We start from the raw sequence: 65,887 nt of genomic DNA, 5'->3' as shown, positions 1-65,887 counted from the left end.
CTTTGTGGGCTGATCCTAATTATTTTACTGTGGTAAAATACACATATACCATCCTAACCATTTTAAAGTGTACAGTTCAACGGCATTCCTTATATTCCCATTATTGTGTAACCATTACCACCAAGAACCCTTGTCATCTTGCAAAATTAAGACTATATTCATTAAATAATACCTACTTTGCCCTTGGCAACCACTACTGTACTTTCTGTGCCTATTTTGACTACTCTAGGGACCTCATGTAAGTGGAATCCTACAGTGTTTGTCTTTTTGTGACTGGCTTATTTCACATAGCACAATGTCCTCAAGATTCATCCAGGTTGTGCCTTGTGTCAGAATTTCCTTCCTTTTTTTTTTTTTTTTGAAATTTAAAGAAAAAATTTACTGAAGATCTGAAAAACAATTCCTAAAAGATTGGCTTTTCCAGAAAACTGTAGCTACACAACGCATTGCATCTATCATGTTAACATGTGCATTAGACACAACTACAAAACCATGAAACAAGCCACCATTCTTCAACAATCAGAGCAAAGGGACGATGCCTAAGGAACAGCATGGACGGCCTGTAGGATGGCCTCTTTACTTTGAGCACCATAAAAATAGGAGCACAGACGGATGAGCGTGTTCAGGTATATACACTGAATCGAACCTTTGGCACTAGGAATCAGAGCAGTTTGTCATACAGCATTAACACATATTATAAAAGTGCGGAGTGTCAAAGGGATAGAACCACCAGCATTCAAAAGGAGCTTGGTCGACTAGGCAATAAAACACTCTACAGTATGTCTCTCGTCGTCCATCACTGAATACACTGGTAGCAACTTTGAAATGAAAAAAAAGAAAAGAAAAAAGGAGCTATAACCCCTTTTATTTTCTCTGTTTAAGATCAAACAGAAAACAAACATCAATTCTGTTATACACTAACATTTGCAAAGTACATCATTTGTACAAGAGGAGGACTAAACAAAAATGTGTTTACAGAAATCCAAACAGCGTCAGTGCCTGGCCTCACACAGCTTTCTGATGGTACTCAGGCGGGGCGACTTCATAATCGCTGGCACTAAACAAGGTTGCAGAATTCTTTGCCAGGTATTTTAGGAAGTCATGAAGATAATTCAGCAACAATGCAAGACTCTTCTCATCCAGAGGAGTATAGGCCAACATGGCTCCAATTCGTACAATCTCAGTAGATGCGGCGCCCCGTACACCTGGGACATGGGCGCGTCCGGGTGGTCTGCGAGAATCTCCACGTACTGTGGCTTCTCAAATTTGTAGAGCAGCTGAGTCCCCAGCATCACATTGAAGTACTCCTTTATGCCGGCCACCACCTCATTCACAGCGTACTCATTATCTGTGTTTCCTCGAGATTTCTTGTAATTTGCATAATCCTCTAGAATGGAATCCACGTTCTTCTTGGCAGGAAGATAAAACAGCTGTTTTTGCCGGGTAATTAAGTCCCAATCATCAACAAGCCACGGTTTTAATTCTTCAGGAATCTTTACTTTCACTTCAACTCTGTTCATGAATGTTTCCTCATTCTCAACGGTAGGATCCACTCGGGCCCTTTTCTTGCGAGGAGGCTGAGGTGTCTCGCTGGTACTGCCACCATCTCCATTTCCAGGTGTTTTCTGTTTGTTCTTTTTGGTTTTCACTTCAACACTTTTCTGCTGCAGGCCAGCAGTCTTCTTCCCTGGGGCAGCGCCTCTCATCTTCCCCTCTGCATACTGCTCCTGATTGTCTTTTTGAAGTTCTCACTGTTTCTGCAGATTGGTGTCCACGTACTTGAGTACTCTGCTTTCTGGAACCCATTCGTCCCAATTTTTATTCCAACCACTGAAATATATAAAGTATTTCACTTGTTTGTCCTTTATGGCAACCTTTACACACTTTGCTTCATAGAGAAGAGGCCCATGAAAGCACAGCACTCGCTCACCCTCCTGGAATTTGGGCTTCGGGTCCTGTTTCGGCGCCATTTATATCTTTCCTTCCTTTTTAAAGCAAACTAATATTCCATTCTATTTTAAGGAAGAACAATATTCCATTGTATGTATAGAACATGCTTTGGTAGTCCATGCATCCACTGATGGACACATGGCTTGTTTCCATGTTTTATCTACTGTGAATAATGCTGCTATGAATATGGGTGCACAAATATCTCTTCAAAATCCTGCTTTCAATTCTTTGGGGTATGTGCCAGTGGAATTGCTGGGCCATGTGGTAATCCTATGTGTAATTTTTTTTTTGAGAATGGCTGTACTGTCTTCCACAATGGGTGCACCATTTTACACCCCAACTGACAGTGCATGAGGGTTCCAATCTCCACATCCTTGCCAATTATTGTTAGTTTCTGGGTTTTTTTTTAATGTTTATTTATTTTTGAGAGGGAGGGAGAGAGTGTAAGCCAGGGAGAGGCAGATAGAGAGGGAGACACAGAATCTGAAGCAGGCTCCAGGCTCTGAGCTGTCAGCACAGAGCCTGACGTGGGGCTCAAACCCATAAACCATGAGATCATGACCTGAGCTGAAATCAGAAGCTCAACTTACTGAGCCACCCAGGCGCCCATGTTTTGTTTTTTTAATTCTCCTCATTGTAGTTGTGTTTTCTCACTTCTTTGCATGCCCAGTGAACTATGAGTGGATGCCAGACATTGAGTTTTACCCTGTTGGTGCAGGATGTTTTTGTATTTCTACACATCTTGCTGAGCTCTGACCCGGGATGCATTGAAGTTACTTGAATAGATAGGCCTTTTAGGTCTTGCTTTTGGGATTGTTAGGTGGGTCTGTGCAGGGCTCAGTCTGGGGCTAATTATTCCACACTTCTGCAGTGAGAACTTGATGAGCACTCTATCCAGTGCTCCATGAATTATGACTTCTTCATGGCTGGCTGGTGGGACCACTATTCCCAGTCCTGTATAAGCAATGGGTACTGTTCCCTCTCATTCTTCTGGGAGATCCTTTGCTCAGCTTCGGACAGCTTTTACATGTGTTTGTGCTGATCTGTGCTCAGCAGAACACCAAGAGGGGGGCTTCTTCAATCCCCCAGGGTTCACCTCTGTGCAGCCCTCACACCTCTGGTTCTCTGTGTGGACAGGCTGAGCCACCTTGGTGTCCCATGACTCAGGCAAGTGCTTTTCCAGGCCCCATCCAGGATCCTTCCTCCTGTGCTGTGTCCCAGAAGCTGAGACAATGCTAAAGCTACTTCCATTTATTTCCTGCCTCTCAGGGATTACAATTATGTACTAGTTGATATACAAGTACTGAAAACAGGTTTCCTATATCTATCCTTTTAGTACTTCATGGTGGTTTCAGATGAAAGGTAAATTTGGTCTCTGTTACTCTATATTGGCCAAAAGCAGAAATGTTTCTCATTATTTTATTCAAACCCAAATGAAAACAAAACAGCACTTTTTCTTTTAAAAAATATACACATCAATAGCATGAAAGCATATTCATGCTTCTTTTTTGAATTTCCCTTTTACCTTCCCATTCTGGGTAATTTCTTCTGACTCATTCTGGTCCACAGAGTCTCTCTTCACCTGAGTCAAGGTAATTATAAATGTCATTCAATGAGTTCTGAACTTGATTTTTGTATTTTTCATTTCTGGAAGTCCTGTTTGGTTCCTTTTCAAATCTCCTGTGTCAAATTTATAGTTTCCAGTTGTTTCAGAAGTTTACAGGCCTGGTTTTATCTCCTTGAACATAGTAAGCACATTTGTTTTACAGTTTCTGGCTTATAACTCAAGTATCTGGGTTTCTTCATGTCTGTTTTTCCACCAGTTCTGTCATGGCAAATTATCTCATGTTTCTGGTCATCTTTGTTTGTGTGCTGAACAGATATTTAAATGTCATTTTTCAGAATAATCCCAGGCCCAGGGTGATGTGACCACTATCCTAAGAGGATTTCTGCTTGCTTCTCCAGGGGCAATCTGGAGCTCCCTTACACCAAGCTTGGGTTTGAGATTTTCTGAGCTTCCGTGAGATTCAAGGCTGGACTGCAGTCCATGGGAGAGCTGGCTCACTGTCCACTCCCTCCTAGGGGGCATCCCATCTTGTCTGCAGTCCAGGGCAGGTGTGGTTTACCATGGTCCACACCCCTGGCGAACCATGGCCTCCTACTGTTGTTTCCCTAACCCCAAAGACTGCCAAAAGTAATACAGCCACAAAGCTGCCATTTCTGAAAAAGCAGGAGCAGCCTTGACTGCTTGACTCACCTCTCCACCTCCTTGCTCCCCCGGGTTTGGTGATTCATTACCACGATTTAGATGATTTAGATGTTTCCTGCCTCTGTGAAGATGACGCCTATGTGTTGTCTTCATGGGAAAGCCCCTATTAAACTGTTTGCCATTATTGGAAACTTGTCCATATATTAAACTAAACATTTTAAAGTGTTCTCTTTGTTTATTTTTGTATAGTGTGAGGTCACGTTCTTAGTTAATTTCTCCCATGTAGTAGCTACTTTACCAAGAACATTTGCCAAATATCTCCTCCTCTCCCATTGGCCTCCAACACCACCTGAGTTATGTGTCAAACTTCCACACATGGAAGGATCTAATCTTGCACTTGATTCCACTATCAGTTGTCCAATTCCAACCAGCTTCTGTGCCTGCATAGGCACCAGTGTGTTTTAACTACTAGGGTGTCATAATAAGATTTGGTATTTAAAAGGAAAATTTATCTATCACCCTTCCACATGAATTATAACTTTTAAAACCAGTCTTTTCTGTACATTTAAAAACTATCTCAGATGTGTGTGTTTGGGGGGGGGCTTAAAACAACACATATTCTTTCATAGTTCTGAAGGTCAAGGGTCTGAACTGAGTCTGATGGGGCTACAATCAACAATTGCATCTGCAGGGCTGGTTCCTTGTGGACAAGAACCAATTCCTTGCTGACTCCAACTTCTAGATGCTGCCAGATACCCCGGCTTGTGACAACATCACTCAATCTCTACTTCTGTGGTTACTTTGCTTTCTCTTAACATGAACCCTCCTGCCTATCTTGTATAAGGACCCATGGGTTTTCACACTGGGACAATCTGGATAATATAGGAAAATCTTCCCATCTCAAATGCTTACCTTAATCACACCTGCAAAGTCCCTTTTACCAGGAGGGGTACATTTTCACAGGACATGGGGATTAGGATGTGGACAGCTTTGGGGAACCATTACTCTGTCTGCCATACCACTCAAGTAATTGCTATATCATATTTTTACCGGATTCTCATTGGCCTATAGATTGATTTAGAGACAGGTACATTTACGACATTAAGCCTTTATATCCATGAACATTGGATACTTCACCATTCATTTGTCTCTAACATCTCAATAAACTTTTATAATTTTTCTGATCCTTAGGTAATCCTAAATACTTAAACATTTTGTTGTATAGTAAATGTCATGTATCTTTAAGTGTGTATCTCAGATTTTGTTGCTTATGTATACACATATGATTGTTTATATTTTATCTTCATTCTAAGAAACTTGCTGAATTCTACTACTAGAATAATTTGTAAATTCTTCTAAATTATTCACATAGACAGACAGGTCATTTTTATTACATACTCATTTCCACTCTTCCACTCTTTTGTATTTGATTTTCTCAGTTTCATAATTGTAGGGATGTAATAAGGCAATATTAATGAATATATAGTTTATATATAATTTACATTAATATAATAAAAATACAAGCTCATTTCAATAGAGCATGAAGGAATTTAATAATGACCATTAAAAATACATGATTAAGGGGCACCTAGGTGGCTCAGTCCAACCTTGGCTTAGGTCACAATCTTGTAGTTCATGGATTTGAGCCCTACATCGGGTCTGTGCTGACAGCTCAGAGCATGGAGCCTGCTTCAGATTCTGTGTCTCCCTCTCTGCCCCTCCCCCACTCATGTTCTGTCTGTGTCTCTCTCTCAAAAATAAAGAAACATTTAAAAAATAACAAAAAATACAGGGCTAAAAACCTTACCAAGGTTAAAAGAAGACAAAAAATCCCTGACTTGAAGAATATATGCTAAAAAAAAAAAAAAACCTGACAACAAAGCTACAGAAAACATCACCATAAATGAAGACAACCTAGGGACCTTCACTATACAATCAGGACTAGGATAGGTGCTATCACCATTCTCAATGACACTGGGAAGAGCCTAGGAGCATCACTGTACAATCAGAACTAGAAAAGGTGGCTTCATCGTTCTTATTAACACTGTTCTATTAATATGTGTTTCTAGCTCTCTGGGTGAGCACTGTTTCCTGTCTATCTCAACCTTGACCAGTTCCATGCATGCTGGTCCCTCATATGCAGAAGTGAGAAGTTCAGCTTCTTGGGTGTCTCCATGAATAGGGTGTACATGATGAAGCCCTGGTCTAGACTACATGCTCCCAAAGCATGCTTTACATCTTGTCCATAATGCATTTTCCTGGCTCATTGTTCAAACCCCATAGTTTCCTTGGGTCTTGATGAAAGAAGAGAGATATTCTTGTAGCCAATAGCCCTAAGCCCTTCTTCCACGAGGCTTAAAGTCAGAGTTTCTATAGGAGACTGAAGTGCATGTGTCGTGGTGCTCACTAAAGCACATTTTATAGTCCTCCCCTGGAAGAGTGAAAGATGACATGCATGTGCCAAGATGGCAGAACAAAGCCTTCTTGTGAACCAGTGCCACCCTGAGTGTGGGTGTTGTGGCAGAAATGAGAGGTGGAAGTCAATGGCTCTGAAATCCTTGAGTTTCTAAGGGGCTGCTTTCTCCAACAGGAAATTGCAGGTATGGAACATTCCGCACTCTGCCCTGGATGATGAGGACACACCTGCAGAGACTCACCTGGAGCAGAGAAGGGAAGGCAGAAAAGGCAGCCCCACCCCCCAGCTACTGAGACCATCCCATGGCCACAAGTTTGTTAGAGAAGAAAGGTGTAAAGAAGAGGGAATGTGGCCATGGGCACCCCTGGCCTGCTAGGCTGTGGGCAAGTGGGATCCTATGTGTCCTCTCTTATCAGTTGTCCTTTGTCATTTGGAGCTCCCTGCCTCTGCAGGGCAGTGTTGGTGACCTCTGCAGCAGAGGGGCCTCTGGACTGTGAGCATTCTGTGTACCCTGGGGCAGAGGGCCTGAGAACGGCAAGCAAAGCTTCTTGCCACACCTGCAGGGTTGGCCAGACCCAGACCGTGGTTGGTCTAGCGTAGCCACCCCACACACACGTGGGGGGCGAGTTGTGTCTGCAGGAGACAGGCAAGCCCAACTCTTTCCCAGCTCAGAGCAAACTCCTTATTTCTTTCCAGAGTGCTGTACTTACAGAAAATTGCTAGAAGTTGGAATGATGATCTGGCCTGATTTGCTCCAGGATAAATGAAAACGTGCTGTGTCAGAATGTTTCACTTGTGTTGCCAGCCACACAGAATGGGTCAGTATGCCTCTCGGGAGCCCTTGCCCACCCACTTCTTGCAGCCAACCCAACAGGAATTCAGGCCTCGGCTCTGTGGGCACATCCCACAGCTGGCGACCATGCTCTTCCTTTCACCATGAGGTGAAAGGCTCATCCCCTTCCTCAAGACCTCCCTCCCAGGCCACTTCCGCATCCTTCCCTGAAAGGGTGGCTTCAAGTTGGGTGGCTTTCTCTTCCAAATTCTCTTTTCCTTCTGCCAACTGCATGGAAAGTGCAGGGTGAGGGGCTCCAGCCTGGGGGTCTGGGAAGGAATGGAGGCAGAGTACAGGGTGTCATACCCTCTGCAGGATGGGTGCTGATCTGGAGAGCCTTGAAGGGCAGCAGTCCTGAAATACAATGCAAGGGATGCAATATTTCCAGGGATCAGATGCCAGAGAACAGTCTTTACTGAATGGTGATTACCTCCGAGATATTGACAGGTTCCTTAAAAGCTTATGAAAATGAAAAACCCCAGACGAGGATTTCTGAATGTGGCCTTGTGCCACCAGGACTCTGTCGTTCCTTTGCACAAGTGAATGGAGTCCATACTAATAGCCCCGGGAGACATGTGAGACTGGAGACATGCAGCTTAAAACGAGAACAGGAAACCGAGAACAAACCTTTTAACATGAGGCCACAGATGTCTCAGAATGGCAGCACTGATGTCCTTCCTAGCTTAAAAGGGGACAACAAAAGGGGTGCCTGGGTGGCTCAGTTGGTTGAGTGACAAACTCTTGGTTTCAGTTCAGGTCATGATCGTGGTTTCAAGCCCTGCATACAGCTCTGCACTGAGCATGAAACCTGCTTGGGATTCTCTCTCTCTCCCTCTCTGTGCCCCTCCCCTACTCATGTGTGCACGCTCTCTCTCTCTCTCTCTCTCTCTCTCAGATAAATAAACATTAAAAATAAGAGTTTATGGCTGCATAACATTCATGATGAATAGCTATGCACAAGCGCCCCTTACAAATCATCATACTTCTTCCCAGATGCATCCCCCATGAAGCAATTAAGCCACTGTCCAGCCCAGTGGTGAAACCATTAGACAGTAGAGTATAACCTGAGGAAGTGAGAAGGCAAAGTTCAAGACCGCCTCTTGTTGATAATTTAAACATATAGGGGCGCCTGGGTGGCTCAGTCGGTTGAGCGTCAGACTTCAGCTCGGGTCATGATCTCTCACAGTCTGTGAGTTCGAGCCCCGCGTTGGGCCCTGTGCTGACAGCTCAGAGCCTGGAGCCTGTTTCAGATTCTGTGTCTCCCTCTCTCTTTCTGACCCTCCCCTGTTCATGCTCTGTCCCTCTCTGTCTCAAAAATAAATAAAAGTTAAAAAAAAAACATATAATGGCCAAGGCACCTGGGTGACTCAGTTAAACGTCCAACTTCGGCTCAGGTCATGATCTCATGGTTCATGGTTCAAGCCTCACATCAGGCTCTATGCTGATAGCTCATGCTCTGTCTCTCTCTCTCTCAAAAATAAATAAACATTAAAAATAAAAAAAAACATATATGTCAACCCTAAAGAACCAGTGTGGTTTAGCTACACTGACCAAGACAAGCAAACTTAAGAAAGTGGAGCCGTCACTAGCAACCTTAACAAGATAAAAAGGAGTAGGAGAGAAACCAAGAACAAATGCACCAAAAGGAAACTGAGCTGCATGTCCACATTGGAGGGAAGGGGTTCATCTGGAATACAGGACGTTTCTCGGGCTGTGTCTAGCATTACCGTGCCCAGTGATTAAATCAGTGGAAAATGACACAGTTCAGGCAGAACCAATGGCACAGGTGCTTCAGGAAGGCAGACTTGGGTCATTGCACCAGGTCACAGGCCACAACCACCTGAGGTGCTTGCCAAGGGCAAAAGGGGATACAGAATAAGGAGTGGAGGAGAGTACTTACAGAGACCAGCAAGGACCACGCGCTCATTTGCAGAAACTCGGACTGTAATTGCAATGAGTATTTTTTCCTCATTTTGTTAAGAATGTGTGTGTGTGTGTGTGTGCGTGCATGCGTGTGTGTGTGTGTGAGGATGCCTGGGTGGCACAGTGGGTTGAGAATCTGACTCTGGATTTTAGCTCAGATCATGATCTCACAGTTTGTGGGATCAAACCCCATGTCGGGCTCTGCACTGAGCACGGAGCCTGCTTAGGACTCTCTCTTCCCCTCTCTCTCTGCCATTTCCCCACTCACATGTGCTCACTCTCTTGAAATAAATAAATAAATAAATAAATAAATATTTTACAAAAGAATAGAAGATTCTGTAAGAGAAGAGTGAGCATCACCTGTGCACTTTGCATACTCTCCTGGGAAAGGGTTAGTGCATTTTCACTTATATTCGAGATGGTTCTATCATGATAGATGGAAATAAGACTTCATATTGTCATTATTTGGAGATTAACTATGGATTAAGGAGATATGTACGGGCACTGAATTGACAAGGAATGAACTGTCATGGGCAATTTTGTGGGTCAACTGGGCTAGGCTATGGTGTCCAATTGTTTGCTCAGATGTTCTCCAGATATTGCTGTAAAGGTGTTTTGTACATGTGATTAATATTTATAATCATAGACTTTAAGTAAAGGAGATTACCTTTGTTATGTGAGTGGCATCATCCAATCAGTTGATGGCCTTCACAGCAAAGCCCTGAGGTATCCTGGATCTCTGCCTTAAGGCTGCCACATTTCCAGCCTGCTCCATTTCCAGCCTGCTCACCTGCCCTGCAGATTTCAGACTCAAGACCTTAACTTCAACACTTGCTCAAGACTCCAGGCTACTACGTGCCTTATAGATTTCAAACTTGCCAGACCCCACTCCTGGTTCCAAAATCTGTATTTGTTTCCTGGGGCTGCCATAACAAAATAGCACACACTTGACTTAAAACAACGTAAATTCATTCTCTCTCAGTTATGGAGGCCAGAATTCCAAAATTGAGGTGTCAGCAAGGCTGTTTGTGTAAGGGTTCTGAGAGAGTACATCTCCACATCCAGGTTTCTCATGCTGCTGGCAACTTTGGCATTCCTCCACTTGTTGATGCATCCCTCCCTCCATCTCTGCCTCCACCTTCACACTGCATTCTCCATCACAAGGCCATATTCTCCCTGTATGCTCCTCTCTCTTCTTCTCATAAAGCAACAGTTATTTTGGATCAAGGATACCCTGGTTTGACCTCATTTTAACTTTAATTACATTTGCAACGACCCTATTTCCAAATAAAGTCACATTCTGAGGTACCGACAATAGGACCTCAACATATCTGTTACGGGGCGGGCGGGGTGGGGGGAGGATAATTCAAACTGTAACAGATGGTACTACTCTCCAGATTTACTAAAGTAAAACTTCAAGCAGGGTTTCCTTAGAAATTTATAAGTTGACCTTAAAATTCATGTGAAGGACTCAGAATAGACAAAAAAATTTTGGAGAAGAAAAGAGCTGGAGGACTTAATTTTGTGATCGCAAATTTACGACAAAGCTACAATAATTCAAAGAGTGTGGAATTTGTGTAAGAACAGAAATACACCTCAATAGAACAGAATGAAGAGTCCAGAAATAAACCCTTCATTTATGGTCAGTTGTTTTATGACAAGGGTTCCAAGACAATCGATGGGAAAAATATTAGTCTTTTCAATAAATGATCCTAACACAACTGTGCATCCACATGCAAAAGAGTGAATCTGGACCCCTGCCTCACACCATATTCAAATTTAACTCCAAATGGATTGAAGGCCTAAATATAGGAGCTGGAATTATAAAACACTTAGAAGAAAATACAGGATTAACTCTTCATGACCTTGGTGGTTAAGCAATGATTTCTTAGATATGACTCTAAAAGTACCAATGTCAAAAGAAAATAGATAAATTGGACTTCTTTAAAGTTAAAAACTTTTGTGAGCCATAGAGTGAATTCAAGAAAATCAAAAGGTAACCTAATTTCTTTCTACTGTGAGAAAGTATTTGGTAATCATACATCTGATGATACTTGTATCACGAATATATAAAGAGCTCTTTCAATTTAATACCTAAAAAGGAATCGATGTGAAACTATCACGAATGGAAGAAAATTCAGTCAAGTAGCATACAAAGAAACAACAGCCTTCATAAATAAAACAAAACCTAGTTAGAAGCCACCAGTATCAGGAATGAAAGAGGGTCATTACTACAGGCATTGAAATAATAACAAGGGAATTTTTCTAACAACTTTATGGCTCTAAGTTCTACCACTCAAGTGAAATGGACAATTTCTTTGAAAGATACAACATACCAAAACTCCCTCAAGAATAAACCAATAACCTAAACAATCCTATAAGTATTGCAGAGCTTAAATTCATAGTTAAAATCCCCCAGAAAAGAAATGTTGAGGCCAATCAGTTTTACTGGCAAAACGTGGATGGATCTCAAATGCATTATACCAAGTAAGGAAAGCCAGACTTTAAAGAATGCATCTACGACATTCTGGAAAAGGCAAACTGTGTGGATGGAAGTCTAGATTAGCTGTTTCAAGGGACTATGGGCAGAAGGACTCTAAAGGGGAAGGCAATGGGACTCTTCTATAGCTTGATTGTGATGGTAACATGACTGCAAGCATTTTTCAAAACTTGCATGATTTGATTCATTTTACTGTGTGTAAATTATACTTTAATAAGAATGGTTTTTGACCAAGTGGATGACAGATATATATAAGTAGTGACTGATGTAACAGAACTGAGTAGGCCACGGAGAAAGCATAAAACATCCTGATCTACAATACAGAATCCTCAGGAAGAAGCGGTGTGTCTAGCTCTGACTGTGGGAGGGGTTGATACACCCAGGAGTGTCCAGGGAAAACTGAGAAGAAGTTACAACCCTAAATCTTCCCCCTACTCCACACCTTCAGGCTATGTGCCTCACTGACTATCGCAGACAATCTAGAGTTCTATTTTCTGCGGAGTAACAAGCAAAATCCACAGTTTAGGGCCCTGGGTGCCAGCGTTAGGTTACGAGCATTAGGACATAAGTATACACAATGCAGATTATTAAAACACAACTACCTTCTACCTGAGTTCCCAGAGTCTGCAGTAAGACCCCTGCCTCAGGAAGGAGCCTGAGATCATGTGTACAAGCTGACAAGCTTAGAGGGATGTCCTGAAGTTACTGACATCACAGGCTACCCATGACTCACCCAGCACCGTCCACACCCGAGTTTCCAATCACTTTTCATTCCAGTAGTCTTAATTTCAAATGGAAAACAAAGGAAGAGCAGACATCGAAGGAAAGCCTCCAACATGGAAAATAAACATCAATTCAAGCAAGTGAAAATAGCAGTTTGGTGGAAATTAACTCAGCTGGGAGAAGTTCCTTCAGGTTTAGACAAAAATGATGAGCACATTCCATGTTGTTCCTCCCACTACTCACAACCACACAAGTCACACACAGGAGATTTTGAAAGGATAAGTAGACTAGCTAGGGCCACAGGACTTGAAGAGCAGCTCAGTGGGGAGTTCCCTGCAGTGTTTCTTTCCTCCCATGTGTCCAACTTGGATGTAGAGGAGCCTGCGACCTGGAAATGCCCACACACATGCATGCATACACACTTTTTCTCACACACATACGCTTACACACATTCACACACACTGACTCACACACACACTCTGAAACACACACACTCTGACACACACACACACACTGACTCACACACATACACACTCAAACATACACTCACATACACTCACACATACCTACACTCACTCTGACACACACTCTCCCACACATGCACACACGCCCTCACACACATATACACTCATACACACTCTCACATACATACATATATGCCAACACACATGCTCACAGTCACACACATACACTCACACATACTCACACTCTCACAGACTCACACACATACACTCTCACATGCTTACACATTCATGTTCATACACTCACACATGCTCACAGTCACACAATACACTCTCACATGCTCACACACACCCATACTCTCACATGCTTACATACTCTCACACGCTTACACTCTCACACACTCACACATATGCTCACAGGCACACACATACACTCTCACATGCTCACAGCCACACCTTCACATGCTTACACACTCTCACACACTCACACATGTTCACAGTCACACAATACACTCTCACACGCTCTCACAGTCACACATGCTCACAGTCACACACATATGCTCACACGCTCACACATACCCACACCCTGACATGCTTACACACTCTCACATGCTCACACACTCTCACATGCTCACAGAATCTCACATATGTTCACACAAATACTCTCACACATTAGTCCTAACTAAACCCACAGACCAGGGTGGCCCAACATGATGGAACGCTCTAACCATCCTTCCTATTCTCAAGGCAGACATTGGGAAAGCTCCACACTCTGCCCCCCAAAAGGCGCCTCAGAAGCAGAATTCATCAGCAGAAGGCCAACTTCCAACCCCTTCCCCCACAGTAAGGTGGTCCCTGCAGAACCTGCAGGCTGAGATATCTCAGCCTCAGCATTATTGACCTTGGGTCTGGACAGTTCTTGGTTCTGGGATGGTGGCAGCAGGTGCACTGTAGGCTACTTAGCAGCATCCCTGAACAACCCACTAGATGCCCCCCAATTCTGATCATCGACAATGGCTCCTGACACTACCTAATGTCCCCTGGGAACATCACTCCTGGTTGAGAACCAATGCCATGTGTCCACAACCCCTGCAGGACGGGCCCTCTTCTCTCCCCCCACCCAGAGTAGGAGGCACCACTCTTTCCCATCCCAAGCCTGCAGTTAAGGGACACAGGTGGAGTCCTGTCCCTTGGGAAACATGAAGGTGGACAGACAGGCCAGAACACATGAGCCGGAATGTACAATCGGAGTGACCCCAAGAGTGGGCTGTCTGGGAGCGAGGCCACCAGAGACTGGCTCCCTGATGGGGAATGAGGAGCCTGCAGCCTGCAGGTACTCCAGGAGGATGGGGCCTGCCCAGGTGGCTGAGACACCACGTGTCTGCCCAAAACAGGTAGTCAGGGTTCCCACCAATCAATGTTCCTGGTGTCTTGTGCCCTGCTCCATGGAGCTGCACGCCCTCATGTGTTCTGTGTTGTCACGTGCCCCCTGCCATGGCACTGTGGTGCCCTCATGTGTTCCCGGTGTTACATGCCCCACGCTGAGGCGCTGCGGTGCCCTCACGTGTTCTGTGCTGTCACGTGCTCTGCGCCGAGGAGCTGCGGTGCCCTCACGTGTTCTGTGCTGTCACGTGCTCTGCGCCGAGGAGCTGCGGTGCCCTCACGTGTTCTGTGCTGTCACGTGCTCTGCGCCGAGGAGCTGCGGTGCCCTCACATCTTCCTGGCGTCGCATGCCCCAGCAGGGTTGCAAGTCGGACGAGGTCCTGCCCTTGAACCCCTGGGACCCTCCCACCTCATGGCTTCCCGGCCATCTGTCCCTCATGCTGTGCTTGGAGCCTCGGTGCCTGCAGCCCCCGGCCTCATCCTGCTCCTGCTCCTCCTGCCCCCCACCCAAGTTGCAGCCATAGCCCACAGACACCCCAGGATCGAGGGTGTCTCCTTGAACCGAGACGTGGGTAGGACCCTTCCCAGCCCAAGTTGAAGGGGTCCTAGGGGCGATTTCGGGGCTTCTTTTTCCGTGCGGTGGAGGACCACCCCTCTCTGCCCCTCTCCGCCCCTCCCAGCCCCTCCCTGCTCCTATCCTCCTTTCACGCCCTTCCCGCACCTCTCCGCCCCTCAGCACCTTCCCTTACCTGCCTTCCCTTTCCTACCCTCACTCTCATCCCCTCCCTTGCCCTGGCCTCCCTTCCTTGGCCCTCCCCCCAACTTCCCCTCCCATTCCCTCTCATGCCTCACCCCTCCCTGTCTTTCCCTTTCCCTGCCCTCTTCCTGACCTCCCCAAACTTTCCTTTCCCTTCTCACCCAGAGGCAGGACCTCTCTGCCACTCTGTGTTTCTCCCCAACCCAATCCACCTGCCACCGCTGATAACTTGCAGACTCTGTCCCTTTCTCCTCAGCCTGTGGCCATCGTTACATACAGGGGAAGATTGTGGGGGGCGTGGATGTCCCAGAGAGGAAGTGGCCATGGCAGGTCAGCGTGCACTATGCAGGCTTCCACGTCTGTGGAGGGTCCATCATCGATGAGTACTGGATCCTGTCGGCAGCCCACTGCTTCCAGAAGTGAGTGGGCAGCACCAGATGCCATTCCCTAGGAGGTCCAGGGCCTCTGGGGTTGACCACGTGGGCTACCTACAGCTGGGACTTCCCAGAAGTGGGGGAGAGAGTGGCGCCCAGCACACAGTTCCAGCCAGGGCAGCCTCTCCTCTCACAGGGCTTAGGGCTCCTTGGGGGCCATTGGCTCTTTGGGACAGGTGTGGAGCCTCGCCATAGGATGAGAGGTGAGAGGAAACATCACAGGAGAGGTGAGGAAAGACGTACCTTCATGGGCGACTCACTGCACACCTAAGTTCACCCTCCTGGGCTGACAGTGAGCAGCATGTCATGATGAGTCCCTGAATCCTCCATGGGCCCAGCTTAGGACTTCTTTGGGGGCAGTTTTCCTAGACAACCAGGATTCCAGTGTGCTGCAGGAGTTTGCTTTTCCATATCCTGGCTGAGAACCTGGAGACCCAGGCCACCATGCTCCAGGCTTCCCTAGGCCTGTGAACTCCTAGGAGACTTCCCTTCCCAGGTACAAGTTGCACAAGCCACTGTGCCTCTGTCCTCTGTCCCCACAGGGAGAAGAACACTGAAGCATTTGATATGTACGTGGGCCTTGTGGACCTCAGGGTTGCAGGCAATCACACCCAGTGGTTCGAGGTGAACAAGGTGATCATTCACCCTACGTATGAAGTGTACCACCCTATTGGAGGGGACATTGCCCTGGTGCAGCTGAAATCTCGCATTGTGTTTTCTGACTCTGTGCTCCCAGTCTGCGTTGCACCCCCAGATGTGAACCTTCAGAATGTCATTTGCTGGGCTACAGGATGGGGAGTCATCTCCCAACAAGGTAAGAGAACTAAAGGGTCAGTCTCTTAATTGGAGCTTGTGTAGGATGACAGCTCTGTGTCACTACAGAGAAGAATGAATTCTGTCAGTTATGGGAGTGCAGGTGTCTGGAGACTGGAAATCCCACCCATCAATCACTATTTCTTTGTCAGTGTGCGGTTTTGTTATCCCTGGCTGTCTTTGTTGTCTACAGAGAAGGAGTTACATCGATTCTGAGTACAGAATGTATATTTAGGATGTTGAAAATACAAATACAGATTTCAAAAGAGAGTTTTCCTTAAGATTCTAAATTCAACTTATAAACAATCTTTTTAAACTTATTTTAAAAATGGGGGCACCCGGGTGGCTTAGTCAGTTAAGCATCCAACTTTGGCCCAGGTCATCTCACAGTTTGTGAGTTCAAGCCCCGCATCAAGCTCTCTGCTGTCAGGAGAAAGCCTGGAGCTTTCTTCAGATCCTCTGTACCTCTCTTTCTGCCCCTCCCTCACTCATACCATCTTTGTCTCAAAAATAAAAATAAACATCAAAAAATTAAAAATCTATTAGTTATTTTAGTTTTCTCCATAATGGCCTCATATTTTCTTTCTAGGTTTATACCTGAGTACTTTAGAATTTTTATGGTTACTGAATATTTTATTTTCTTTTTTTAACATTTATTTATAATTTTTGAAAGAGAGAGAGAAAGAGAGACAAAGCATGAGTGGGCAAGGGGTAGAGAGAGGGGGAGACACAGAATCTGAAGCAGGCTCCAGGCTCCGAGCTGTCAGCACAGAGCCCAACATGGGGCTTGAACTCACAAACTGCAATATCATGACCTGAGCTGAACTTGAACACTTAACTGACTGAGCCACCCAGGCGCCCCTGAAAACTTTTTTTTAATTGTATTTGCTGATTAGTGACAGCTATTGATTTTTGCACATTAATTTTTCCAGCCACCTTATAGAACTCACTTTTAATACCTTGTCAATTTAGTATTTGGAAAAGAAACATCCTGGTTTTTTTTTCCAAATAATGACTGTTTCATCATTTCTTTTCCCATATTTTCATCTTTTATTTTTTTTATTTTTTGGTCTTATTGCAATGATGCTAGGTCTCCTTCTCTTATTTTCTATTTTAATGAAAATCCTTCTAATAACTTGCTATAAATTTGTGGTCTGGTCTGGAGACTTTAGATTAATCTTATACCAGGTTAAGAAAGATTAATGTCTGCTTTACTTAATTAAAAAAATTTACTGAATTTAGGCTGCTAGAAATTCAAATTAGAAAGTTATAACTTTATCACGTTCAATGTAATTCCCATGGTAACAAAGAAAATATCTGTAGAATATACACAAAAGGAAATGAAGAAGGAATTTAAACATTTCACTACAGAAAAAAAAGTGTTTAAGCACAAAAGAAGACTGTAATTCAAGAAATGATGGACAAAAAGATACAGGGCATAGAGAAAACAAATAGCACCATGACAGAAGTAAGTCTCTCCTTATCAGTAATTACTTTAAATGTAAATGAATTAAATTCTCCAATCAAAAGACAGAGATTAGAAGAATGGATAAAAATACATGATCCAATTCTGTGCTGTTTGTGAAACTCACCTGAGATCCAAGGGCACAAACAAGTTGAAAATGAAAGGACAGAAAAATATATTCATGCAAGCAGTGACCAAAAGAGAACAGGGTGGCTACACTATTACCAGATAAAATAGACTCTTAAAAAAAAGTTACAAGAGACAAAGAAGGACATTATAGATGAATAAAAGGTTTACACATCAGGAAGATATAAAAATTATAAGCATTTACACACCTAAAGACAAACCATCAAAATATATGAAGCAAAAACTGACAGAACTGAAAGGAGCACTAGACAGCTCTACTGTAATAGTTGGATATTTCAATATGCCTCTCTCAACAATAGACTGAACAACCAGACAGAAGATAAGGAAGGAAAGAGAGGACTCGAACATCACAATGAACCAACTAGATGTAGCAGACACACATAGACACCCACCCCACAACAGCCACACACAAATGCACTTGTGAAATTTTTCAGGATAGACCATACATTAGGCCACAAACAAAGTCCCAGTATATCTTAAAGGTAAATATCCTACAAAATATCTTCTCTGACCCAGACAGGGTGAAGTAGAAATCAGTAATATAAAGAAAATGGAAAAATTCACAAAACCATGAAAAGTAAACAGCACATTGTTAAATAACAAATGGATCAAAGAAAAAAATCACAAGGAAAATTACAAAATACTTAGAGACAAATAAAAAAAGAACTAAAATGCAACATACTATGGGGTGCAGCAACAACGTATGGGGTGCAGCAAAAGCAGTACTACGGGGAAAAATTATAGCTATGCCATTTATTCTTTTATAAAAGAAGTACTTAACATTTATAAAGAAGAAAGACCTCTGATAAATAACTTCACTTTACAACTTAAGAAACAAAAGAAGAACAAACTAAACCAAAGCTAGCAGAAAGCAGACAATAACTAGAAAGCAGAGAAAATTAAATAGAGATGAGAAAAAAAAATAGTCAATAAGACCAATGTTAGTTATGTGAAAAGACCAACAAAATGAACAAAGCTTTAGCTAGCCTGACTACAGAAATGAAACTGAGAACACCACTACTGACATCACATAAATAAAAGGATTTTAAGAGAATACTAGACATAACTCCACGCCAACAAGTCTGATAACATACATGAAAGGGAAAAATTCCTAGAAATGCCAAAATTACCAAAACTGACTCCAGAGAAACTTAAAACTCCAAGTGAGGTGTAACAAGTAAGCAAGTTGGTATTCACAAACCTCTCAACAATAAAAGTCTAGGACGAGGTGGCCTCCCTGATGAACACTACCAAAGATTTAAAGAAAAGTTAATGGCAATTCTTCTCAAATGATATTTGAAAAACATAGGAGAGAAGGGAACACTCACATCATTCTATGGAGCCAACATTACACTGATGCCAAAGCAAGACACAAAAGTATGAGACACTATTCTTCGTGAATGTAGATGTAAAAATCCTCAACAAGACACCAACAAACTTAATTCAACAGCACATTAAATCCCAAATACAAAATCTAACAGCACACCTAAAGGAAATAGCAGCAGAATGGCAAAGACACCCCAAACCCAGCAGAAGAAGAGAAATAATAAAGATCAGAGCAGAAATAAACAATACAGAATCTAAAAACACAGTAGAGCAGATCAATGAAACCAAGATTTGGTTTTTTTAAAACATAAACAAAATTGATAAACCTCTAGTCAGGCTTCTCAAAAAGAAAAGGGAGATGACCCAAATAGATAAAATCACAAATGAAAATAGCATTATTACAACCAATACCTCAGAAATACAAGCAATTATCAGGGAATACTATGAAAAATTATATGCCATTTATTCTTTTATAAAAGAAGTACTTAACATTTATATGCCAACTGGACAACCTGGAAGAAATAGACAAATTCCTAAACACCCACACACTTCCAAAACTCAATCAGGAGGAAATAGAAAATTTGAACAGACCCATAACTAGTGAAGAAATTGAATCAGTTATCAAAAATCTACCAACAAATAAGAGTCCAGGACCAGATGGCTTCTGTGGGGAATTGCACCAGACATTTAAAGCAGAGATAATACCTATCTTTCTCAAGCTGTACCAAAAAATAGAAAGGAAAGGAAAACTTCCAGACTCATTCTATGAAGCCAGCATTACTTTGATTCCCAAACCAGAGATCCAGCAAAAAAAGAGAACTACAGGCCAATATCCCTGATGAATATGGATGCAAAAATTCTCAATAAGGAATTAGCAAATCGAATTCAACAGCATATAAAAAGAATTATTCACCATGATCAAGTGGGATTCTTTCCTGGGATGCAGAGCTGGTTCAACATTTGCAAATCAATCAATGTGATACATCACATTAATAAAAGAAAAGAAAAGAAACATAAGATCCTGTCAATCGATGCAGAAAAAGCAGTTGACAAAATACAGCATCCTTTCTTAATAAAAACCCTCGAGAAAGTCAGGAGAAAAGGAACATACTTAAACATCATAAAAGCCATTTATGAAAAACCTACAGCTAATATCATCCTCAATGGGGAAAAACGGAGAGCTTTTTCCCTGAGATCAGGAACACGACAAGGATGCCCACTCTCACCGCTGTTGTTTAACGTAGTGTTGGAAGTGCTAGCATCAGCAATCAGACAACAAAAGGAAATCAAAAGCATCAAAATTGGCAAAGATGAAGTCAAGCTTTCACTTTTTGCAGATGACCTGATATTATACAGGAAAACCCGATAGACTCCACCAAAAGTCTGCTAGAACTGATACATGAATTCAGCAAAGTCCAGGATACGAAATTAATGTACAGAGATCAGTTACATTTTTATACACCAATAATGAAGCAACAGAAAGAGAAATAAAGAAACTGATGCCATTCACAATTACACCAAGAATCATAAAATACCTAGGAATAAACCTGATCAAAGATGTAAAAGATCTGTATGCTGAAAACTATAGAAAGCTTATGAAGGAAATTGAAGAAGATACAAAGAAATGGAAAAACCTTGTATGATCATGGATTGGAAGAATAAATATTGTTAAAATGTCAACACTACCAAAGCAATCTATATATTCAATGCAATCCCAATCAAAATTGCACCAGCATTCTTCTCGAAGCTAGAACAGGCAATCCTAAAATTTGTATGGAACCCAAATAGCCAAAGTAATACTGAAGAAGAAGACCAAAGTGGGAGGCATCACAATCCCAGACATTAGCCTCTACTACAAAGCTGTCATCATCAAGACAGCATGATATTGGCACAAAAACAGACACATAGGCCAATGGAAGAAAATAGAGACCCCAGAATTGGATCCACAAATGTATGGCCAACTAATCTTTGACAAAGCAGGAAAGAATATCCAATGGAAAAAAGACAGTGTCTTTAAGAAATGGCGCTGGGAGAACTGGACAGCAACATGCAGAAGAATGAAACTAGACCACTTTCTTACACCATTCACAAAAATAAACTCAAAATGGATACAGGACCTGAATGTGAGGCAGGAAACCATCAAAGCCCTAGAGGAGAAAGCAGGAGAAAAATCTCTCTGACCTAGGCAGCAGCAATTTCTTATTTGACACATCGCCAAAAGCAAGGGAATTAAACGCAAAAATGAACTATTGGGACCACATCCAGATAAATAGCTTCTGCACTCCAAAGGAAACAATCAACAAAACTAAAAGGCAACTGACGGAATGGGAAAAGATTTGCAAATGACATATCAGACAAAGGGCTAGTATCCAAAATCTATAAAGAACTCACCAAACTCTACACCCAGAAAACAAATAATCCAGTGAAGAAATGGGCAGAAGACATGAATAGATACTTCTCTAAAGAAGACATCTAGATGGCCAACAGGTACATGAAAAGATGCTCAATGTCACTTCTCATCAGGGAAATACAAATCAAAACCACACTGAGATACCACTTCTCGCCAGTCAGAGTGGCTAAAGTGAACAAATCACGAAACTACAGATGCTGGAGGGGATGTGGAGAAACTGTTGCACTGTTAGTGGGAATGCAAACTGGTGCAGCCACTCTGGAAAACAGTATGGAGTTTCCTCAAAATATTAAAAATAGATCTACCTGATGAGCCAGCAATAGCACTGCTAGGAATTTACCCAAGGGATACAGGAGTGCTGATGCATAGGGGCACTTGTACCCCAATGTTTATAGCAGCACTGTCAACAATAGCCAAATTATGGAAAGGCCTAAATGTCCATCAACTGACGAATGGATACAGAAGGTGTGGTTTATATATACAATGGAATACTACTTGGCAATGAGAAAGAATAAAACCTGGCCTTTTGCAGCAACATGGATGGAACTGGAGGGTATTATGCTAAGTGAAATAAGTCATACAGAGAAAGACCGATACCATGTTTTCACTCTTATGTGGATCCTGAGAAACTTAACAGAAAACCACGGGGGAGGGGAAGGAGAAAAAAAAGTTACATATAGGGTAGGAGGCAAACCATAAGAGACTCTTAAATACTGAGAATAAACTGAGGGTTGATGGGAGGGTGGGGGAGAGGGGAAAGTGGGTGATGGGCATTGAGGAGGGCACCTGTTGGGATGAGCACTGGGTGTTTTATGGAAACCAATTTGACAATAAATTATATAATACATACATACATACAAACATACATACATACATACCATTATGTCATCAAAATAAAAAAAACAGCATATTAAAAGGATTATACACTTTGAGGCATCTGGGTGGCTTGGTCGGTTAAGTGTCTGACTCTTGGTTTCAACTCAGGTCATGATCTCATGGTTCGTGAGCTTGTGCCTGGCATCAGGTTCTGGGCTGACAGCACGGAGCCTGCTTGGGATTTCTCTTGCCCTCTCTCTCTCCTACTCACCCACTTGAGTTCTCTCTCTCCCTCAAAAAGTAAATAAATAAACATTAAAAAAGGATTATACACTTCAACAAAGTGTTATTTGTCCCAGGAATACAAAGGAGGCTCAGCATGCAAAAATTAACCAATAGAACACACCACATTAAAGGAATGAAGGGGGAACCCATATGTTCAGCTCAAGTGATGCAGAAAAGCCTCTGACTGGATCCAATGTCCTTTCATGAAGAAAAAAAAGCCAGTCAAAAAGTAGGAAGAGGGGAGTACTTCCTTGGCACGACTAAGGACATTTATGAACAACCTGCAGCCAGTATCTTACCCAGCAGAGAAAGGTGGACAACTGACGCCTAAAATCATGAGCAGGATAAGAAGGCCACTCTCACCGCTGACATTTTGTATTGTACCAGAAGCTTCAGACAGTTAAATTAGGCAAGAAAAAGAAAGAAAAGTCACCCAAATTCCAAGTAATCCTAAAAACCAACACATAAAACCAACCACTACAAACAAGAAACAATTTCAGCAAAGTTGCAGGATAAAGATCAACACACACAAAAGTTAACTGAGTTTCTATATGCCTTCCATGAACAATCACAAAATGACATTAAGAAAATAATACTACATCATCTGAAAAAAAAGCTACCTTTAGTAAACTCAGCCAAGGAGGTGAAGACCTGTAAACCAAGTGCTACAAAACATTGCCGAGGGGGTTTTGAAAGACCTAAATAAATGGAAAGGCAGCTTGTGTTCACGGGTTAGAAGACAAAATTGTCACAATGTCAGCACCACCCAAAGTGGCCTGCATGTCCAGTGCCTTTTCTGAAGAAATGGAAAAGTTGATTCTTAAGTTCATATGGAATTGGAAGGGTCCCTATGTAGCCAAAACACACTCTTGGAGGAGAAGATCAAAGCTGGACAGACTCACAGTTCTCACTTTCAAAATACTGTAAAGTTATAGATATCAAGACAATGTGATTCTAGCACAAGGACAGATTCATAGACCACCCCCTGTGTACACGTGTGCCTTTGTACATGTGTGTGTGCATGTGTGTGTACAGGTGTGTGCACGTGCATGTATGCATATGGGGTGAGGGGTGCACGTGCATGGGTGTGAGTTCATGTGTGAGTGTGTGCATGCATGTGTATCTGTTACATTTTTGTTGAATGCCAGACATTGTAGAACATTTAGAACTGAAGCCTGTGAGCCCCAGAATAGACCCTTCTCTGCTGAGTCATTAGTGGGGTGGCGAGGGCAGGGCAGTCTGGTGAGAATTTGAGCTGGGTTGCAGGTTCTGCTGTTGCTCTGGCTGCCTTCAGTGCACCAGAGGCTCAGGTCCCTCCGTGGTGGCTGCTGGATGTGGGGCCTGGGGTGTCTCTCTGTTCCTGTTCCTCCTTTCACCTCAGCACCTCTGCACACCCGTGGCACGTTGTCGCCTACCCTCTGGAGGGCAACTGGTGCTGGGGAGGAGGATCCCTGAGTTGCCCTGGTCCAGCCTTGGTCTCTGGCAGTGCTGTGGGCCCATTGGAAATGGGCTTCTGTGCACAGTTGCTGGCACACCTGGGGCAGCTGCACTCGACTCTGTGTCCTGGGACAAGAGTATCTTTTGGTCCTCCCGACCAATGGAAGGTTCATGGTCCACAGGTGAAAAAGGAAGCAAGCTGTGCTCTTGCAGTCCTCCTGTGGCAGCTGGCCATCCCCTGGCCTCCTGCGTGGAGGGGCTCTCTCTCTGGACTCCTGCCCTGTCTCCTGTATTGTCCCATGGCTCTCGGTGGAGACTTAGAGGAAAGACCTACTAGTGAGTGCAAACCTCTCCTGTGGCTTCCGAGCATTCTGAGCTGGTGTGCTGGCCACACCTACACAAGCCATTGAAATTATTGCTGACCGCTTTCCATGCACATCTTCCTTCCACCTCTTCCCTTGTGCTCTGCCAGGCTCATCAGTTTGGTCCTCCGTCCACCAGCTGCATGGGGCTGTGGCGGCCGTGAGAGTGTGATGGATAGCTTACACCACACGTCCTCTGTCTCCACCACTGTCTGGGTGGTCAGCAAGACTCTCCACTCTGGGATGGCTGGAACTTGGTATCCCAGGCCCCTGTGAGCTCTGGGGGCTGTGGAGTCCACCCCACCATCCTCTGCCCATCCTCCCCATGGGATTGTCTGTACCCTCTGCATGCACGGCTCAGGACCCAGCAGCAAGCTGAGGGAGCCAAGACTCTGTGCCCTCTGGGCCTCCTTCTCTCTGCAACACCCTCTCTGTGGTGTCCACCTTGGGGTTCCAGCTGCCCGGGTACCTGGGGACATTCCCCACCCGAGGGGCATGGGTCCCTTGAGGTCTTGCCTCATCTGCTATGTGTTCCCTGGACAGCCACAATGTAGGAAAGCAGTTGTGTCCTGTGCAGACACATTGCTGCTTGCTTATGGCAGGAGAGAAGTGCACTCCTTGTTGCCCTGCGTGGTCACAGTGGAGGCCCTGAGAGGTTTACAGCCAGCGTATTTCCCGATGCACTTTATTGGGCTGCCTCTTCCAGCACTGCAAACCCTGGTTTGTGGGTGCTCTGTTGCTCTGCGTGCCCGTTTGCACCACCTGCCTTGTCCGTGGCTCCTCTCCTGACATTGCCCTGCCTGCGCAGCCAGCGTCAACCGCAAACGCTGCTGACTCCTGCTTTGGGTCACCTTCTCTAGCTCCAAAAGTGGTTCCCCAGGTGCCCCCAGAGGGTGCTGTGCCTTCCCCAAATGGGCACCCCTTTGACACCAGGGTCGCACGGGTCTGCAGCCTGTGCAAACAGCTTTTCTTCAGTCAGAGCGATGCCCAGAGCCATGGGAACCTCTCACACATGGGCCAGGAGAGCACAGGTTTCTGGGACCAATGACTGTGCCCATCAGGGTAGACTGAGGCATGCAGGGGTGACACCGGCAAAACCCAGAGGTTCTTTATTTTGCACACAGTGCCCTCCACTCAGCCACCTGGGGACTGGGCTGACAGAGGCTTGTTTGGTCCCTAGCTGCAGCAGTGGGAGGGAACAGGCTAGAACGTGGTGTGGCCCTTCCCACTGCTTTAGAAAGACTCACGTGACACATATATTTCATACCCACTTAGCAAACCAGGCACCCCAGTGCAGAGAGGGAGCCATGAGGAGGTCGGGAGCAGGAGGAGCCTCAGGGTGAGCCAGCTGGTCCCCAGGATCACAGGTGCCTTGGGGACCCCTCACTGGGCCTGCACTCCTTTCTGACAGGCCACACCTCAGACAAGCTGCAGGAGGCACAGATGCCCCTGATCTCACTGCCCCTGTGCCAGCTGCTCTACGGACACCTGTCATATATTATGATGGACATGCTGTGTGCCGGGGACATCAAGAACATGAAGACTGTGTGCGAGGTGCTTCCCTCTGAGGGGCAGGGGCCAAGCCTGGGGCTCTCAGATGTTCACCTGCTTTGAGCCAGGGGGCACTTCGGGAGTGGGAGGTGGTCCCGGATGGCCTGTCTCCTGTAGGGCTCAGGAGCACATCACCATGTGGCCTTCAGCTGGGCGGGAGTCTTGGGTGGCTTATGCGACTCCAGTTAGCACTCAGCACCCTGTGGACCCCAGCACTGCCAGAACAGCCCAGGCTCCACGTCTGCCCGGGGCCTTGCCCACTGTCTGTCACCCCATGGCACCGTCCCCACCCCCACCCCCACTGGCAGGACAGTGCCTGGAGCACAGCCCGCCTGCAGCAGAACTTGGCACCGGCAAAGTGGGGCTGAGTGTGTGGGATGCAGGAGGCTGCAGACCCTGAACTCCCCATTCACAGGAACCCCCTCTCTTTTCCAGGGTGACTCTGGCGGCCCACTCGTCTGTGAATTCAACCACACCTGGTTGCAGGTTGGAGTGGTGAGCTGGGGCCGTGGCTGCACATACCCTATGTATCCTGCAGTTTATGCGCGGGTCTCCTATTTCTCAAAGTGGATCCATTATCATATAGAGCACACACCCCTGCCTCTTCAGCCACTCCCCACCCTCTCCTCCATGCTATGTGCCACCTTCAGTGTCCCTGTGACCATGCTGGCTGTCCTGTTAATGTTGTGAGGGCCACCGGCCAGGCCCAGATGTGGGGCCACATCTCACCACAAAAGGGCCCAGTGCTCTGGGCTGAGATGTGGTAAGATATTAAATGTTTACCAAGTGAGCATCCCAGAGGTGCTATGTCGTCTGTCCACTCAGAGCACAGGCCCCCTCACGAAGACAGAGTGTGTATATCGCCTGGCACTCAGTGGCCTTATCAGGGTGACAGGCAGCAAGGGGAGAAGCACAGGCCAGCCGGCCATCAGTGTCAGGACATTGAATCCAGGTGCAGCCAAAGCCAGCAGAGTTTTAAATGCTCAGACCTGTCAGTGTCAAAGAGTTTTTAAGTACCCAAATTTCCAATATGAAAATTGAAAGATGTGAGCTGAGAGTAGGCATTCGGAAGAACTAAAAAGATGAACACAGAAATCAGGGGGCCAAATGCCAAGAAAACACCAAAACTAACATTCTAAACATCTGGTTTTGGAAAAAAAATCAAAAAGTAAGAAGTCACTAACTTCATGAAGATATAAGCTGGGGCCCCTGGGTGGCTCAGTCAGTTAAGTGCCAGACTTTGGCTCAGGTCATGATCTCGCGGTTTGTGGGTTTGAGCCCCACGTTGGGCTCTGCTGACAGCTCAGAGCCTGGAGCCTGCTTTGGATCCTGTGTCTCCCTTGCTCTCTGCCCCTCCCCTGCTCACACTCTGTCTCTCTCTCTCTCTTTTGCTCTCTCTCTCAAAAATAAATAAACATTTAAAAAAATATATAAGCTGGGGCGCCTGGGTGGCGCAGTCGGTTAAGCGTCCGACTTCAGCCAGGTCACGATCTCGCGGTCCGTAAGTTCGAGCCCCGCGTCAGGCTCTGGGCTGATGGCTCAGAGCCTGGAGCCTGTTTCCGATTCTGTGTCTCCCTCTCTCTCTGCCCCTCCCCCGTTCATGCTCCCTCTCTGTCCCAAAAAAAAATAAATAAATGTTGAAAAAAAAAACTATAAAAAAATTATAAAAAAAAGATATAAGCTGAGAGCAAAAATACACAAAACAAGAAATGACAAGGGGGAAATATTAAAGAAAAAAATCTCTGAAATCATAAAAGGTATTGTATAATTCTATGTAAATAATTTTAAAATGAAACATTTCACTTTTTAGAAAGAAAGTAATTTGGGGCGCCTGGGTGGCGCAGTCGGTTGAGCGTCCGACTTCAGCCAGGTCACGATCTTGCGGTCCGTGAGTTCGAGCCCCGCGTCGGGCTCTGGGCTGATGGCTCAGAGCCTGGAGCCTGTTTCCGATTCTGTGTCTCCCTCTCTCTCTGCCCTTCCCCCGTTCATGCTCTGTCTCTCTCTGTCCCAAAAATAAATAAACGTTGAAAAAAAAAAAGAAAGAAAGAAAGAAAGTAATTTACCAAAGGTAACCACAGTAGAGATGGAAGGTGAAAATAGGCCAAAGTCTGGAGAAGAAGTGGAGACATTTCAGAAGGAATGTAAAAGCCCTTGGTTGAGGGTTCCTTGGGAACCTGTCAAACCTTCTGCTGAGGGCTATCCCTGTGCTGCTACGCAGCCCACACGCAGACTGGGGAGAGGCTTCCAGACTCACCCTGGTGGTGCACGTGCGTGAACACACCTGACCACACGTAAGCAGGGGACTGCCACAGTCCAGCTTACAGTTCAGAAGTCCTGGTGAAGGACTAGCCGCCAGAATCCAACTTTAAGATAGCGCGTTGTAATCAAGTAGGATTTACTCCAGGAATGCAAGGACCCCATAGGTGTAATTCACATAATTACTTCCTTAATGAGACTAATATTAATGAAGAGGCTTTTAACAAATTCAAAACCCATTTTCCAAAAATAAAAGGAAAGAAAGTAAAGATAGCTATTGCTAGTAAGGTACACGCTGCCTTGGCCTAAAAGCCGTCCTTTCCTTGGTGGGGAAACAGTGCATTCCTGCTAAGGCTGGGTCACAGGAACATCGCTCCTGTGTCTCCTGACCCTTCACACCACTGGAACAGCAGCCGCCACAGCTGTGCAAGAGAACCATCCGGGCAAGCAGGAAAGAGACATTAAAACTATGTCAGAAAACTTAGAGCACATCCAGAGCACACAAGAGGACAATGTGCAACTCCCAGAGACGGTAAGAATACTCGGTAAAGCCACCAGACAAAACATGACAAAAGCAGAACAGGTTCTGGCCAGGAGACATAGCAGAAGGGAAGACACCTGTTACAGTAGCGGCGAAAGAGAGAAGATACCTACAGCCTTAACAAGAAATGTGAACGTCCATATGAGGAAATGTTTAAAATGCTCCTGTGGGGGGTGGGGAGGGAGAAAGAACAAGAAAAAGTAGATTTGAACAAATGTTAACACAATCTTTCTCAGGCAAAGCAACCCTAGTGTGTGCATGCACGTGTGCATGAGTGTGTGTGCATGTGTGTGTGCATGCAGGCATGTGTGTGTGCGCACATGTGTGTGTATTTCTGGAGCTAAATAGTTGATTTTGAGGTTTATATCAAAACAGAAGAAAGAACACTGAGGAATAAAGCTACATATGAAGGCCAGTGACATGGGGGGAATTACCCCAGCAGACACTGAAATGTTGCATCATTATAACAGGCCATGGATACGGGATAGTGTGTGTCTGTGCATAAGACAATCAAAACGGGGCCCAAGTACATGTGGGAAATCAGTGTATGACTAATGTGTTAATTTAAGTCGCTGGAGGTATTAAGTTTTCAAAACTGCAATTTGGCATGGCCAAATAGTTTGCCCCAGAAACAGCGTACATCCACCCAAGTACACTTTATCCCAGGAATTTAAGAATGATTGAACATAACCACATTCGTCCCATGTAGCATGCGGGAACTATTCACTGAGTGCTGCAGTGTGCCGAGTGCTGTCAGGCCCCACAGTGACAAGAGGGACCTGAGTGGTTCATCCGCTGTCATTGGCCCTGTATTCTGGCAAAAGCTGAGAGAGCTGCAGTCGGGGCCAGAGCATCTTTGTGGCCTTTAGCGCCTGCATCACTTGAATGTTTTATCTGTCCTCTGTTACCCTCCTTTGCCATCCAGGGCCCCTGGAGACCCAGCTAAAGAGACCTTTTTACATGGAGTAGGCTCCCCGCTAAGAGATGAGTAATCGCTAGCCATCTGGGCAACTTGCTTGGAGGCACCAGCCAGAAGCAGGTCTACAAGCGAGGGTTTAGGTCAGGATGTGTGCTCTGTGCTACCAGGAATACACCTGCTAATGCAGTGTGTGCACAGAGAGAGCACCACACATAACCTGTCCCCATTTGGATGGAATCGCTGGAAGCACTGCTGAATGCCGTACCAATTGAGCAGAAGACTGCAAGTCCCGACCAGAATGCCAGCCGGCCTTTGGCCCTTAGCCACTCTCTGCACAGGCCTTGGCGAGGCTGCTGCAGGAGTGAGCGTGCCAGGGACACAGCACCCACACCTCACTGAGTGAGCCCCAGAGCATCACTCATGAGAATCAGGCAGCAACTTAAATGCCTTGGTTTCAGGGTAATCTGTGCACTTTCCTGGTATTCTCAATCAGACTAAAATTCCAATAATGACAGGCAGGGAGTAACCTAGTCAAAACAGCAATGAGGACAAAAAAAAAAAAAAAAAAAAAAAAGAGCCAAAAATGCAAACTGGAAAAAATGCAAAAAGACTTGAAAGAGACAAAACCTCTCAAGACATCACCATGGAAACTAGAATCTCTGATGTTGAAATCACGAGGAAAATAGGATAACCAGTAGAGAGAGTGTGGAAGGGACAACAGAAGAGCCGAGTGGCTGGCGAGACACTCCAGCCGGGGGTGGAAGAGAAAAGGTGGGGGTGACCACGGGCTAGCGGGCCCACAGGGTGGCCATAGCAGGGCCCCGTACAGGGAAGGCACTTGTGATCCAGGTGGCATTCCGGTCACATCCGCAGGGAATCTACAGAGAACATACATTGAGAAGCTTCTCCAACCAATGTTTAAAAGAATTTTGGGAAGGAAAAAAAAAAGTTAGAGAGGGAGGGAGCCAAACCATAAGAGACTCTTAAAAACTGAGAATAAACTGAGGGTTGATGGGGGTGGGAGGGAGGGGAGGGTGGGTGATGGGTATTGAGAAGGGCACCTGTTGGGATGAGCACTGGGTATTGTATGGAAACCAATTTGACCATAAATTTCACGTTAAAAAAAAAGAATTCTGGAGCCAAACTTTTATGATGTCTTGGTTATGTTCTCCAAGACTAATATTTTCACTTACTGTTTTGTCTTTAAACTGTTTTTTTTAATTGTGGTAAATACACATTACATAACATTTACCATTTTTGCCATTTTTTAAATTTAAATTTTTAAAAATGTTTTTATTTATTTTTGAGTCAGAGAGAGACAGAACATGAGAAGGGGAGGGGCAGAGAGAGAGGGAGACACGGAATCGGAAGCAGGCTCCAGGCTCTGAGCTGTCAGCACAGAGCCTGATGTGGGACTCAAACTCACAGACTGTGAGATCATGACCTGAGCCAAAGTCAGACGCCCAACTGACTGAGCCACCCAGGTGCCCCTACCATTTTAGCCATTTTTAAGCATACAATGACTTCAGTGGCATTAAGTGAATTTACATTGTTGGACATCCATCACCACTATACATGTCCAGGATGTTTCCTTCTTCCATTAAGCAATAACTCCTATACAGTGTGCCACCCCCAGCCCCTGACAACTACCATCCCAAGTCCTGTCACCATGAACTATCCTATTCTACTCTCCCCATGTAAGTCCGACGACACACTGTCCTTTTGCATCAGGCTTATGTCACTCAGCATATTTCCAGGGTTCATCTATGTAATGTGTACCAGAACTTAATTCCTTTTCCAGAGCAAATAATATTCCAGTATATGTATATGCTACATTTCCTGTATCCATTCATCTGCAGGTGGACATTTGGTTTGCTTCCACGTCTTGTCTACTGAGGAAAATACCACTGTGCACATTTGTATACAAATATTTGTTTGAGTCCTGCTTTCAGTTCTTTTGTATATATGCCCACAAGTACAATTATTGGGTCATATGGTAATTCTATATTTAGTTTTGGGGCGAACTACCCAAACTATTTTCCCTGGGCAGCTGGACCATTTCACGTCCTCAACAACAGTGCACGAGGAGTCCAATTTCTCCACATCCTTGCCAGCACCTGTACTTTTCCGATTTTATTTTATTTTATTTTATTTTATTGAGAGAGAGAGCATGAGTCAGGGACCAGGTGGAAAGAGAGGGAGAATCCCAAGCAGTCTCCACATTCAGTGTGGAGCTCGAAGCACGGTTCAATCCCATGACTGTGGGATCATGACCTGAGCCAAAATCAAGAGTGGGACATCAACCAACTGAGCCACCTGGGCACCCCCTGATTATTTTATAATAGCCACTCTAAAGTGTGTAGAGTGGTATCTCGTGTTTTGCATTTCTGATGATGAGTGATGTTGACATATTTTCGTGTGTTTATGGCCATTTCTTTGGAAAAATATCTGTTCAAGCCTATTGCCCATTTTTGATTTGGTCATTTGGTTTTTGGTGTAGAGTTGTAGGAGCTCATTATACCTTCTGGATAGTAATCCATTATAAGACATGTAATTTTCAAATATTTTCTCCCATTCTGTAGACTGTCCTTTTAATTTTTCTTTTTCTGGTGGAGAAACAAACTCACACACAACATAAAACTTAACATTTTAACCATTTTTAGTGTATATTTCAGTGGCATTAAGTACATTCACACTGTTGTGCAGCCATTCGTACCATCCATCTCCAGAACTATTTTCATCTTGCAAAACTGAAACTCTGTGCCAATTAAACAATAACTCCCCATTGCCTCTTCCCCATCTAGAAATGCGCATTCTACTGTTCCACTTCTATGAGTGTGACTGTTCTAGGCTCATTTAAGTGGAATCCTACTGTCTTTGTCCTTTTGTGGCCAGCTTCTTTTCACAGTGTTCTCAAGGTTCATCCATGTTGTAGCATATGTCAAAATTTCCTTACTTTTTTGGGTGGAATAATATTCCATTGAATGTATTTACCACATCTCCCCATTCATCCATCCGCCAATGGACATTCATGTTGCTTCCACCTCTTGGATATTGTGAATATTGCTGCTATGAACATGCATGTGCCAATATCTCTTCAAGACTCTACCTTCAATTTTGGGGGGTATATACGCTGAAGTGGAGTTGCTGGGTCATAGGGTAGTTTTACAAATTTTGGGGGAACTTCCATACTGTTTTCCACCATAGCCGCACCATTTTACATTCATACCAACAGTGTATGAGGGTTCCAATTTGTCCACATCCTTATCAACATTGTTGTTTTCTATTTTTTTGATAGTAGACATTCTAATGGGTGTGTGGTAACACTTCATTATTTTTAATTTGCATTCCTCTAATGACTAATTATGTTGAGCATTTTTTCATGTGCTTGTTGGCCATTTGTATATCATCTTTGGAGAAATGTCTATTCAAGTCTTTAGCTGATATTTAAAATAAGGTTATTTGTGTCTTTGTTGTTGAATTATAGGAATTCTTTATATATTTTAGATATTAATTGCTTACCAGATATATAATTTGCCAATATTTTTTCCCATTCTATACGTTTCCAACTATGTTGGTTATGTCCTTTGATGCACAGTTTTTAAGTTTCATGTAGTTCCTTCTTGTCTGTTTTTGCTTTTGTTTCATGTGCTTTTGGTGTCATATCCAAGAAAGCATTACCAAAACCAATATCATGGAAGCTTTTCTCCATATGAATTTTGGGATGAATTTTTAATTTCTGCAACCAATACCATTGGAATTTTGATAGGGATGGTGTTGAGTCCGTAGATTGCTTTGGGTCATATTTACAACTTAACCACATTATGCACCCAGTGCATGAGCATGGGATGCCTTTCCATTTATTGGTACTTCTTTAATTTCTTCCAGCAGTGTTGTGTGCTTTTCAGTGTACAAGTTTTCCACCTCTAGGGTAAGTTAATTTGAAGTATTTTATTCTTTTTTTTTCTTTTTTTCTTTTTTTAATTTTTTTTCAACGTTTTATTTATTTTTGGGACAGAGAGAGACAGAGCATGAACGGGGGAGGGGCAGAGAGAGAGGGAGACACAGAATCGGAAACAGGCTCCAGGCTCTGAGCCATCAGCCCAGAGCCTGACGCGGGGCTCGAACTCACAGACCGCGAGATCGTGACCTGGCTGAAGTCGGACGCTTAACCGACTGCGCCACCCAGGTGCCCCTGAAGTATTTTATTCTTGATAGTATTGTATATGGAATTGTTTTTGTTAACTTCCTTTTTATTCATTGTTAGTGTATATAAACGTGAATGATTTCTATTGGTTTTGTCTCTTGCAACTTTCCTGATTCATGTATTCTAATAAGTGTTTTTTGTGGAATCTTTAAAATTCTCTACACAGAAATTCATGTTTATGAGCAGAGATAATTTTATTTCTTCTTTTCCACTTTAGATACCTTTTCTTTTCTAGCTAACTTCCCTGGCCAGGACTTCCAGCATAAGCTTAGAATAGAAGTGGCAAAAGTGGGTATCCTTGTTTTGTTCCTGATCTTAGATGAACTGCTTTCAGTCTTTCACCATTGAGTATGTTTGCTTGGGTTTATCATATGGCCCTTTTTTGGCAGTTCCCTTCTTTTTTTTTTAAGTTTGTTTATTTTGAGAGAGATGAAGAGAGCACAAGTAGGGGAGGGGCAGAGACAAAAGGAGAGAGAGAATCCCAAGCAGGCTCTGCATTGCCAGCAATTGGCATGGAACACGACACAGGGTTCAATTTCACAAACTGAGATCATGACCTGAGCCAAAATCCAGAGTTGTACACTTAACCAACTGAGCCACCCAGCCACCCAATGAAGCTCCCTTCTATTCCTAACTTGTTGAATGTTTTTACCTTAAAAGGGTGTTGGATTTTGTCAAAAGCTTTTCTGCACCGAGATAATCATGTGGCTTTCATCCACATTCTGTTAATGTCATTATTACATTGATTGATTTTTAAAAACATTTTTAATGATTATTTATTTTTGAGAGAGAAGGGGTAGGAGGGGCAGAGAGAGACAGAGACACAGAATCTGAGCTGTCAGCACAAAGCCCAGTGCAAGGCTCCAACTCACGAGTGGTGAGATCATGACCTAAGCTGAAGTTGGACACCCAACCGACTGAGCCACCCACGCACCCCACATTGATTGGTTTTTGAATGTTGAGCTATCTTTGCATTCCAGGAATAAATCTCACTTGGTCATGTTGTATAATCCTTTTCATGTGCTATTGAATTAATTTTGCTATTTTTTTTGATGATTTTTGCATCAGTATTTATGAGGGATACTGTTGTTTTGTGGGGAAAAACCCATTGTCTGAATTTGGAATCAGGGTGATGCTGACCTCAAGAATGAGTTTGGGCGTGTTCCCTCTTCAAATTTTAGGAAGAGTTTAAGAAGGATTAGTGTTGGTTCTTTGAGAAGTATAGACATTTTAACTATATATATTCTTTCATGAGCAAGAAATGTTTTCCCATTTCTTTGTGTCATCTTCCATTTCTTTCATCAGTGTTATAGTTCTCAGAGCACAGATATTTTTACCTCTTTCATAAGGTTTATTCCTAAATATCTTAATGTTTTGGTATAATTGTAAATAGGATTGATTCCTTAATTTCTCTTTCTGCTGCTTCATTATTGGTGTATAGAAATGCAACAGACTGCTGTACATTGATTTTGTATCCTGTGACTTTACTCAACTTGTTTATCAGTTCTAGCAGTTTTTTGGTGGAGTGTTTCAGGTTTTCTTTACATAGTATTATGTCATCTGCAATACTGAAAGTTTGACTTCTTCCTTGCTGACTTGGATGTCTTTTATTTCTTTTTGTTGTCTGCTGAGGCTAGGACTTCGAGTACTATGTTAAATAACAGTGATGAGAGTGGATATCCTTGGCTTGTTCCTGACTGTAGAGGAAAGGCTCTCGGTTTTTTCTCATTGAGGGTGATGTTAGCTAGATGGCCTTTATTATGTTAGGTATATTTCCTCTAAACGTACTTTGTTGAGGTTTTTTTTTTTTTTTTATCATGAATGGATGTTGTACTTTGTCAAAGGCTCTTTCTTCATCTATTGAAAGGATCCTGTGGTTTTTATCCTTGCTTTTATCAATGCGGTTTATCACACTGAGTGATTTGCTAATGTTGAACCATGTTTCCAACCCAGGAATAAATCCCACTTGATCACAGCGAATGATTTTTTAATGTATGGTTGGATTCAATCTTCTAGCATTTTATGGAGAATTTTTGCCTCTGTGTTCATCAGGGATATTGGCCTGTAATTCTTTTTTAATGGAGTCTTTATCTGGTTTTGTGTCAGGGTAATGCTGGCTTCATAAAATGAATTTGGAAGTTTCTTTCATTTTCTACTTTTTGGAATCGTTTAAGAAGACAATTGTATTAATTCTTCTTTAAATCCCTGTTATAATTCACCTGGGAAACCATCTGGCCCTGGACTTTTATTTATTGGGAGATTTTTTTGTTACTGATTCAATTTATTTTCTGGTTATTGGTCTCCTCAAGTTTTGTATCTTCCCATTTCAGTTTTGGTTATTTATATGTTTCTAGGAATTTATCCATTCCTTACAGGTTGCCCAACTTGTTGGCATATAGTTTTTCATAATATTTTCTGTTTATAGTTCTGTGTTGTTTGTTATTTCTCCTGTCTCCTTTATGATTTTATTTATTTGGGTCCTTTCTCTTTTCTTTTTGTTGAGTCTGCTAGAGGTTTATCAATTTTATTAATTTTTTGAAAGAACCAGCTGCTGGTTTCATTGATCTGTTCTAGTATTGTTTTCCTGTTGTTTTAGTTTCCATATCATGTGTCTGCTCTAATGTTTATTATTTCCTTCCTTCTGCTGGTTTTAGGCTTCATTTGTGATTCTTTTTCAAGTTCGACTAGGTATAAGGTTAGGTTTCATATTTGAGATTTTTCTTGCTTTTTGAGGTAGACCTGTATTGCTATATACGCCCCTCTTAAGATCACCCTTGCTGCATCCCAAAGGTTTTGGAACACTGTGTTTTCATATTCATTTGTTTCTGTGTACTTTTTATTTCTTCTTTTATTTCCTGGTCGACACATTCATTATTTAGCAGCACATTGTTTAACCTTGTGTTTTTGGTCTTTCGAGATTTTTTTTCTTTCTGCTTGACTTCAATTTTGAGAGTGTTGTGGTCAGAAAAGATGCAGGGCATGATTTCAATCTTTTTGAGGGCTGATTTGAGACCTACTATGTGATCCATTCTGGAGAATGTCCCATGTGCACTTGGAAAGAATGTGTATTCTGCTGCTTTAGGATGAATGGAATGTTCTCAATATATTAATTCCATCTGGTCCAGTATGTCATTCAAATCCATTGTTTCCTTGTTGATTTTCTGCTTAGATGATCTGTCCATTGTTGTAAGTGGGGTGTTAAAGTCCTCTACTACTATTGTATTATTATCAATGAGTTCTTTTATGTTTGGTATTATTTTATATACTTGGGTATTACAAATCAGTGGCATAAATATTTACAATTGTCAGATCTTGTTGGATTCTCCCCTTTATTATTATATAATACCCTTCTTTGTCTCTTGTTACACTCTTCGTTTTAAAGTCTATTTTGTATGATATAATTATTGTTACCCTGGCTGTCTTTTGACATCCCTTTGCATGATAAATGTTTCTTCACTCCCTCTCTTTCAACATGCAGGTAGTTTTAGGTCTAAAATGAGTCTCTTGTACCCACTTTAGACCTAAAGACATCTTCAGGTTGAAAATAAGGGGATGGAGAACCATCTATCATGCCAGTGGTCAACAAAAGAAAGCCAGAGTTGCCATACTTCTATCATACAATCTAGATTTTAAAATAAAGACTGTATCAAGAGATACAGAAGGGCATTGTGTCATAATCAAGGGGTCTATCCACCAAGAATACCTAACAATTGTAAACATTTATGTGCCAAATGTGAGAGCTCCCAAATATATAAATCAGTTAATCACAAACATAAAGAAACTCATTGATAGTAATACCATAATAGTAGGAGACTTCAACACCCCACTCACAGCAATGGACAGATCATTTAATCAAAAAATTAAGAAGGAAACAATGACTTTGAATGACACACTGGACCAGATGGACTTAACATATATTCAGAACATTTCATCCTAAAGCAGCAGAATATACATTCTTCTCCAGTGCACAGCAAACATTCTCTAGAATAGACTATATACTGCGACACAAATCAGCCCTCAGCAAGTACAAAAAGATCAAGATCATGCTGTGCATATTTTCAGCCCACAACGCTATGAAACTCGAAATCAACCACAAGAAAAAATTTGGAAGAGTAACAAATACTTGGAGACTGAAGAACATCCTACTAAAGAATGAATGAGCTAACCAAGCAGTTAAAGAGGAAATTAAAAAGTATATGGAAGTCAATGAAAATGATAACACCACAACCCAAAACCTCTGGGATGCAGCAAAGGCAGTCTTAAGAGGAAAGTATATAGCAATCCAGGCCTTCCTACAGAAGGAAGAAAGATCTCAGATATACAACCTAACTTTATGCCTTAAAAAGCTGGAAAAAGAACAGCAAATAAAACCCAAAGCCAGAAGAAGACAGGAAATAATAAAGATTAGAACAGAAATTAATGCTATCAAAACAAAACAAATAACAACAACAAAAACAGAACAGATCAATGAAATCAGAAGCTGGTTCCTTGAAAGAATTAACAAACTTGATAAACCAGTAGCCAGTTTGACCAAAAAGAAAAAGGAAAGGACCCAAATAAATAAAATCAAGAATGAAAGAGGAGAGATCACAACCAAAACAGCAGGAAAAAAAAGCAATAATAAGAGAATATTATGAGCAAATATATGCCAATAAAATGGGCAATCTGGAAGAAATGGACAAATTCCTAGAAACATATACACTACCAAAACTGAAACAGGAAGAAATAGAAAATTTGAACAGACCCATAACCAGTACAGAAATTGAATTAGTAATCAAAAATCTCCCAAAAAAACAAGAGTCCAGAGCCAAATGGCTTTCCAGGGGAATTCTACCAAACATTTAAGGAAGAGTTAACACCTATTCTCTTGAAGCTGTTCCAAAAAATAGAAATGGAAGGAAAATTTCCAAACTCATTCTATAAGGCCAACATTATCTTGATTCCAAACCCAGACAGAGACCCCACTAAAAAGAACTATAGACCAATTTCCCTGATGGACACAGATGCAAAAATTCCCAACAAGATATTAGCTAACTGGATCCAACAATACATTAAAAAAAATTATTCACCATGACCAAGTGGGATTTATACCTGGGATGCAGGGCTGTATCCACAAAACAGTAACGTGATAAAAGAAAGGACAAGAACCATATATCCCCTCAATGGATGCAGAGAAAGCATTTGACAAAATACAGCATCCTTTCTTGATAAAAGCCCTCAAGAAAGTAGGAATACAAGTATCATACCTTGAGATCATAAAAGCCATACATGAACGAATCACTGCTAAAACCATCCTCAATGGGGAAAAACTGACAGCTTTCACCCTAAGGTCAGGACCAAGACAGGGATGTCCACTCTCGCCACTGTTATTCTGCATAGTATTGGAAGTCTTAGCCTCTGCAATCAGACAACACAAAGAAATAAAAGGCATCGAAATCAGCCAGGAGGAGGTCAAACTTCCACTCTTCACAGATGATATGATACTCTATATGGAAAATCCAAAAGATTCCACCAAAAAACTGCTAGAATTGATTAAACAATTCAGCAAAGTTGCAGGATATAAAGCCAATGCACAGAAATTTGTTGCCTTCCCATACACCAACAATGAAGTGACAGAAAGAGAAATCAAGGAATTGATCCCATTTACAGTTGCACAAAAAATCATAAAATACCTAGGAATAAATCTAACCAAAGAAGGGAAAAGTCTGTACACGGAAAACTATAGAAAGCTTATGAAAGAAATTGACAAAACACAAAAAAATGGGAAAAGGTTCTATGCTTCTGGATAGGAAGAACAAATATTGTTAAAATGTCGATACTACCCAAGCAATCTACATATTCAATGCAATCCCTATCAAAGTAACGCCAGCATTCTTCACAGAGCTAGAATAATCCTAAAATTTGTATGGAACCAGAAAAGACCCCGAATAGCCAAAGCAATCTTGAAAAAGAAAACCAAAGCAGGAGGCATTACAATCGTATATACTACAGCTATACTACAAAGCTGTAATCATGAAGACAGTATGGTACTGACACAAGAACAGACACTCAGATCAATGGAACAGAAGAGAACCCAGAAATGGACCTACAAACATATGGCCAACTAATCTTTGACAAAGCAGGAAAAAATATCCAATGGAATAAAGGCAGTCTCTTCAGCAAGTGGTGCTGGGAAAACTGGACAGCAACATGCAGAAGAATGAACCTGGACCACTTTCTTACACCATACACAAAAATAAACTCAAAATGAATGAAAGACCTAAATGTAAGATAGGAAGCCATCAAAATCCTCAAGGAGAAAGCAGGCAAAAACCCCTATGATCTTGGCTGCAACTTCTTACTCAACATGTCTCCAGAGGCAAGGGAAACAAAAGCAAAAATTAACTACTGGGACCTCATTAAAATAAAAAGCTTCTGCACAGCAAAGGAAACAATCATCAAAACTAAAAGGCAACTGACAGAATAAGAGAAGACATTTGCAAATGACATATCAGATAAAGGGTTAGTATCCAAAATCTATAAAGAAGTTATCAAACTCAACACCCAAAAAACAAATAATCCAGTGAAGACATGAATAGACACTTCTCCAAGGAAGACGTCCAGATGACCAACAGACACATGAAAAAATGCTCAACATCACTCATCATCAGGGAAATACAAATCAAAACCACCATGAGATACCACCTTACACCTGTCAGAATGGCTAACATTAACAACTCAGACAACAACAGATGTTGGCAAGGATGCGGAGAAAGAGGATCTCTTTTGCATTGTTGGTGGGAATGCAAGCTGGTGCAACCACTCTGGAAAACAGTATGGAGGTTCCTCAAAAAACTAAAAATAGAACTACACTATGACCCAGCAATTGCACTACTAGGCATTTATCCACGGGATACAGGTGTGCTGTTTTGAAGGGACACATGCACCCCCATGTTTATAGCAGCACTATCAACAATAGCCAAAGTATGGAAAGAGCCCAAATGTCCATTGATGAATGAATGGATAAAGAAGAAGTGGTATATATATATATACAATGGAGTATTACTCGGCAATCAAAAAGAATGAAATCTTGCCATTTCCAACTACGTGGATGGAACTGGAGGGTATTATGCTAAGTGAAATTAATCAGAAAAAGACAAAAATCATATGACTTCACTCATATGAGGACTTTAAGAGACAAAACAGATGAACATAAGGGAAGGGAAACAAAAATAATAGAAAAACATGGAGGAGGACAAAACAGAAGAGACTCATAAATATGGGGAACAAACTGAGGGTTACTGGAGGGATTGTGGGGGGGGGGATGGGCTAAATTGGTAAGGAGAACTAAGGAATCTACTCCTGAAGTAATTGTCGCACTATATGATAACTAATTTGGATGTAAATTTAAAAAAATTAAATTAAAAAAGAAAAGAAAAAGAAAACCTAAGACATTTTAAAAAATGAAATGAAATGAAATGAAATGAAATAAAATGACTCTCTTGTAGGCGGCATATTGATGGGTCTTGTTTTTTTAATCCATTCTGACACACTATGTCTTTTGATTGGATCATTTAGTCCACTTACATATCAAGTACTTATTGATAGCTATGTATTTTTTGCTACTTTATTACTTGCTTTGTGGTTGTTTCTGATGATTTTTTTTCTGATCCTTTCTTCTCTTTCTCGTTCATGGTTTTCTGGTTTTCTTTAGTAATATATTTGGATTTCTTTCTCTTTAGTCATTGCATATTTATTAGTTGTTTTTGACTTTTGGTTATCATTAGGTTTATAAATAACATCTTCTACATATACCAGTCTACATTAAGTTGATAATCATTTAAGTTTGAACCTATTCTTTTCTCCTCTCTTCCCCATGTTTTAAGTATATGTTATTATATTTTTTATACATTTTTGTGAGTCTCTTGACTGATTTGTACAGAAATAGTCATTTTTCTTGCTTTTGTGCTTCTTGCATTTATATTGTCACTTTAGGTCTCTCCTGCCCACTCAAAGAGCCCCCTTTAATTTTTCTTGAAGAGCTGGTTTAATGGTCACAAACTCCTTTAGTTTTTGTTTTTCTGGGAAACTCTTCATCTCTCCTTCTCTTCTGAATGATACCCTTGGTGGATAAATTCTCAGCTACATATGTTTCCAATCAGCTCGTTGAATATATCATGCTACTCCCTTCTGACTTGACAAGTTTCTGTTGAGAAATTCCCTGATAGCCTTATAGGGTTTCCCTTGTATGTAACTGTCTTCCTCAGTCTTGTTACTTTTAATTTTTTTCTTTATCACTATATTTTGTTAATTTAATTACAATATGTCTTGGTGTGGGTCTGCTTTTTTTGATTTTGTTAGGTGTTCTCTGTTCCTCCTGGATCTGGATATCTGTTTCCTTCCTCAGATTATGGAAGTTTTCAGCAATTATTTCTTCAAATAAATTTTTTGCCCCATTACTCTCTCTTCCAGGATAATACAAATGTTATTATGTTTGATGGAGTCACTGAGTTCCCTAAATCCATTCTATTTTTTCATGATTCTTTTTTCTCTCTCTTTTTTTAAGCTTCATTGCTTTCCATTACCCTGTCTTCTATGTCATTAATTTGTTCCTCTGTTTCTTCCATCCTCCTGAGGTCAGCTGGCCTTCAGTGTGAGATTTGGAGATATCTCACTGCTGACCATGTCAGAGTCTAACACAGGATGCATCATAGATGGCCTCCTTCCCCATGCCCTGCTACAAGGATGGGAATCTTCTCTGATATTCACCCTGAAATCCTGATGAACTCCCAGAAGTAAACGTGGGCCCTTTAGAGCTTCATCTCCCACATTAACCTTGCCCTGTGACTGGCAGTGTGTCAGCTTGTGGGGCTGGCCCCAATATGTCTCCCAGTGCAGGGATCTGGGTCTCTTGATTCACCTCAGACTTGGGGTTGGGGGTAGCAGTATTCTCTGTGACCTCAGATCTCTGAAGATCTAGGAAGAGCTGTTAATTTTCAGTTTGTTCAGCTCTTTCTTGATGTAAAGATGTAGTAATGACATCCAACTCTTTACATGTTGAACCAGAACTCAGAGTCACTATAATTCATTTTAAAGAGTCACACCCTTCATCTATTATCTGCCTGCCTGTGCAATGCACTTACATAGAAAAGACAATGTTTAATGTATTTCTGGAGAAGTTTTGAGATAATGAGATGGTTCCCTTTCACTATACAATAAGAGCCAATTTGTATTAAAATGTTATTTTAAGTCATGGATTTAAACATATTTTAAGCTTTTCAATCCACTGAAATTATGATCATTAAAGTTCATAATCTCACATATTGGTGTCATGGGAGCTACAGTAGGTGGTCCTGGTATCCTGAACACACAGTAATTCTTTGTTAGTTTCCTTTTATATAGCAGAGCAAGATTTTAGGCTCACTATACACTTCCTGCCCATGACCTAGAATCAGGCTTTATCCCAAAGGCCTAGTTTCCCAACTAAAAAGCATTATTTCAATACCACAACCTGAGGGCCAGGGGTACTCACTGGCCATAGCCAGGATGAAATTCTAGCTTGGACCAGGGTACAAGGTTTACATTCCCTCCTTTTTATTTTAATCTCTATAATTCATGAAAGCTGAGAACACTATGTCTTAAGGACAAGAAAGGTGATTACCCAAAATCATTTAAGAGCATGGTCATGAAGACAAACAACATTATGAAAATAAAGTAACTCATCATTTCACTCCCAATATGTTTACTGCCAACATACCAAATGTTTTATATGCTCTATAAGCTTCACCACATATTAAAATATTTGTACCTGCATTCATATTGTTAAGGCATAAAACCTCCATGTTCTATCTTCTTATTTCTCACTCACATAGAGCCCAGAACCTTGAAATTCTGTCTTATTTCTCCTGGTTGATTTGACAAGTAATTTGATGATCACAACTTGTCCTCCTTTATATTTTTTTTTTTCCAAATCTGTGTCATGTTTAAATGTCTCATATATATATTTGTATGGAGAACATTGTTTTGGGGCTGAGTCCTTTTTTTTCTTGTCTATCTCTATCATCTGTGCTCCTACTTTTTCTCATGGCCTAAGCAGTTGATGTCATAAAGTTTGGTAATGAGCTGACTCTTTTCCCCTTATGCATTAGTGACTTCCTGGTATGTTGGCCTGGCTAAGTAGATATTGATTCATGGTGTGTTATTTTTACATAAAAATTCAAACATTTCTTAATTTAGGAAAATTCTTTATTAATAATTGCTTGTTTTGATTCCTTGTCTTCCTGTCTTCTTGGGGATTTCTGTTGTTTTTAATTTTTCACTGACTTATTTATTTACCACTTTTTATATTTGTCATAATGCCTGGATCCTTTAATCCCTTTCTTACTGTATGTACTTCTAACTGCAAGTTTGTCCCCTTTGGTGAACATCTCCCCAGTCTCCCACTGCCACCTCTGCCTCTAGTAGCACTGTTCTGCTCCCTGTGTTTGTGGGTTCAGGGTATTTAGATTCTACATGCAAGTGAGATTGCACAGTAGTCACCTTGTGACATCTCACCCCATGTAATGTCCTTCAGGTCTATGTTGCTGCAAGTGGCAGGATTCCTTTTCTTATGGTTGCAATATTTCCCTGTATGTGTAGATCACATCTTCTTCATCCATTCATCCATCAATATTCTGTCATGTTCATCCCCATTCATGGTCCCCCATGTCCTTCTTACCACCTAGTGCTCACATCTGGGACCCTCACACACAGTGCCTATCATCAGGTGATGGATGAGCTAAGTGACTGCCTTGGAGTATGAGCTGCCAAGGAGCAGGAGGGCTTCTCGCTCTGAAAAGGTTCTGGGTTTGCCCTGAATGACTGTTACAAGCAGACATCCATATGTAGAGTTCCATCAGACTACACCTTACAAGCATGCACTTTACAAATGTAGATGAACACTGATGATAACAATGGTATTAATAGCATTTGATGGTGTTTATGAAGAGATGGAGTTAAAGTACTACATAACAAAGTATATAATTGAGGTGGAAGAGGTATAGCCACAGTGTTTGAGGTCTGAAATCCCAGATGAGTAAAATTTCTAATTAACTTTATTCTTTCAGGGACACCTGGGTGTCTCAGTTGAGCATTTGACTCTTGATTTCGCTCAGGTCATGATCCCAGAATTTTGGGATTGACCCCTGTGTCAGGCTCCATGCTGAGCATGGCACCTGCTTGAGATTCTCTCTCTCTCTCCCCTTCTCATCCACTCATGTGCACTCTTTTTCTCTCTCTAAATTTTTTTAATACAATAAAATAAACTTTTTTTTATTTAGTTAAGATTATAAAATACAATTTCAAGAACGATAATGAAAAGAATAGAAACAGAATGTATGATTTTAATTAATATAGGTGGAGGTGGCAGAGTTAAAAAAAAAAGCCAATCCAAAAGAAGGCTGGAAAGGGGAGAAAATGAACAAGATAAAGTGAAAGAAGAATGGACCACAGGAAATAAGATGATAGCCTTATAGACAGACACATCAGCAGCTGCATTAAATTTAAAGGCACCAGATATTCCCATTAACTTCAGGCTGGTCAGGCAGGTAAAAATACATAGATCCAAAAGACCAAAAAAAACCATGGTTGTTACAAGAGACATACCTAAAACAGGAAATGGTAATTAATTAGAAATTAATTAAATAGATTTTATTTTTCGAGGAGGTTGCGGCAAGATGGCGGCTTAGGAGGACGCTGGGCTCACCGCACGTCCTGCTGATCACTTAGATTCCATCTACACCTGCCTAAATAACCCAGAAAACCGCCAGAGGATTAGCAGAACAGAGTCGCCGGAGCCAAACGCAGACGAGAGGCCCACGGAAGAGGGTAGGAAGGGCGGCGAGGCGGTGCGCGCTCCACGGACTGGCGGGAGGGAGCCGGGGCGGAGGGGCGGCTCGCCGGCCAAGCAGAGCCCCCGAGTCGGGCTTGCAAAAGCGGAGGGGCCGGGCGGACTGTGTTCCGACAGCAAGCGCGACTTAGCGTCTGGGAGGTCAGAAATTAACAGCTCTGCTCGGAAAGCGGGAAGGCTGGAGGACAAAGGGAGGGAGAGCTGCTGAGCCCCCTGACAACAGAGCTCAGTTTGGTGAGGAACAAAGGCGCTCGCCAGCGCCATTTCCCCCGCCCATCCCCCAGCCGAAATCCCAAAGGGAACCGGTTCCTGCCAGGGAACTTGCTCGCTCCGCGCAAACACCCAACTCTGCCCTTCTGCGGAGCCAAACCTCCGGCAGCGGATCTGACTCCCTCCCGCTGCCACAGGGCCCCTCCTGAAGCGGATCACCTAAGGAGAAGCGATCTAAGCCTGCCCCTCCTGCCCCCGAGCACCTTGCCTACCCACCCCAGCTAATACGCCAGATCCCCAGCATCACAAGCCTGGCAGGGTGCAAGTAGCCCAGAGGAGCCACACCACCCCACAGTGAATCCCGCCCCTAGGAGAGGGGAAGAGAAGGCACACACCACTCTGACTGTGGCCCCAGCGGTGGGCTGGGGGCAGACATCAGGTCTGACTGCGGCCCCGCCCACCAACTCCAGGTATACACCACAGCACAGGGGAAGTGCCCTGCAGGTCCTCACCACGCCAGGGACTATCCAAAATGACCAAGCGGAAGAACTCCCCTCAGAAGAATCTCCAGGAAATAACAACAGCTAATGAGCTGATCAAAAAGGATTTAAATAATATAACAGAAAGTGAATTTAGAATAATAGTCATAAAATTAATCGCTGGGCTTGAAAACAGTATACAGGACAGCAGAGAATCTCTTGCTACAGAGATCAAGGGACTAAGGAACAGTCACGAGGAGCTGAAAAACGCTTTAAACGAAATGCATAACAAAATGGAAACCACCACAGCTCGGCTTGAAGAGGCAGAGGAGAGAATAGGTGAACTAGAAGATAAAGTTATGGAAAAAGAGGAAGCTGAGAAAAAGAGAGATAAAAAAATCCAGGAGTATGAGGGGAAAATTAGAGAATTAAGTGATACACTAAAAAGAAATAATATACGCATAATTGGTATCCCAGAGGAGGAAGAGAGAGGGAAAGGTGCTGAAGGGGTACTTGAAGAAATCATAGCTGAGAACTTCCCTGAACTGGGGAAGGAAAAAGGCATTGAAATCCAAGAGGCACACAGAACTCCCTTCAGACGTAACTTGAATCGATCTTCTGCACGACATATTATAGTGAAACTGGCAAAATACAAGGATAAAGAGAAAATTCTGAAAGCAGCAAGGGGTAAACGTGCCCTCACATATAAAGGGAGACCTATAAGACTCGTGACTGATCTCTCTTTTGAAACTTGGCAGGCCAGAAAGAATTGGCAAGAGATTTTCAGGGTGCTAGACAGAAAAAATATGCAGCCAAGAATCCTTTATCCAGCAAGTCTGTCATTTAGAATAGAAGGAGAGATAAAGGTCTTCCCAAACAAACAAAAACTGAAGGAATTTGTCACCACTAAACCAGCCCTACAAGAGATCCTAAGGGGGACCCTGTGAGACAAAGTCCCAGAGACATCACTATAAGCATAAAACATACAGACATCACAATGACTCTAAACCCGTATCTTTCTATAATAACACTGAATGTAAATGGATTAAATGCGCCAACCAAAAGACATAGGGTATCAGAATGGATAAAAAAACAAGACCCATCTATTTGCTGTCTACAAGAGACTCATTTTAGACCTGAGGACACCTTTAGATTGAGAGTGAGGGGATGGAGAACTATTTATCATGCGACTGGAAGCCAAAAGAAAGCTGGAGTAGCCATACTTATATCAGACAAACTAGACTTTAAATTAAAGGCTGTAACAAGAGATGAAGAAGGACATTATATAATAGTTACAGGGTCTATCCATCAGGAAGAGCTAACAATTATCAATGTCTATGCACCGAATACCGGAGCCCCCAAATATATAAAACAATTACTCATAAACATAAGCAACCTTATTGATAAGAATGTGGTAATTGCAGGGGACTTTAACACACCACTTACAGAAATGGATAGATCAACTAGACACACGGTCAATAAAGAAACAAGGGCCCTGAATGAGACATTGGATGAGATGGACTTGACAGATATATTTAGAACTCTGCATCCCAAAGCAACAGAATATACTTTCTTCTCGAGTGCACATGGAACATTCTCCAAGATAGATCATATACTGGGTCACAAAACAGCCCTTCATAAGTTTACAAGAATTGAAATTATACCATGCTTACTTTCAGACCACAATGCCATGAAGCTTGAAATCAACCACAGGAAAAAGTCTGGAAAACCTCCAAAAGCATGGAGGTTAAAGAACACCTTACTAACGAATGAGTGGGTCAACCAGGCAATTAGAGAAGAAATTAAAAAATATATGGAAACAAACGAAAATGAAAATACAACAATCCAAACGCTTTGGGACGCAGCAAAGGCAGTCCTGAGAGGAAAATACATTGCAATCCAGGCCTATCTCAAGAAACAAGAAAAATCCCAAATACAAAATCTAACAGCACACCTAAAGGAACTAGAAGCAGAACAGCAAAGGCAGCCTAAGCCCAGCAGAAGAAGAGAAATAATAAAGATCAGAGCAGAAATAAACAATATAGAAACTAAAAAAACTGTAGAGCAGATCAACGAAACCAAGAGTTGGTTTTTTGAAAAAATAAACAAAATTGACAAACCTCTAGCCAGGCTTCTCAAAAAGAAAAGGGAGATGACCCAAATAGATAAAATCATGAATGAAAATGGAACTATTACAACCAATCCCTCAGAGATACAAACAATTATCAGGGAATACTATGAAAACTTATATGCCAACAAATTGGACAACCTGGAAGAAATGGACGAATTCCTGAACACCCACACGCTTCCAAAACTCAATCAGGAGGAAATAGAAAGCTTGAACAGACCCATAACCAGCGAAGAAATTGAATCGGTTATCAAAAATCTCCCAACAAATAAGAGTCCAGGACCAGATGGCTTCCCAGGGGAGTTCTACCAGACGTTTAAAGCAGAGATAATACCTATCCTTCTCAAGCTATTCCAAGAAATAGAAAGGGAAGGAAAACTTCCAGACTCATTCTATGAAGCCAGTATTACTTTGATTCCTAAACCAGACAGAGACCCAGTAAAAAAAGAGAACTACAGGCCAATATCCCTGATGAATATGGATGCAAAAATTCTCAATAAGATACTAGCAAATCGAATTCAACGGCATATAAAAAGAATTATTCACCATGATCAAGTGGGATTCATTCCTGGGATGCAGGGCTGGTTCAACATTCGCAAATCAATCAACGTGATACATCACATTAACAAAAAAAGAGAGAAGAACCATATGATCCTGTCAATCGATGCAGAAAAGGCCTTCGACAAAATCCAGCACCCTTTCTTAATAAAAACCCTTGAGAAAGTCGGGATAGAAGGAACATACTTAAAGATCATAAAAGCCATTTATGAAAAGCCCACAGCTAACATCATCCTCAACGGGGAAAAACTGAAAGCTTTCTCCCTGAGATCAGGAACACGACAAGGATGCCCACTCTCACCGCTGCTGTTTAACATAGTGCTGGAAGTTCTAGCATCAGCAATCAGACAACAAAAGGAAATCAAAGGCATCAAAATTGGCAAAGATGAAGTCAAGCTTTCGCTTTTTGCAGATGACATGATATTATACATGGAAAATCCGATAGACTCCACCAAAAGTCTGCTAGAACTGATACAGGAATTCAGCAAAGTTGCAGGCTACAAAATCAATGTACAGAAATCAGTTGCATTCTTATACACTAACAATGAAGCAACAGAAAGACAAATAAAGAAACTGATCCCATTCACAATTGCACCAAGAAGCATAAAATACCTAGGAATAAATCTAACCAAAGATGTAAAGGATCTGTATGCTGAAAACTATAGAAAGCTTCTGAAGGAAATTGAAGAAGATTTAAAGAAATGGAAAGACATTCCCTGCTCATGGATTGGAAAAATAAATATTGTCAAAATGTCAATACTACCCAAAGCTATCTACACATTCAATGCAATCCCAATCAAAATTGCACCAGCATTCTTCTCGAAACTAGAACAAGCAATCCTAAAATTCATATGGAACCACAAAAGGCCCCGAATAGCCAAAGGAATTTTGAAGAAGAAGACCAAAGCAGGAGGCATCACAATCCCAGACTTTAGCCTCTACTACAAAGCTGTCATCATCAAGACAGCATGGTATTGGCACCAAAACAGACACATAGACCAATGGAATAGAATAGAAACCCCAGAACTAGACCCACAAACGTATGGCCAACTCATTTTTGACAAAGCAGGAAAGAACATCCAATGGAAAAAAGACAGCCTCTTTAACAAATGGTGCTGGGAGAACTGGACAGCAACATGCAGAAGGTTGAAACTAGACCACTTTCTCACACCATTCACAAAAATAAACTCAAAATGGATAAAGGACCTAAATGTGAGACAGGAAACCATCAAAACCTTAGAGGAGAAAGCAGGAAAAGACCTCTCTGACCTCAGCCGTAGCAATCTCTTACTCGACACATCCCCAAAGGCAAGGGAATTAAAAGCAAAAGTGAATTACTGGGACCTTATGAAGATAAAAAGCTTCTGCACAGCAAAGGAAACAACCAACAAAACTAAAAGGCAACCAACGGAATGGGAAAAGATATTTGCAAATGACATATCGGACAAAGGGCTACTATCCAAAATCTATAAAGAGCTCACCAAACTCCACACCCGAAAAACAAATAACCCAGTGAAGAAATGGGCAGAAAACATGAATAGACACTTCTCTAAAGAAGACATCCGGATGGCCAACAGACACATGAAAAGATGTTCAGCGTCGCTCCTTATCAGGGAAATACAAATCAAAACCACACTCAGGTATCACCTCACGCCAGTCAGAGTGGCCAAAATGAACAAATCAGGAGACTATAGATGCTGGAGAGGATGTGGAGAAACGGGAACCCTCTTGCACTGTTGGTGGGAATGCAAATTGGTGCAGCCGCTCTGGAAAGCAGTGTGGAGGTTCCTCAGAAAATTAAAAATAGACCTACCCTATGACCCAGCAATAGCACTGCTAGGAATTTATCCAAGGGATACAGGAGCACTGATGCATAGGGCCACTTGTACCCCAATGTTCATAGCAGCACTCTCAACAATAGCCAAATTATGGAAAGAGCCTAAATGTCCATCAACTGATGAATGGATAAAGAAATTGTGGTTTATATACACAATGGAATATTACATGGCAATGAGAAAAAATGAAATATGGCCTTTTGTAGCAACGTGGATGGAAGTGGAGAGTGTGATGCTAAGTGAAATAAGCCATACAGAGAAAGACAGATACCATATGGTCTCACTCTTATGTGGATCCTGAGAAACTTAACAGGAACCCATGGGGGAGGGGAAGGAAAAAAAAAAAAAAGAGAGGTTAGAAAGGGAGAGAGCCAAAGCATAAGAGACTGTTAAAAACTGAGAACAAACTGAGGGTTGATGGGGGGTGGGAGGGAGGAGAGGGTGGGTGATGGGTATTGAGGAGGGCACCTTTTGGGATGAGCACTGGGTGTTGTATGGAAACCAATTTGTCAATAAATTTCAGAAAAAAAAAAAAAAAAAAAAAAAAAAAAAAGAAATTAATTAAATAGAAGCTACATGTGTGATAGAAAGTATAAATAGCATCTAAAGTTGATACTTTGAAGTCTGTTTCCTTTTCCAAGTCTTCATATGCTAGTTATTATGTTTTGTCTAAGTTTACATTGTTACCTGCAGGGAGGTTGGTCTCATGGGAACTGCTTAGCCATTTAGTGAAGGAGAAAACACATAAATTTATTAACAGAGAAAAATCATATGATTATCCCAGTCAGCACAGGAAAGACTTTTCCTAAGCTCCGATTTGACACCCATTCATGATGCAAGAGCACCCAAGGCAATCTGGCACACACGGGGAAATGTCCTTCCTTGGCAGAGGCCCCAGGCCAACCAAGAACAGGACCCATGCAGCCCTGCAGACCAAGCCTGGAATAGTGCTGGCACTGCTGGTGGTCACAGCACTTTGCACACCCGGATGAGGCTGGCATGGCTGAAGGGCAGCCATGGAGCAGCCATCACAGCAGATGGAGGACAGTGGAAAGCCAATGGGTTCAATGAACTCTCAGAAAGTCCTCAAAAATCAAGCATTTCTTTCTGCAGCAGCAACTAAAAATATCACAAATAAAGATAAATAAAGCTATAAACATATAACACTTATGTGGAGGACTTTCCAGCTCTAACAGAATCACAGAAGGTGAAATGAGAGATAGAGACCTCACATGCTCTTGGATGAGAAACACAATATTAATAAATGTCCACTTCATACCAAATAAATCCATACATTCAAAAATCCAAAATTGTAGGGGCACCTGGGTGGCTCCATCAGTTGAGCATCCGACTTCAGCTTGGGTCATGATCTCACAGTTCATGGGTTTGAGCTGTGTGGAGCCTGCTCTGGACTCTGTGTCTCCTTCTCTCTCTGCTCCTCTCCCCCTCATGCTCTGTTTCTCAAAAATAAATAAACATTAAATAATTTTTTAAATCCAAAATTGGAGACCAGGGGTGTGTGTGGCTGAGCTCCTCAGACCACAAGCTCCTGGGATAGCAGGGGAATGAGGTTGGAGGGCCCTCTGCTTACACATGGCAGACAGAGTGTGGATTGAAACCATCCCTTCCTGATCCACGTACAGAGACATAATAGAAAAGTAATAACTGACTAGCTCAGAAATGGAAAAGTATCCCAAGATGAATGAACAGATGGGCATCATCAATGATAAGCTGGGTGGCTGACCAAGACAGGGGGGCAAGATGCCCATGTGGGGCAGAGAGAAGCAGGCTGGACTGACAGAGTGAAGTTATCTTCTCTGTCAGCAAGGGTACTTCCTGCTCGAAAGCAGGGCGTGATTTACATAAAGAGGATGTGTCACTCTCCAAGCAAGATGGGGCCAGAGCCAAGCACTTCCCACACTGGGACCATGGCATGGCTCAGCATTCAGCACACAAAAGTCTGAAAAATATGTGTACACAAGCAAAAGTCAGCTAGGAAATAGGATGAAAGAAAGTAAATCTAATGGATAGAAGAACTCAGATCCAAAGAAATGGAAAAACTATAGCAGTCCTTAATTTAATAAGTATATTTAATAGGTACTATTATACAAATATATTTGGGGTGCCTGGGTGGCTCAGTCACTTGAACGTCTAACTCTTGATTTCAGCTGAGGTCATGATCCCAGGGCCATAGGATTGAGCTCTGCATTGGCCTCCATGCTAAGTGTGAATCCTGCCTAAGAATCTCTCTATATATATATCTCTCTTTAAGGAGTAGAGGTTGAAATAGCACTCAAGGTACAAGGATAGGATTTGCTAAAAGAAACACAGATGGCTGAAAATAATAATTTTTGAAATTAAAGAGATATAGTTACTGGAAGTAAAAAAAAAAACTGTGTCAATTAGGAGTTCAAGGCCATCAAAACTGTCCTGCATAATGAAGGAGGGATGAAGACATTCCCAGATCAGCCAAGATGAGAGAGTATGCTGTGGGTAGTGGCTTACAAGAAATGCTAAAGGGGCCTTTCTGACCTGAGTGGAAAGACACCAGATGGCAGCTTCCATTGTGTGAGAATTACTGGTTACTGAGTAACCACACAGGTAAATGTGAAGGCCAGTATTACTGTTTTGGGTTTGTAGTTCTTATTTCCCTATGTGATTTAAAAGACATAAGGATACTAACTGGGCTTGAGGAAAGAATGGAAGACATCAGTGAGACCCTTACCACAGAGATAAAATAATTTAAAAAAAAAGAATTAAGCAGAGATGAAGTGTGCAATAAATACCACTGGAAACAGGCTTGATGCAGTGAACAGCAAGCTGGAAGAAACAGAGGAATGAATTGGTGACCTAGAAAACACACTAATGGAAATCAATGAAGCTGGACAAAAGAGAGAAAGAAGAATTATGGAACACAAGAATAGACTTAGGAACTAAGTGATTCCATTAAATATAATAACATTCATATTACAAGAGACCCAGAAGAAGAGGAGGGAGAAAAGGGGACAGAAAATTTATTTGAAGAAATAATAGTTAAGTGAGCTAGAGGAAGATGGTGGCATAGGAGGACACTGGGCTCACCGCGTCCTGCTGATCACTTAGATTCCACCCACACCTGCCTAAATAACCCAGAATACCACCAGAAGACTAGCAGAACGGATTCTCTGGAGCCAGGCATAGATGAGAGGCCCATGGAAGAGGGTAGGAAGGGCGGAGAGGCAGTGCGCGTTACACAGACTGGAGGGAGGGAGCGGGGGTGGAGGGGCAGCCTGCTGGCAAAGCAGAGGCCCTGAGTCTGGCTTGCAGAAGCGGAGGGGCCAGATGGAGTGTGTTCTGACAGCAAGCGGGACTTAACATCTGGAAGGTTATAAGTTAACAGCTCTGCTCCAAGAGCGGGAGGGCTGGAGGACAACGGGAGGGAGAGTTGTTGAGCCCTTGATGACAGAGCTCAGCTTGGTGGGGAACAAAGGCACTCGCCAGTGCCATCTCCTTACCCACCCCCCAGCCAAAATCCCAAAGGGAACCAGTTCCTGTCAGGGAACTTGCTTGCACCGCACAAACACCCAATGCTGTGCTTCTGTGGATCCATCCCTCCAGCGGTGGGTCTGACTTCCTCCCGGTGCCTCAGGGCCCCTTCCAAAGTGGATCACTGAAGGAAAAGCGAGCTGAGCCTGCCCCTCCCGCCCCTGTGCACCTTGCCGATCCACCCCAGCTAATACGCCAGATCCCCAGCGCCACAAGCCTGGCAGAGTGCAAGTAGCCCACATGGGCCATGCCACCCCATGGTGAATCCCGCCCCTAGGAGAGGGGAAGAGAAGGTACACACCAGTCTGACTGTGGCCCCAGCGGTGGGCTGGGGGCAGACATCAGGTCTGACTGTGGCCCCGCCCACCAATGCAAGTTATTCAAGACAGCACAGGAGAAGTGCCCCGAAGTTCTGCACCACTCCAGGGACTATCCAAAATGATGAAACGGAAAAATTCCCCCCAAAAGAATCTCCAGGAAATAGTGACAGCTAACAAACTGATCAAAAAGGATTTACAATATAACAGAAAGTGAATTTAGAATAATAGTCATAAAATTAATCGCTGGGCTTGAAAACAGTATAGAGGACATCAGAGAAACTATTGCTACAGAGATCAAGGGACAAAGGAACAGCCAGAAGGACCTAAAAAATGCTATAAATGAGCTGCAAAATAAATGTAGACGACCACAGCTCAGATTAAAGAGGCAGAGGAGAGACTAGGTGAACTAGAAGATAAAATTTTGGAAAAAGAGGAAGCTGAGAAAAAGAGAGATAAAAAAAATCCAGGAGTATGGGGAGAAAATTAAGGGCTAAGTGATGCACTAAAGAGAAATAATCTACGCATAATTGGTATTCCAGAGGGGGAAGAGAGAGGGAAAGGTGCTGAAGGTGTACTTGAAGAAATCATAGCTGAGAACTTCCCTGATCTGGGGAAGGAAAAAGGCATTGAAATCCAAGATGAACAGAGAACTCCCTTCAGACGTAACTTGAATCGTTCTTCTGCATGACATATCATAGTGAAACTGGCAAAATACAAGGATAAAGAGAAAATTCTGAAAGCAGCTAGGGATAAACGTGCTCTAACATATAAAGGGAGACTGATAAGACTCGTGACCGATCTCTCTACTGAAACTTGGCAGGCCAGAAAGGAATGGCAGGAAATCGTCCATGTGATGAAAAGAAAAAAATATGCAGCCGAGAATCCTTTATCCAGCAAATCCGTCATTTAGAATAAAAGGAGAGATAAAGGTCTTCCCAAACAAACAAAAACTGAAGGAATTCATCACTACTAAACCAGCCCTACAAGAGATCCTAAGGGGGATCCTGTGAGACAAAGTACCAGAGACATTGCTACAAGCATGAAACCTACAGACATCACAATGACTCTAAACCCACATCTTTCTATAATAACACTGAATGTAAATGGATTAAATGTGTCAACCAAAAGACATAGGGTATCAGAATGGATAAAAAAAACAAGACTGATCTATTTGCTGTCTACAAGAGACTCATTTTAGACCTGAGGACACCTTCAGATTGAAAGTGAGGGGATGGAGAACTATTTATCATGCTACTGGAAGTCAAAAGAAAGCTGGAGTAGTCATACTTATAGCAGACAAACTAGACTTTAAACTAAAGGTTGTAACAAGAGATGAAGAAGGGCATTATATAATAATTACAGGGTCTATCCATCAGGAAGAGCTAACAGTTATAAATGTCTATGCACCGAATACGGAAGCCCCCAAATATATGAAACAATTACTCACAAACATAAGCAACCTTGTTGATAAGAATGTGGTAATTGCAGGGGACTTTAACACCCCACTTACAACAATGAATAGATCATCTAGACACATGGTCAATAAAGAAACAAGGGCCCTGAATGATACAATGGATCAGATGGACTTGACAGATATATTTAGAACTCTGCATCCCAAAGCAACAGAATATACTTTCTTCTCGAGTGCACATGGAACATTCTCCAAGACAGATCACATACTGGGTCACAAAACAGCCCTTCATAAGAGTAGAAGAATTGAGATCATACCATGCATACTCCCAGACCACCATGCTATGAAGCTTGAAATCAACCACAAGAAAAAGTCTGGAAAACCTCCAAAAGCATGGAGGTTAAAGAACACCCCACTAAAAATGAATGGGTCAACCAGGCAATTAGAGAAGAAATTTAAAAATATATGAAAACAAACGAAAATAAAAATACAACAATCCAAATGCTTTGGGATGCAGTGAAGGTAGTCCTGAGAGGAAAATACATTGCAATCCAGGCCTATCTCAAGAAACAAGAAAAATGCCAAATATAAAATTTAACAGCACACCTAAAGGAAATAGAAGCAGAACAGCAAAGACACCCTAAACCCAGCAGAAGAAGAGAAATAATAAAGAGCAGAGCAGAAATAAACAATACAGAATCTAAAAAAACTGTAGAGCAGATCAATGAAAGCAAGAGTTGGTTTTTTGAAAAAATAAACAAAATTGACAAACCTCTAGCCAGGCTTCTCAAAAAGAAAAGGGAGATGACCCAAATAGATAAAATCATGAATGAAAATGGAATTATTACAACCAATCCCTCAGAGATACAAACAATTATCAGGGAATACTATGAAAAACTATATGCCAAAAACTGGACAACCTGGAAGAAATGGACAAATTCCTAAACACCCACCCTCTTCCAAAACTCAATCAGGAGGAAATAGAAAGCTTGAACAGACCCATAACCAGCAAAGAAATTGAATCAGTCATCAAAAATCTCCCAACAAATAAGAGTCCAGGACCACATGGCTTCCCAGGGGAGTTCTACCAGACGTTTAAAGCAGAGATAATACCTATCCTTCTCAAGCAATCCCAAAAAATAGAAAGGGAAGGAAAACTTCCAGACTCATTCTATGAAGCCAGTATTACTTTGATTCCTAAACCAGACAGAGACCCAGTAAAAAAAGAGAATTACAGGCCAATATCTCTGATGAATATGGATGCAAAAATTCTCAATAAGATACTAGCAAATTGAATTCAACAGCATATAAAAAGAATTATTCACCATGATCAAGTGGGATTCATTCCTGGGATGCAGGGCTGGTTCAACATTCGCAAATCAATCAATGTGATACATCACATTAATAAAAGAAAAGATAGGAATCATATGATCCTGTCCATCGATGCAGAAAAAGCATTTGACCAAACTCAGCATCCTTTTTTAATAAAAACCCTCAAGAAGTCGGGATAGAAGGAACATACTTAAAGATCATAAAAGCCATTTATGAAAAGCCCACAGCTAACATCATCCTCAATGGGGAAGAAGTGAGGTCTTTCTCCCTGAGATCAGGAACATGACAGGGATGTCCACTCTCACTGCTGTTGTTTAACATAGTGTTGGAAGTGCTAGCATCAGCAATCAGACAACAAAATGAAATCAAAGGCATCAAAATTGGCAAAGATGAAGTTAACCTTTCACTTTTTGCAGATGACATATTATACATGGAAAATCCGATAGTCTCCACCAAAAGTCTGATAGAACTGATACATGAATCCAGAAAAGTTGCAGGATACAAAATCAATGTACAGAAGTCAGTTGCATTCTTATACACTAATAATGAAGCAACAGAAAGACAAATAAAGAAACTGATCCCATTCACAATTGCACCAAGAAGCATAAAATACCTAGGAATAAATCTAACCAAAGATGTAAAAGATCTGTATGCTGAAAACTATAGAAAGTTTATGGAGGAAATTGAAGAAGATACAACGAAATGGAAATACATTCCGTGCTCATGGATTGGAAGAATAAATATTGTCAAAATGTCAATACTACACACTCAATGCAATCCCAATCAAAATTGCACCAGCATTCTTCTCAAAGCTAGAACCAGCAATTCAAAAATTCGTATGGAACCACAAAAGGCCCTGAATAGCCAAAGCAATTTTGAAGAAGACCAAAGCAGTAGGTATCACAATCCCAGACTTTAGCCTCTACTACAAAGCTGTCATCATCAAGACAGCATGGTATTGGCACAAAAACAGACACATGGACCAATGGAATAGAATAGAAATCCCAGAACTAGACCCACAAAAGTATGGCCAACTAATCTTTAACAAAGCAGGAAAGAATATCCAATGGGAAAAAGACAGTCTCTTTAACAAATGGTGCTGGGAGAACTGGACAGCAACATGCGGAAGATTGAAACTAGACCACTTTCTCACACCATTCACAAAAATAAACTCAAAATGGATACAGGACCTGAATGTGAGACAGGAAACCATCAAAACCCTAGAGGAGAAAGCAGGAAAAGACCTTTCTGACCTCAGCCGTAGCAATTTCTTACTTGACACATCCCCCAAAGGCAAGGGAATTAAAAGCAAAAATGAACTATTGGGACCTCATGAAGATAAAAAGCTTCTGCACAGCAAAGGAAACAACCAACAAAACTAAAAGGCAACCAACAGAATGGGAAAAGATATTTGCAAATGACATATCGGACAAAGGGCTAGTATCCAAAATCTATAAAGAGCTCACCAAACTCCACACCCGAAAAACAAATAATCCAGTGAAGAAATGGGCAGAAAACATGAATAGACACTTCTCTAAAGAAGACATCCAGATGGCCAACAGGCACATGAAAAGATGCTCAACATCGCTCCTCATCAGGGAAATACAAATCAAAACCACACTCAGATATCACCTCACACCAGTCAGAGTGGCCAAAATGAACAAATCAGGAGACTATAGATGCTGGCGAGGATGTGGAGAAACGGGAACCCTCTTGCACTGTTGCTGGGAATGCAAACTGGTCCAGCCGCTCTGGAAAACAGTGTGGAGGTTCCTCAAAAAATTAAAAATAGACCTACCCTATGACCCAGCAGTAGCACTGCTAGGAATTTACCCAAGGGATACAGGAGTACTGATGCCTAGGGGCACTTGTACCCCAATATTTATAGCAGCACTCTCAACAATAGCCAAATTATGGAAAGAGCCTAAATGTCCATCAACTGATGAATGGATAAAGAAATTGTGGTTTATATACATAATAGAGTACTACGTGGCAATGAGAAAGAATGAACTATGGCCCTTTGTAGCAACGTGGATGGAACTGGAGAGTGTTATGGTAAGTGAAATAAGCCATACAGAGAAAGACAGATACCATATGTGTTTACTCTTATGTGGATCCTGAGAAACTTAACAGGAACCCATGGGGGAGGGGAAGGAAAAAAAAAAGAGGTTAGAGTGGGAGAGAGCCAAAGCATAAGAGACTCATAAAAACTGAGAACAAACTGAGGGTTGATAGAGGATGGGAGGGAGGGGAGTATGGGTGATGGGTATTGAGGAGGGCACCTTTTGGGATGAGCACTGGGTGTTGTATGGAAACCAATTTGACAATAAATTTCATATATTAAAAAATAAAATAAAATAAAATAAAATAAAATAAAATAAAATAAAATAAGAAATAATAGTTGAAAACTTCCTTAATCTGGGGGAGGACACAGACATCCAGATCCAGGAAGCAGAGAGAACTCCATCAAAATCAACAAGAGCATGCTAACACCAAGACATACTGTAATCGAGTTGGTGAAATATAGTGATAAAGAAAAAAATGTCAAAAGCAGCAAGACAAAAGAAGTCATTAACTTACAAGAGAAGACCCATAAGCCTAGCTGGAGATTTCTGAACAGAGGCTTGGCGAAACAGAAGGCAGTATCATGACATATTCAACATGCTGAACGGGGGAAAATCTGCAGCCAAGAATATTCTATCTAGCAAGGCTCTCATTGAGAATAGAATGAGAGACAAAGAGTTTCCCAGACAAACAAAAACTAAAGAAGTTTGTTACCACTAAACGAACCCTGCAAAAAATATTAAAGGGGACTCTTTGAGTGGAAAGAAAAGTCCAAAAGAAACAAAGCAACAACAAAAAATCTCCAGAAACAGTGACAAAAATAATAAAAAGGCATTATTACATATATATCAATAATTATTTGGAATGTAAATGGGCTAAATCCTCCAATCAAAAGACCTAAGGTTACAGAATGGATTGAAAAACAAGACCCATCTATATGCTGCCTACAAGAGACTCATTTTGGACCTAAAGACACCTGCAGATTGAAGGTAAGGGAATGGAGAAATACTTATCATGCAAATGGACATCAAAAGAAAGCCAGAGTAGCAATACTTATATTGGACAAACTAGACTTTGTTTTAAAGAAGTCGTGGAGCACCTGGGTGGCTCAGTTTAGTTAAGAATTTGACACTTGATTTCAGCTCAGGTCATGGTCTCGCTGTTTGTGAGTTTGAGCCTCATTTGGGCTCAGTTCTGACAGCATGGAACCTGCTTGGGATTCTCTCTCTCCCTTTCTTTTTTCCCCTCTCCCCCTCACTCTCAAAATAATTAAGTAATCTTAAAAAAAAAGATGTCATATTAAGAACTGAGTGTTGTATGTAAGTAATGAATCACTAAATTCTACTTCTGAAAACAATATCACACTATATGTTAACTAACTGGCATTTAAATAAAAATTTAAAAAAGAAAGGCTTTCCTTGTTCTTACAACTACAAAAACAACACCAATGGGAACAGAAGAAGAAGAGGAAGAAGAAGAGAAGAAGGACACTATATCACAAAGGGGATGATCCAATAAGAAGATGTAACAATTATAAATATTTATACTCCCAACTTGAAAGCACCCAAGTATGTAAATCAATTAATAACGAACATAAAGGAACTCATTGATAATAGTACAGTAATAGTAGGAGACTTTAACTCCCCACTTACAACAATGGACAGATCATCTAAGCAGAAAATCAATAAGGAAACAATGGCTTTGAATGACACACTGGACCAGATGGATTTAACAGATATATTCAAAAGATTCCATCCTAAAGTAGCAAAATACACATAATTTTCATGTGCACATAGGAAATTCTCCAGAAAAGATCACATACTGGATCATAAATCAGCCCTCAACAAATACAAAAAGATTGAGATCCTAACATGCACCTTTTCTGACCACAACACTATGAAACTTGAACACAACCAGAAAGAAAAATTCTGGAAAGGCCACAAATACATGGAGTCTGAACAACATGCTACTAAATAATGAATGGGTCATCCAGGAAATCAAACAAGAAATTGAAAAAAGTAAAAAAATAAAACAGGGAAATAAATGAAAATGAAAACACGATGGCCCAAAACCCTTTAGTCAACAAAGGCAGTCCTATGAGGGAAGTATTTCACAATACAGGCCTGCCTTGAGGAACAAAAATCTCAAATACAAAATCTAACCTTACACATAAAGGAGATAGAAAAAGAACAACATAGCCTAAGCCATCAGAAGAGGGTAAATAATAAAGAGCAGAAATACATGATACACAGACTAAAAAAAAAAAAAAAAAAAGAATATATTGATCTATGAATCCAGAAGCTGGTTCTTTCAAAAAAATTAATAAAATCAATAAAATTCTAGCCAGACTCATCAAAAAGGAAAGAGAAAGGACTCAAATAAATAAAATCATAAATGATACAGAGAAATAACAACCAAAAACACAGAAATACAAACAATTATAAGAGAATATTATGAAAAACTATACGCCTACAAATTGGACAACCTGGAAGAAATGGATAAATTCCTAGAAACATATAAATCACCAGAATTGAAACAGAAAGAACTATAAAATTTGAGCAGACTGATAACCAGCAAAGAAATTGAATAAGTAATCAAAAAAATCTCAGGAAACAAAAGTCCAGTAACAAAGGGCCTCAGAGGTGAATTCTACCAAACATTTAAGGAAGAATTAATACCTATTCTTCTCAAACTGTGAAAGAAAATATAGAAAATAGAAAAATGAAAGAAAACTTCCAAATTCATTCTAGGAAGCCAGCATTACACTGATACCAAAATTAGATAAAGACTCCACTAAAAAGGAGAACTATAGGCCAATAGCCCTGATGAATACGGATGCAAAAATTGTCCATAAAATACTAGCAAACCAAATCCAACAGTACATTAAAAATCATTTACCATTATCAAGTGGTGCAAGGGTGGTTCAATACTCACAAACCAATCAATGTGATACACCACTAATGAAAGAAAGAATTAAAACCATATGATCCTTTCAGTAGATGCAAAAAAAAAAAAAAGCATTTGACAAAGTACAACATCCATTCATTATTAAAAAAAACAAAAACAAAAACAACTCGGGGCACCTGGGTGGCTCAGTCAGTTAAGTGTCTGACTTCAGCTCAGGTCATGATCTCACAGTCCCTGAGTTCTAGCCCCACGTCGGGCTCTGTGCTGACAGCTCAGAGCCTGGAGCCTGCTTTGGATTCTGTGCCTCCCTCTCTCTCTGCCCCTCCCCTTCTCAAGTTCTGTCTCTCTCTCCCTCTCTCAAAAATAAATAAGCATTGAAAACAAACAAAAAACTCAACAAAGTAGGTTTAGAGGGAGTATACCTCAACATAACATAGTCCGTCTATGAAAAACATACAGCTAATATTATTCTAAATGGGAAAAAACTGAGGGCTTTCCTTTTACAGTCAGGGACAATACAGGGATGTCCACTCTCACCACTGTTACTTAATATAGTACTGGAAGTCCTAGCCTCAGCAATTAGACAACAAAAAGAAGTAAACAGTATCCAAATCATCAAGGAAGAAGTAAAAGTTTCACTATTTGCACATGACATGATACTATATATAGAAAACCAGAAAGACTCCACCAAAAAACAGGTAGAACTTATACACAAAACCAATAAAGTAGTCAGATACAAAATCAACATACAGCAATCTGTTGCATTTCTATACACCAATAATTAAGCAGCAGAAAGAAAAATTAAGAAACCAATCCCATTTACAATACTACTAAATCCATAAGATATCTAGGAAGAAACCTAACTGAAAAGGTGACCTGTACTCTGAAAACTATGGAACGCTTATAAAAGAAATTGAAAATGACACAAAGAAATGGAAAAACATTCCATGCTCATGGATTAGAAGAAAATGTATTGTTAAGATATCTATACGACTCAAAGCAATCTACACATTTAATGCAATCCCTATCAATACCAATGGCATTTTTTTTTACAGTGCTAGAACAAACAATCCAAAATTTGCATGGAACTGCAAAAGATTCTGAATAGTCAAAGCAGCCTTGAAAAAGAAAAGCAAAGCTGGAGGCATCACAATTCCAGACTTCAAGTTATAATACAAATCTGTAACAATAAAAAATATATAATACTGGCACAAAAGTGACACATAGGTTAATGGAACAGAATAGAAAAGCCAGAAATGAACCCACAATTATATGGTCAATTAATCTTCAACGAAGCAGGAAAGAATATCCAATGGGAAGCAGATTATCTCTTCAACAAAAGATGTTGGGGGAAATGGTCAGCAACACGCAAATGAATAAACTGTACCACTTTCTTACATCATACACAAAAATAAATTCAATGGATTAACGACCTATATGTGAGATCTGGAATAAAATAATCTTAGAACAGAACTCAGGCAGTAGTCCTTGGCATCAGCAATAGCAGCTTCTTTCTAGATACATCTCCTAAGGTGAAGGAAACAAAAGCAAAAATAAGCTACTGGGACTACATCAAAATAAGCTTAGGCACATGGAATGAAACAATAAATAAAACTGAAAGACAACCTACAGAATGGGAAAAAATATTTGCAAATGACATATCTGGGCTAGTGTCCAAAATATATAAAGGATGTATAAAACTCAACACTCAAAGGACAAATAATCCAATTTAAAAATAAGCAGACGACATGAATAGACATTTTCCCAAAGAAGACCTAGAGATGGCTAACAGACACATGAAAAGATGCTCATCATCACTGATCATCAGGAAAATGCAAATCAAAACCATGATGAGATACCACCTCACACCTGTCAGAATGGCTAAAATGAACAACACAAGAAATAACAGGTGTTGGCAAGGATGAGGAGAAAGGAGAATCCTCATACACTGTTGGAAAGCAAACTGGTGCAACCACCCTGGAAAACACTATGGAGGTTACTGAAAATTTTAAAAATAGAACTATCCTATGATCTAGCAATTGCACTACTAGGTATTTACCCAAAGAGCATAAAAATAATAATTAGAAGGGATACATGTACCCTGATGTTTATAACAGCATTATCTACATTGGCAAATTATGTAAACACCCCAAATGTCCATCAACCAATGAATGGATAAAGAATAAGTAGTATACACACACACACACACACACACACACACACACACACACACACAATGGAATACTACTCAGCCACAAAAAATAATGAAATCTTGCCATTTGCAATGACATGGGTGGAGCTAGACTGTTATTATGCTAAGTGAAGTAAGTCAGTCAGAGAAAGACAAATACAATATGATTTCCACTCATTTGGAATTTAAGGAACAAAACAAAGTAGCACAGGGAAAATAAAAAGAGAGAGAGAGAGAAACCAAGAAACAGACCCTTTAACTATAGAAAACAAACTGATGGTTACCAGAGGGGAGGTGGGTGGAGGGTAGGTAAAATAAGTGATAAGGATTAAGGAGTTCACTTGTTGTGATGAGCACTGGGTGTTATATGGAATTGTTAAATCACTAAATTCTACACCTGAAACTAATGTAAATTTTATATAATGTTAACGAAGCATAATTTAAGTAAAAAGTTAAAAAATGGAAGAATGGAAAAAGATATTTATTCTACGTTAAACAAATATTAACTGAGAAAAAGTTGAGATGGCTATAGAGACAAATTAGTCTTTCAGTAAAAAATGTTATAAGAGACAATGAAGGACATTATATATTAAAAGAAGGCTCAATCCGTTAAAAAATATAAAAATATATGGGGCACCTGGGTGGCTCAGTCAGTTAAGTGTCCAACTTCAGCTCAGGTCATGATCTCGCAGTTTGTGAGTTCAATCCCGCATCAGGCTCTGTGCTGACAGCTTGGACCTAGAGCCTGCTTCAGATTCTTTGTCTCCCTTTTTCTCTCTGCCCCACTCATGATCTCTCTCTCTCTCTCTCTCTCTCTCTCAAAAATAAATAAACATTTTTTAAAAATTTAAAAATTTATAAAAATATAACAATTACAAACATACATGCACCTAGCAAGAAATCCTGAAAATATATAAAGAAAAAATCAACAGAATAGA

General features: G+C 41.6%; 2 protein-coding genes across 2 annotated transcripts; one reads left to right on the top strand and one right to left on the bottom strand.

The window, feature by feature from the left end:
- Positions 1–879: 879 nt before the first annotated feature.
- Positions 880–1,975, bottom strand: LOC125163985 (mortality factor 4-like protein 1). The gene is given in 2 exon segments (XM_047856411.1): positions 880–1,178; positions 1,181–1,975. Coding segments are annotated over 2 exon segments (699 nt in total). The 5' UTR covers positions 1,707–1,975; the 3' UTR covers positions 880–1,005.
- A 12,790-nt stretch (positions 1,976–14,765) lies between these two features.
- On the top strand, positions 14,766–26,890 carry PRSS38 (serine protease 38). The gene is made up of 5 exons (XM_047873654.1): positions 14,766–14,969; positions 15,411–15,573; positions 16,131–16,402; positions 26,061–26,203; positions 26,636–26,890. The coding sequence occupies exons 1-5, from the start codon at positions 14,810–14,812 to the stop codon at positions 26,888–26,890; spliced, it is 993 nt and encodes a 330-aa protein (XP_047729610.1). The 5' UTR covers positions 14,766–14,809.
- The last annotated feature ends 38,997 nt before the right edge of the window (positions 26,891–65,887 follow it).

The sequence above is a fragment of the Prionailurus viverrinus genome, chromosome A1 (assembly GCF_022837055.1).
Source record: "Prionailurus viverrinus isolate Anna chromosome A1, UM_Priviv_1.0, whole genome shotgun sequence".
NCBI classification, from domain to species: domain Eukaryota; kingdom Metazoa; phylum Chordata; class Mammalia; order Carnivora; family Felidae; genus Prionailurus; species Prionailurus viverrinus.
The sequence above is the reverse complement of the archived record's forward strand: the minus strand, read 5'-3'. Positions and strand labels throughout refer to the sequence as shown.

What these genes read in the sequence shown, in the direction of transcription:
- PRSS38 (XM_047873654.1), top strand. Translation starts at nt 14,810, where the DNA reads ATGGCTTCCCGGCCATCTGTCCCTCATGCTGTGCTTGGAGCCTCGGTG. An exon ending in GCAGCCCACTGCTTCCAGAA is followed by an intron (nt 15,574 to 16,130) that starts GTGAGTGGGCAG and finishes CTGTCCCCACAG; the next exon opens with GGAGAAGAACACTGAAGCAT. An exon ending in ACATGAAGACTGTGTGCGAG is followed by an intron (nt 26,204 to 26,635) that starts GTGCTTCCCTCT and finishes TCTCTTTTCCAG; the next exon opens with GGTGACTCTGGCGGCCCACT.